This window comes from Mobula birostris, chromosome 20, assembly GCF_030028105.1.
Source record: "Mobula birostris isolate sMobBir1 chromosome 20, sMobBir1.hap1, whole genome shotgun sequence".
In the NCBI taxonomy this organism is placed as follows: Eukaryota; Metazoa; Chordata; class Chondrichthyes; order Myliobatiformes; family Myliobatidae; genus Mobula; species Mobula birostris.
In genome coordinates this window covers 93731-154678 of record NC_092389.1, presented here as the reverse complement: position 1 = coordinate 154678, position 60948 = coordinate 93731, and the positions used below count along the sequence as shown (strand labels likewise).

Below are 60948 nucleotides of genomic sequence, written 5' to 3'. Positions count from 1 at the left end.
CATGTTCTCCAAGTTTGGAATTGTAGGTCAATAAGTGATCTTAGTGCACACCCGTTAGCAATACCACTATGCACTTCCAGCTAGACAACCAATCATTAATATACCAAACACGAGAAAATCTGCAGATGCTGGAAATTCAAGCAAGACACACAAAATGCTGCTGAACGCAGCAGGCCAGGCAGCATCTATAGGAAGAGGTACAGTCGGTGTTTCAGGCTGAGACCCTTCGTCAGGACTAACTGAAAGAAGAGCTAGTAAGAGATTTGAAAGTGGGAGGGGGAGTTTCAAAATGATAGGAGAAGACCGGAGCAGGAGGGTTGAAGCTAAGAGCTGAAAAGTTGATTGGGAAAACGGATACAGAGCTGGAGAAGGGAAGAAGTGTGTGTGTGTGTGTGTGGGGGGGGAATAAATAAATAAGGGATGGGCTGAGGAGGGGTATTAGCGGAAGTTAGAGAAATCAATGTTCATGCCATCAGGTTGGAGGCTACCCAGACGGAATATAAGGTATTGTTCTTCCAACCTGAGTGTGGCTTCATCTTTACAGTAGAGATTGTCGTTTGTGATACGTAAAGACAGCATTACTGTTCTTCGTTTTTAACTGCCAACGTACTTCAACGTCCTTCCTGACAACGTTCTAATTTTTAACACAATTTTTTAACCTTTGCACCCGCCTCCGACGTCATATCAAAGGCATAAAACCATGCAAACCAATGGCTGAACAGGAAATTTTAATTTAACAACTGTAATAAAGAGAAAGTATAAACCACTTCCTGCAGCCCTTCCCTCTTTCTATCCCTCCACACTCCTGCATTTTCATCTTCCCCCACCCTCATCTGTCCACTTCCCTCCCTCCACCGCCAGCAAATGGGCACTGCCCTCGGACCCTTTCTCCGGGTTTACTGGAGCAGTCGGATCTTTTACGGAGGACACAAGACATACTTCTGCCGGTGCGCGGAGGGGTAGGGGTGGTGGGAGGAAGAAGAAGAGGAAAGCTTCTTTTGGACTGGCGGGGAGGCGGTGGGAATGAGGAGGGGTGTAGTGAGGCATTGGGGTGAGGAGTTTGAGGGAGGGAGAGAGCGAAAGGTGAGAGTTTTGTGGTATGGAATGGGAGTGGTGAGGTGTGTCAAAATGTGAAGTGACTGTGGGTTAAGGAGATGGAAAAAATTCCAAACTAAATCCAGAGGCATTTTTTAAAAAAACACATGACTTTGCAGACAACAAACAACCTGCTGGAGGAACTCAGTGGGTCGAGCAACGTCTTTGGAAGCAAAGAGATGTTTAGCGTTTCAGTCCTGATACAGAATCTTCACCTAAAACATTAACCAACACTGCCTCCATAGATGTTTCTCGACCTTCCTGAGTAACCTCAACACTTAATGTAATTGTTTTGCTCTGGATTTCAGTATCTGTAGTCTCTTTTGTCTCCATATGGTTTTGCAGATGCTGGTTTTTGGGGTTTATCTGTTTGTTACTAAAGCTGGCCAGATGTGAAAATATTGGGGAAAAGGCTTCATTTGTGTTTGCTTGTCTATAATTCCAGAACTGTGTTATTGTGTTCTCCAGACTAGTTAAATGGACAGCGAGGTGCAGCGGGATGGCAGAATTCTGGACCTGATTGATGATGCATGGCGAGAAGATAAGCTACCGTATGAAGATGTGGAGATCCCACTGGTACGTATTATATTCAGATAAACTCTTGCATTTAAAAAGCCCTTTGGTGAGTCCAACACCTGTAATTGCTACTGGACTGCACTGTACTTCTCTTCATTTTCCCACATGTATGGAAAAGGAAGACTAAGTGGAAATTACTGCCTTCTAGTTGAGAGCATAGAATAGTACAGGCCCTTCAGCCCACGATGTTGTGCTGACCCATATAAAAGTAATCCATGATCAATGTAACCTTCCTTCACAGCCCATAACCCTCAAATGGAGCAAAAAAAACCCACTATGTTGGAAGTCTGAAACTAGAAACTGCTGAAAGCCTTCAGCAAGTCAGTGCCATTTGGAGAGAAATTAAGTCAATGTTTTAGAGATCAAGGGCCCTTCAGCAAAACTGGCAAAGTGACAAAATAAGTTTGCTTTAAGTTGTTGAGGTATGGAGTTGAAGATTGTCTTTGATCGGATGCAAGCTGGTTTGATAGGGACAGCATGCTAGTGTAGCAGTTAGTGGGTTCGAATCCTACTACTGTCTGCAAGGAATTTGTACGTTCTCCCCTTGACTGTGTGGATTTCCTCTGGGTGCTCCTGTTTCCTTCCACATTCCAAAGACAACTTACTAACCATAATAATATATGGGAATGCTATGTTGGCACCACAAACATTTGCGACACTTGTGTGCTGATCCCAGTACATCCTTGGACTGTAAGATCAATCAGATCATTCCTTCCTACAAAGCCCTCCATTTTCCTTTCAACCACGTGCCTATCTAAGAGTCTCTTAAATGTCCCTAATGTATTCACCTCTACCACCACCTCTGGCACCTCGTTCCATGCACCCATCAGAATCAGGTTTAATATCAGTGGCATATGTAATGAAATTTGCTTTTTTTGCAGCAGCAGTACATTGCAATACATAGTCAGAGAAAACTATAAATTACAATAAGTATATATGAAAAAAAATACAAGTAATGGAAAAAGAGAGGGAAAAAATACCGAAGAAGTCTTCATAGGTTCATTGCCCATTCAGAAATCACCTGAACAATAGTAGTACTTATGTCAGGCTGCTGTTTATTGATTACAGGTCAGCATTCAACACGATCAGTACTAATCATCAAAATCTGGATTTCTATACCTCCCTCTGCAACTGGATCCTTCACTTCCTCACTGGGAGATCACAGTATGAGTGGATCAGAAATAACATGTCCTCCTCGCTGACAATCAACACTGGTGCACCTCAAAGTTGTGTGCTTAGCTCACTGCTCTCAGTGTTTTTTAAAGAAAAGACTACCTCTGACATCCATCCTATACTTTCCTCCAATCACCTTAACATTATTCCCTCTCAAACTAGCCGTTTCCACCCTGGGAAAATGTCGCTGGCTGAGTACTCAATTTACACTTCTTATCATAGATTCAACAGGGTGTAGGGTGTTGGGTGTGCTGGAATATTTCAGATTTGAGAGACGGGATGGGGTGTCTTTGTTTTCTTTACAGCAGACAAAACTGGAGCACCTGATTGAGATTCAGATCCAGATTTATTTATCAAGTGTACACCAAAATATATAGTGAAATTTGTTGTTGGCGTTGCCAAACAATACACCCAAGGATGTGCTGGGGGCTACACATTTCACAGCTAACAACAATGAGGTACACTGAGAGGGGCATAGATGGGATCATTGGAAACTTTTCTCCTTGGTAAAGGTGCAAGTAAACAGGGATGGGTAAGGAGGTAAGGGATTGGAGGTTTTGAGGGGAGATTTGAAGATGATTTTGTTCAGCTAGAGGCTGGTTGAAATCTGGAATATATTTCCTGAGGGGAATAGTGTAGATGAAAACCTCCACAGAAAAGGTACTGAGAGTCAGTCATAGAAAACTACAGCGCAGAAACAGGCCCTTCAGCCCTTCTAGTCTGTGCTCTTTCAATATTTTTATTAATATAAATTACATGAATACAAATACAAAATTCATAAGGATACAAATAATATGAATTACATTACATTTAAATCACAGTAATACGATCACAGTATCCCATGTTCCAAATCAATCATGTAGAAAAAAAAGATTGAATCATGAAATGAAATAAAATAATTTCATTTTATTAAAAAAAATCTACTCCCACTACCAAAATGAGCTGGTTGGTTTAAAAAAAAGAGAAGAAAAAAAACCTTACTATATAATAATAATATTATAATAATAATGGCTCAGATCCATACTTTAATAACAGTTCAAAGATAATGAAAATAACTCAGAAAGGGCCCCCATAACATTAGAACATCATGTTTAGAATCAGAAATCGAACAACGAATCTTCTGTAGATCAAGGCATAACATAACATCAGATAGCCATTGAGCATGAGTGGGCGGGGCAGCCTCCTTCCACTTGAGCAAGGTCGCCCTCCTGGCCGTAAGAGACATAGAGGCCAATACCCACAAATTAGATGGCTTCAGTTTTGTAGCACTATCCTCAACAATACCAAACATGGCAGTCAAGGGATTGGGCTTAAAAATAACATTGAAAAGTACCGAAGAAGTTTGAAATACATCTTTCCAAAATTTTTCAAGGCTCGGACATGTCCAAAACACATGAATTAGTGTAGCCACTCCATTAGTACATCTATCACAGTAAGGGGAAATATCTGCGTAGAAACTGGACAGCTCATCTTTAGACATATGAACTCTATGTACCACTTTGAATTGTAATAAGAATGATGAGCACATAATGATGAAGAATTAATCAATTTTAAAATAATCTTCCAGCTCTCTTCAGATATGAAAATCTGTAAATCCTTTTCCCAGTCTCCTTTAATTTTATCTAAAAAGGCCTTTTTCAGTCCCAACAGCAGACTGTAAATATAAGATATTGAACCATTGTCAAAGGGTTTCAGGTTAAAAATTGTATCTATTTATTCTTATCTGGACTTGTAGGAAATGTATGTAATTGAGATCTTAAAAAATCTCTAATCTGTAAGTATCGAAAAAAGTGGCTATTGGAAAGGTTAAATTTTGTTGAAAGTTGCACAAAAGAAGAGAGATTTCCCTCCATCAAACAAATCCTGAAATTGTTTAATACCTAATCTATCCCATTCTTTAAAAGATGAGTCAATTATAGATGGTTTAGACAAACAATTAGGAAAGATGGGACTCGAGAGTGAGAATCTCAATAAACCAAAATGTTTTCTAAACTGTACCCAAATCCTCAAAGTATGTTTGACCACCATGTTGTCAGTTAGTTTATTTAAAGATAAAGGAAGCGAGGATCCAAGTACAGAAATAATGGAAAATTTCATAACAAAGTTGACTTCCAAAGAGACCCATATAGGACAATTCTCATGGTTAATGTAATATATCCAGAACATAATATTTCGTATATTAACTGCCCAATAATATAACTTAAAATTGGGTAAGGCAAAGCCTCCATTCTGTTTGGTTTTTTGAAGGTGGGCTTTATTTATTCGAGGTTTTTTATTCTTCCATATATAGGAAGAAAAAATTGAATCCAAAGAGTCAAAAAAAGATTCAGGAATAAGAACAGGCACAGCTTGAAAAAGGTATATGAATTTAGGTAAGGTATTCATTTTAATAGAATTAATTCAGCCAGTCAGTGATAAAGAGAGAGGAGACCGATTAGAAAGTGTTTTTTTAACATAATTCATTAAAGTTAAAAAATTTTCCTTAAATCTTTATAGTTCTTAGTAATTGTTACTCCTAAATGCATAAATTGTTTTCTTAACATTTTAAAAGGAAGGTTAGTATCAGTTGGTATTAAATTGTTTAAAGGAAACAGTTGCACAGGAGGAATTCTGCAGATGCTGGAAATTCAAGCAACACACATCAAAGTTGCTGGTGAACGCAGCAGGCCAGGCAGCATCTCTAGGAAGAGGTACAGTCGATGTTTCAGGCCGAGACCCTTTGTCAGGACTAACTGAAGGAAGAGTTAGTAAGAGATTTGAAAGTGGGAGTGGGAGGGGGAGGGGGAGATCCAAAATGATAGGAGAAGACAGGAGGGGGAGGGATGGAGCCAAGAGCTGGACAGGTGATTGGCAAAAGGGATATGAGAGGATCATGGGACAGGAGGCCCAGGGAGAAGGAAAGGGGGGAGGGGGGAAAAAAACCCAGAGGATGGGCAAGGGGTATAGTGAGTCAGCTGGGGGGGTATACTGCGTCCAGTGCTCCCGATGTGGCCTTCTATATATTGGTGAGACCCGACGCAGACTGGGAGATTGTTTCGCTGAACACCTACGCTCTGTCCGCCAGAGAAAGCAGGATCTGCCAGTGGCCACACATTTTAATTCCAAGTCCCATTCCCGTTCTGATGTATCTATCCACGGCCTCCTCAACTGTAAAGATGAAGCCACACTCAGGTTGGAGGAACAACGCCTTATATTCTGTCTGGGTAGTCTCCAACCTGATGGCATGAACATTGACTTCTCAAACTTCCGCTAATGCCCCACCTCCCCCTCGTACCCATCCGTTATTTATTTATTTATATACACATATTCTTTCTCTCTCTCTCCTTTTTCTCCCTCTGTCCCTCTGACTATACCCCTTGCCCATACTCTAGGTTCCCCCCCCCCCACCCCTTTCCTTCTCCCTGGGCGTCCTGTCCCATGATCCTCTCATATCCCTTTTGCCTATCACCTGTCCAGCTCTTGGTTCCATCCCTCCCCCTCCTGTCTTCTCCTATCATTTTGGATCTCCCCCTCCCACTTTCAAATCTCTCGCTAGCTCTTCCTTCAGTTAGTCCTGACAAAGGGTCTCGGCCTGAAACGTCGACTGTACCTCTTCCTAGAGATGCTGTCTGGCCTGCTGCGTTCACCAGCAACTTTGATGTGTGTTGGTTGAAGGAAACATTTCACTCTTATGTAAATTTAATTTATATCCTGAGAACTGACTAAAATTAGTAAATGGAACACAAATGGTAAAGAGGTTGTAACATTAGATATAAAAAGCAATAAGTCATCAGCATAGAGCGACACTTTATGAATAGTACTGTAAACACAAAATACTCTGCAGATGCTGAGGTCAAAGCAACATTCACAACACGCTGGAGGAACTCAGCAGGTCAGCAGCATCCGTGGAAATGATCAGTCAACGTTTTGGGCTGGAACCCTTTGTCAGGACTGAAGAGGGAAGGGGCAGAGGCCCTATAAAGAGGGTGGGGGAGGGTGGGAAGGAGAAGGCTGGTAGGTTCCAGGTGAAAAACCAGTAAGGGGAAAGATAAAGGGGTGGGGGAGGGGAAGCAGGGAGGGGACAGGCAGGAAAGGTGAAGAAAGAACAGGGGAAAACACAATGGGTAGTAGAAGGAGGCAGAACCATGAGGGAGGTGTTAGGCAGCTGGGGGAGGGGGCAGAGTGACATAGGGATAGGAGAAGGGAGAGGGAGGGAATTACCGGAAGTTGGAGAATTCAATGTTCATACCAAGGGACTGGAGACTACCTAGATGGTATATGAGGTGTTGCTCCTCCAGCCTGAGCTTAGCCTCATCATGGCAGTAGAGGAGGCCATGTATGGACATATCCGAATGGGAATGGGAAGCAGAGTTGAAGTCGGTGGCAACTGGGAGATCTTGTCTGTTGTGGCGGATGGAGTGGAGGTGCTCGACAAAGCAGTCCCCCAATCTGTGTCGGGCTTCACTGATGTAGAGGAGGCCGCACCGGGAGCACCGGATGCAATAGATGACCCCAGCAGACTCACAAGTGAAGTGTTGCCTCACCTGGGAGGACTGTTTGGGGCCCTGAATAGTGGCAAGAGAGGAGCAGTAGGGACAGGTGTAGCACTTACACTTACAGGGATAAGTGCCGGATGGGAGATCCGTGGGGAAGGATGTGTGGATCAGGGAGTCGCGGAGGGACCAATCCCTGCAGAAAGCGGAGAGGGAAAGATGTGCTTAGTGGTGGGGTCCTGTTGAAGATGGTGGAAGTTGCGGAGGATAATGTGCTGGATCCGGAGGCTGGTGGGGTGGTAGGTGAGGACAAGGGGAACTCTGTCCCTGTTGTGGTGGTGGGAGGATGGGGTGAGGCCTGAAGTGCAGGAAATGGAGGAGGTGTGGGTGAGGGCATCATTGATGATGGCAGAAGGGAAACCACAATCCTTAAAGAAAGAGGACATTTGAGATGTCCTGGAACGGGAAGCCTCATCCTCGGAGCAGATGCGGCGGAGGCGGAGGAACTGGGAATAGGGAATGGCATTTTTGCATGTGGCAGGGTGGGAAGAGGTATAGTCGACACTTTATGAATAGTACCTCTCATTAAAATGCCAGTAATCCCTTTAGACTCTCGAAAAGTAATTGCTAAGGGTTCCAATATCAAATCAAAAAGCAGAGGTCTCAAAGGACAACCTTGTCTAGTCCCACGTTGGAGTTTAAAGGGTTTAGAATTCTGAAGATTAGTAAGAACCTGAGTGGAGGGAAATAAATAAAGTAATTTAATCCAATGAATAAAATTAGGTCCAAAATTAAATTTTTCTAAGGATGTAAAAAGATTATTCCATTCAACTCTGCCAAAGGCCTTCTCCGCATCCAAAGATATCACACATTCCAATACTTCCTTAGATGGAGAATGCATAACATTTAACAAATGCCGTATATTAAAATAGGAATGTCGATTTTTAATAAATCCTGTCTGATCATCCGAAACGGTAGAAGATATAATATTTTCAAGTCTGCGAGCCAACACTTTAGATAAAATTTTAAGTTCTGGTCACCGAATTATAGGAAAGATGTCAATAAAATTGAGAGAGTACAGAGGAGGTTTACTAAAATGTTGCCTGGGTTTAATCTAAGTTATAGAGAAAGGTTGAACAAGTTAGGTCTTTTTTCTTTGGAGCGTAGAAGGTTGAGGGGGGACTTGATAGAGGTGTTTAAAATTATGAAGGGGATTGATAGAGTTGGCGTGGGTAGGCTTTTTCCATTGAGAATGGGGGAGATTCAAACAAGAGGACATGAGTTGAGAGTTAAAGGGCAAAAGTTTAAGGGTAACATGAGGGGGGACTTCTTTACTCAGAGAGTGGTAGCTGTGTGGAACGAGCTTCCAGCAGAAGTGGTTGAGGCAGGTTGGATGTTGTCATTTAAAGTTAAATTGGATAGATATTGGACAGGAAAGGAATGGAAGATTATGGGCTGAGTGCGAGTTGGTGGAACTAGGTGAGAGTAAGAGTTCGGCACGGACTAGAAGGGCCGAGATGGCCTGTTTCCGTGCTGTAATTGTTATATGGTTATCAAAATTGAGTTAAGAGATAGGTCTATACGAAGCTTATTCAGTAGGATTCTTATTCTTTTTGAGAATAAGTGAAATGGAAGCTTTGTAAAAAGACTGTGGTAATCTTCCTACCTTAAAGGTATCTGTAAAGGTAGAACATAAATGTGGTATAAGCAAGGAGGAAAAAGCCTTATAAAACTCTCCAGAGAATCCATCGGGTCCTGGGGATTTCCCAGAATGCAACTCTCGAATAGCCTGAGCAATTTCCTCCTGGGAAATAGGTTGATCCAATTGCCTACGATCATCTGTCGAAAGATTAGGAATATTTAATTGATCTAAAAAATATTCATTGCAATATTGTAATTAACAGAGTCAGAACTATACAATTTGGAATAAAATTCCCTAAAAGTGTCATTAATTTCAAAGTGGTCAGTTGTCATGTCCCCATTAATTTTACGTATTTCTTTAATTTGCCACTTGGCTATAAATGGCTTCAATTGATTAGCCAGTAGCTTACCAGCATTATCTCTGTGAATATAAAATTGACTTCTATCTATTAAAAGCTGGCTTTCAATTGGATACATTAGAAGAAGATCATATTTAGTTTTGGTTTCAATATGTCTCTTATAAGTTTCAGGATTGGGTACCGAAGCATATTTATGGTCCAGTTGTTTTAACTGATTAGCTAGTTCGTTTCTCTCTTTGTTAACTTTTTTAATGATGTTTGCAGTGTAAGAAATAATTTTACCCATTAAAAGTATCTCATATAATAAGACTAGACGTCTCTTCCAATGTATTTTCTGCAACAAAAAAAAGAGTAATTTGATTCTCCATAAATTTTAAGAAGTCCTCATTGGATAACAGAGTTAAATTAAATCGCCAATATCTACTCACAGGGATAGGACCAGGAAGATTTAAAGATAGAAGTACAGGAGAGTAGTCAGAAATAGCAATCTCTTTATATTCGATCGATCGAACCAGTGGAATCATTTGACTGTCAATAAAAAAATAATCAATCCTGGTATAAGAATGATGGACATGAGAGAAAAAAGAATACTCCCTGTCCGTCGGATGAGGAAAACACCAAGCATCAACTCTACCACATTTAGTTAGAAAGGATTGGATAAACAAAGCTGATTTATTAAGTGTGGCTGGTTTGACAGACGAGTGATCTAATACTGGGATCTAACCAGCAGTTAAAATCTCCTCCCTTCACAAGAGAGTAAGTACACAAATCTGGCAAAAATGAAAATAGACGTTCAAGAAGTCCTGAATTGTCTACGTTGGGGGCATATACATTAGCAAAAATAATCAATTTACTGTCTAAACTCCCTGATACAATAACAAATTGACCATTAGGATCCGAAACAACTTTATGCTGAACAAAGGAAACTATTATCTACAAAAATCGAAACTCCAGGCGATTTTGCATTAAACGAAGAATGGAATTGCATACCCTTCCACCGAGTAAAAAAAAACGTAAGCTATCACAGCTGCTTATGTGCGTTTCTTAAGACCATAAGACAAAGGAGCAGAAGTAGGCCATTCGGCCTATTGAGTCTGCTCCGCCATTTTATCATGAGCTGATCCATTCTCCTATTTAGTCCCACTCCCCCGCCTTCTCACCATAACCTTTGATGCCCTGGCTACTCAGATACCTATCAATCTCTGCCTTAAATACACCCAATGACTTGGCCTCCACTGCCGCCCGTGGCAACAAGTTCCATAGATTCACCACCCTCTAACTAAAAAAATTTCTTCGCATTTTTGTTTTGAATGGGCGCCCTTCAATCCTTAAGTCATGCCCTCTCGTACTAGACTCCCCCATCATGGGAAACAACTTTGCCACATCCACTCTGTCCGTGCCTTTCAACATTCGAAATGTTTCTATGAGGTCTCCCCTCATTCTTCTAAACTCCAAGGAATACAGTCCAAGTGCGGACAAACGTTCCTCATATGTTAACCCTCTCATTCCCGGAATCATTCTAGTGAATCTTCCCTGTACCCTCTCCAACGTCAGCACATCCTTTCTTAAATAAGGAGACCAAAACTGCCCACAGCACTCCAAGTGAGGTCTCACCAGCGCCTTATAGAGCCTCAACATTACATCCCTGTTCCTATACTCTATTCCTCTAGAAATGAATGCCAACATTGCATTCGCCTCCTTCGCTACTGACTCAACCTGGAGGTTAACTTTAAGGGTATCCTGTACGAGGACTCCCAAGTCCCGTTGCATCTCAGAACTTTGAATTCTTTGCCTATTTAAATAATAGTCTGCCCTTTTATTTTTTCTGCCAAAGTGCATAACCATACACTTCCCAACATTGTATTTCATTTGCCACTTCTCTGCCCATTCTTCCAATCTATCCAAGTCTCTCTGCAGACTCTCCATTTCCTCAGCACTACCGGCCCCTCCACCTATCTTTGTATCGTCAGCAAACTTAGCCACAAAGCCATCTATTCCATAATCCAAATCGTTGATGTACAATGTAAAAAGACGCGGCCCCAACACTGATCCCTGTGGAACACCACTGGTAACCGGCAGCCAACCAGAATAGGATCCCTTCATTCCCACTCTCTGTTTCCTGCCAATCAGCCAACGCTCTATCCACATACGTAACTTTCCTGTAATTTCATGGGCTCTTATCTTGTTAAGTAGCCTCATGTGTGGCACCTTGTCAAAGGCCTTCTGAAAATCCAAATATACAACATCCACTGCATTTCCCTTGTCTAGCCTACTGGTAATTTCCTCAAAAAATTGTAATAGGTTTGTCAGGCAGGATCTTCCTTTAAGGAATCCATGCTGAGTTCTGCCTATCTTGTCATATGCCTCCAGGTACTCCGTAACCTTATCCTTGACAATTGACTCCAACAACTTCCCAACCACCGATGTCAAGCTAACAGGTCTATAATTTCCTTTTTGCTTCCTTGCCCCCTTCTTAAATAGTGGAGTGACATTTGCAATCTTCCAGTCTTCCGGAACCATGCCAGAATCTATCGACTTTTGAAAGATCATCACTAATGCCTCCACAATCTCCACAGCTACTTCCTTCAGAACATGCGGGTGCATTCCATCTGGTCCAGGAGATTTATCTACCTTTAGCCTATTCAGCTTCCTGAGTACTTTCTCTGTCGTAATTGTGACTGCGCACACTTCTCTTCCCTGCCACCCTTGAGTGTCCGGTATACTGCTGATGTCTTCCTCAGTGAAGACTGATACAAAATACTTGTTCAGTTGCTCTGCCATCTCCTTATCTGCCATTACAATTTCTCCAGCATCATTTTCTATCGGTCCTGTATCTACTCTCACCTGTCTTTTACTCTGTATATACTTGAAAAAGCTTTTAGTATCCTCTTTGATATTATTTGCTAGCTTCCTTTCATAGTTAATCTTTTCTCTCTTAATGACCTTGGTTTCCTTTTGTAAGGTTTTAAAAACTTCCCAATCCTCTGCCTTCCCACTAATTTTTGCTTCCTTGTATGCCCTCTCCTTTGCTTTAACTTTGGCTTTGACTTCTCTTGTCAACCACGGTTGCATCCTTTTTCCACTCGAAAATTTCTTCTTTTTTGGAATATACCTGTCTTGCACATTCCTCATTTCTCACATAAACTCCAGCCACTGCTGCTCTGCTGTCTTTCCCGCCAGTGTCCCTTTCCAGTCAACTTTGGCCAGTTCCTCTCTCATGCCACTGTAATTTCCTTTACTCCACTGAAATACCGACACATCAGATTTTGGCTTCTCTTTTTCTAATTTCACAGTGAACTCAATCATGTTATGATCACTGCCTCCTAAGGGTTCCTTCACCTCAGTCTCTCTAATCACCTACAGTTCATTACACAATACCCAATCCAGTACAGCCCATCCCCTAGTGGGCTCAACAACAAGCTGTTTTAAAAAGCCATCTCGCAGACATTCTACAAATTCTCTCTCTTGAGATCCAGTGCTGACCTGTAAGAAGTTGTAAGAAAATAATGGGTGCTTTTAATTTTTTAATATAAGCAAACACTTTGTTCCTTTTAATGGGGTGATTCAGGCCTTTCACATTCAAACTAAATAAGTTAATATTTTGAACCACTTTAAATACAAATCATCATGTAATTAAAAGATCTGGCCATAAATTATTAAAACTAGAAAGCAAACCGTAAGGTAAGGTAGTCAAACAGACAATCATATAATCAACCCAACACAGCTCCCAGAGAGAAATAGGCCCTAGCCCCACCCTCACCCAAAGCCAGAAGGCTGACCAATAGACAGTCAGTGAGCTAACAACTAAAAAGTTCCCTCCCCAAAAATTCCTGTTGACAGAAACTCCGGTCCTTCAAGGTCAATTATGTCCCTACCAAGACACAACATAAAAAGAAAAGTAGCTCAGTATTTGAAAATATAAAAGGATCAATTTAAACAAATTCAAAGAAAGCTATATCAAAATAAAACCTCATAAAGGGATATAATTAAAAAGTATCAAAAATATATGAACAGCCAAAATATAAACTTATTGAAACCTTATTTCAAATTCACATTAACAGAAGAAAAAATTGATCAAAATAAGAAATATAACAGTTTTAGACTTTAGCCTTCGCAAACTCTTTTGTGTCTTCAACCAGCTTTATTCTTTTTTGCAATCCGTTATTCAAAACAATAGTCAGATGGGCGGGAAACCGAAGGGATGGTTTAAATCCTTTATTGTAAAGTTCAGACATAACTTCTTTATATTTCATACAATCAGTCATAACTTCAGGCGAATAGACCTCCACAAATCTGACCTTGTGACCATGGAAATTGATCATTCCTTGTCGACGGGTATGGTGAATTAGAAGGTCCTTGATACGAAATTCATGAAAACTTAGAATGACCGACCTGGGTCTCACTGCCGACGACAATGGCTTCGAAGTCGGCGAGCGATATGCTTGATCGAGCTTCGGCTCAGAAATGAATAAAACAGGAAATAGCTGCTTCAGAAAGTTTGCAAAGAACTTCGTAGGGTCAGCGCCTTCAGTTGATTCTTCAAGACCCAGAACTCGCAAATTATTTCTCCTGTTTCTATTTCTAGATTGATAATCCTTTTCATCATTTTTTCATTGGATAAATATAACTCTTTGCGAGTTTAATTGTATTTTCAACACCCTCTTCAAGTGTCACCAGCTTTGCAGTATTTTCCTGAATTTTATTCTCATGCTCAGTTAAAGTTTGTTGTATTATATCCAATTTGCCATTAAGTCGTTGAAACTCCTCAGAAAATTCCGATTTTTGCCTTTTAAGGAAGTCACTGATTGAATCCAAAGTGACTGGGGATTCATCTTCTGTTTCCCTTTCTTTTGCAGAAGCTTTTGTTCTTTTCCCAGCCATAGTAGAGCAGTATTAAAGTATTATAATAAGGTTTTAAAAAAAAACTGGTAGGAGACAATAAAGTAAATAGGATAGGAGCAATCAAATGATGTTACTCCATCAGCTGCCAACAGGGCTCTGATCTAGGTTGTGCTAGACAATTAGTCTACCTAGTCCCATCGACCTTGACCATAGGCCTCCATACCCCTCCCATCCATTAACCTATTCAAACTTCTCTTAAACATTGAAATCTAAATCGTTTCCACCATTTGCACTGGCATTTGAAACAAGAGGACATTGAAGGCACAGGGTCTAGTGCTGGAAAATGAGATGAGTGATGCTTGGTACAGACACAGTGAATCGGAGGAGCTACTTCTGTGCCCATGGCTGAAAGAGGTTCTAAAAATACTCTGAATATTTAAGGAATGGATTCAAGAGCTGCAATAGTCATACATTCCTGCCTGGTGTAAAAATGCAATTGAGGGCTGAAGGTCGAGTCAGCGAGAATGGGTTAGGGACTGAAAGTTGGAGGTGTGATGTCTGCGAGTTTCGAACCAAGGGGTGGGAACCTGGAGGGGGCCTGTCCTGGAGTTGGAGACTTGTCTATGGGAGGGTGGGAAAGGGGCTTGCTTTCCTGTTTTTGTTTTGTACATTTACATAATTTGATGTACATGTGATAAATCTGAATCTGTATCTAAGGAATACAGATAGGTTAGGTTGGCAAATGGAGTATAGTGTGGGGAAAATGAGGTTATTCACTTTGGAAGGAAGAACTTTTAAAAAATTACTTAACTCGAGAGCCACAAGATGGGATAAGTCAGTGCTGCATTGAATTCCAAATCTCCGACTGCAGAATGAAAAGTCAAAACTTTCATGTTATTTTGTAGTTACCATGATGGAATACTGATGCATAAATTCAATTTCATCTTTGAAAAATCTCATTGCAGTTTGTCTCTGCAAGCTTTTAAACTGGTAGGTAATGTGTAAGTCTCTAACGGTACACATTAGAGACTTACACACGTACTCTAATTCATGGGGTTAATGTTCTTTCTGTTGTAATTCTCATTAGATAGAAGTTCATAATGAAGTCTATCTCTAGCTGGTACTGTAGTACATGGACAAGCTTAATTCCCTCTGGAGATTAAGTAAATCAAATAGCTCATTAGTATGCATCTCAGAAAAATGATGGTTTTTGTAACTCCTGCATTTGTTTTCCTTTCACAGAGTGAACTTCCAGAACCCGAGCAGGATAATGGCGGAACTACTGAATCAATCAATGAACAAGACATGAAATGGACTGACTTAGCTTTACAAAACTTGCATGAAAATACTCCATCGGCAGGAAGCTAGCTACTGGCAGCATTGGTACCAACATAGCAACAGGCTTTATTTATATATTCTTTCCAAAGAGCAGGTGTCAACATTTTCACATGCTTAAAGTCCATATCATTGAAACTAAATTGCAGACATGGCATATCGAAGCAAGAATTATACAACTACAGTAATAGTATTTATGGACAATGAAATGCTGAGCTGATAGAATAATGGAACAGTTTATAATCATTGATTTTTTTTAATTCATTAAAGAAGAAAGTTTATATTCATTATATAGAAGTACTGGTGGAGTATCTCATTTGCAAGCACTGATAGTGTGCCAGCGGAACAATTTCATCAATGGCTAATATCTGTTAATTCTGTGTGTTGTATAATTCTGGCACACAATCATTTCATGCTATGTACAACTAAACTTGTAAATGATTAATGCTCTTACTGATCTTGCAAACATTTAAGTTTTTAATAATTTCCTTTAGCCTTTTTTGGTGTCATTGCCAATTAAATGGACTCTGAAAACTTGCACTCATTCCTCAATCGCGCTTTATTTACTTGTGCACAAAGAGAACAGCATGGCCATGTTACCAAACTGTTCTAGAGTCTGATACGGAATTGACTAGCAGTTACAGATTGTATATGTTCAAATTCTTTATTTGGAACATCAGTCGCCATTCACAATGCAGGTGTTGAAAGTCAATAGAAACTATAAGCTGACAACTTATGATACTAAAGACCGTAAGATATGGGAGCAGAATTAGGCCAGCTGGCCCATTGAATCTGCTCCACCATTCAATCATCGCTGATCCCCTTTTTTAAAATCTCCTCCTCAACCCCAGTTCCTGGCCTTCTCCCCATAACGTTTGATGCCATGTCCAATCACGAACCTATCAATCTCTGTCTAAGTACACCCAACGACCTGGCCTCCACAGCTGCAAACGGCAACAAATTCACCACCCTTTGGCTAAAGAAATTTTTCTGCATCTCTGTTTTGAAAGGGCGCCCCTCTATCCTGAGGCTGTACCCTCTTGTCCCAGACTCTCACACTATGGGAAACATTCTTTCCACATCTACTCTGTCTAGGCCTTTCAACATTCGAAAGGTTTCAATGAGATACCCCCCTCATCCTTCTGAATTCCAGCGAGTGCAGACCCAGAGCCATCAAAAATCCCTAGTATGACAACCCCTTCATTCCTGGAATCATCCTTGTGAACCTCTTCTGGACCCTCTCCAATGCCAGCACATCTCTTCTAAGATGAGGGGCCCAAAACTGTTCACAATACTCAAGGTGATGTCTGAAGTCAGTAAAGTAATTTTTCCTCCATTGGTGAATGTGCCCCTTTTGTCCTTCCTTATATTCTTACAGTCATAGAAAAGTACAGCACAGAAACATGCCTTTCAGCTCATCTAGTCTGCCAAAACAGTTAAACTGCCTGCTCCCATCGATCTGCACCCAGACCATAGCCCTACCATCCATGTACCTATCTAAACTTCTCTTAAATGTTGAAATCGAGCTCCTGTGCACCACTTGTGCTGGCAGCTCGTTCCACAATCTCACGACCCTCTGAGTGAAGAAGTTTCCTCTCGTTCCCCTTTAACTAAGCAGCTGTGGAGATTGCGGAGGCATTAGCGATGATCTTTCAAAAGTCGATAGATTCTGGCATGGTTCCGGAGGACTGGAAGATTGCAAATGTCACTCTGCTATTTAAGAAGGGGGCAAGGAAGCAAAAAGGAAATTATAGACCTGTTAGCTTGACATCGGTGGTTGGGAAGTTGTTGGAGTCGATTGTCAAGGATGAGGTTACAGAGTACCAGGAGGCATATGACAAGATAGGCAGAACTCAGCATGGATTCCTTAAAGGAAAATCCTGCCTGACAAACCTATTACAATTTTTTGAGGAAATTACCAGTAGGCTAGACAAGGGAGATGCAGTGGATGTTGTATATTTGGATTTTCGGAAGGCCTTTGACAAGGTGCCACACATGAGGCTACTTAAGATAAGAGCCCATGGAATTACAGAAAAGTTACATACGTGGATAGAGCATTGGCTGATTGGCAGGAAACAGAGAGTGGGAATAAGGGGATCCTATTCTGGTTGGCTGCCGGTTACCAGTGGTGTTCCACAGGGATCAGTGTTGGGGCCGCTTCTTTTTACATTGTACATCAACGATTTGGATTATGGAATAGGTGGCTTTGTGGCCAAGTTTGCTGACGATACGAATATAGGTGGAGGGGCTGGTAGTACTGAGGAAATGGAGAGTCTGCAGAGAGACTTGGATAAATTGGAAGAGTGGGCAGAGAAGTGGCAAATGAAATACAATGTTGGAAAGTGTATGGTTATGCACTTTGGCAGAAGAAATAAATGGGCAGACTATTATTTAAATGGGGAAAGAATTCAAAGTTCTGAGATGCAACGGGACTTGGGAGCCCTCGTACAGGATACCCTTAAGGTTAACCTCCAGGTTGAGTCGGTAGTGAAGAAGGCGAATGCAATGTTGGCATTCATTTCTAGAGGAATAGAGTATAGGAGCAGGGATGTGATGTTGAGGCTCTATAAGGCGCTGGTGAGACCTCACTTGGAGTACTGTGGGCAGTTCCTTATTTAAGAAAGGATGTGCTGCCGTTGGGAGAGGGTACAGAGAAGATTCACTAAAATGATTCCGGGAATGAGAGGGTTAACATATGAGGAACGTTTGTCCGCTCTTGAACTGTATTCCTTGGAGTTTAGAAGAATGATGGGAGACCTCATAGAAACATTTCGAATGTTGAAAGGGACGGACAGAGTGGATGTGGCAAAGTTGTTTCCCATGATGGGGGAGTCTAGTACGAGGGGGCATGATTTAAGGATTGAAGGGCACCCATTCAGAACAGAAATACGAAGAAATTTTTTTAGTCAGAGGGTGGTGAATCTGTGGAATTTGTTGCCACGGGCAGCAGTGGAGGCCAAGTCATTGGGTGTATTTAAGGCAGAGATTGATAGGTATCTGAGTAGCCAGGGCATCAAAGGTTATGGTGAGAAGGCGGGGGAGTGGGACTAAATGGGAGAATGGATCAGCTCATGATAAAACGGCGGAGCAGACTCAATGGGCCGAATGGCCGACTTCTGCTCCTTTGTCTTATGGTCTTATGATCTAACTTAAACTCAGTGGTGGAGGCAGATACACTAGTGAAATTTAAGAGACTACTAGACAGGTATTTGGAGGAATTTAAGGTGGGGGGTTATATGGGAGGCAAGGTTTAAGGGTCAGCACAACATAGTGGGCCGATGGGCCTCTACTGTGCTGTACTATTCTATCTATCTATAAACTTTTCACCTGTCACACTTAACCCATAACCTCTGATTGTAGTCCCAGCCAACCTCAGTGTAAAAAGTCTGTTTTCATTTACCCTATCTATACCCCTCATAGTTTTGAATACTTTTATCAAATCTCCTCTTGATCTTCTACATTCCAAAGTATAAAGTCCTAACCTAGCCAATCTTTCCTTATAATACAATCTTCCTTGTAAATTTTCTCTGTAGTCATCAACCTTATTTACATCTTTCCTGTAGGTCGGTGACCAAACCTCACACAACATTGCAAAAAAAAAGCTCTATTTCTGTCTTTAATATCTTTATTTTTCCCTTTCAGGGTTCTTTTGAAGACCCTGACCTGGAGTTACACGCCGATTATGGTTCTTTGTGGGAATGGGACCCACTCTCGGGATTTAATAACCGGTCATTGTTGTTCGGCGCTCCAAGGGCTCAGCCTAAGAGTCCGGCTTGGATTTGGAAGCCTAGGATCTCGGGGCTCTGGAGACGGGCGGATCGAGGGTTGGTGTCATGGCAGGAGACCCTTGTGTCGTTGGGAGAGTTGGAATATCTCCGGTTATGTGCCCAGATTTTTGGGCACAGAGCTTGGAAAAAGTGACATGGCGGACTTTTAACATCGTAAACCAGCGAGTCGTTTGTTATGTCTCCCCACTCACTGGGAAAACGGAGACACCTCTTTCTCCCTTATTAGGGAGAGAGAGAACCCATGGTATGTCGAATACCGGGTGAAGCACAAAGTCTTTGGGGTAACTGCAAGTCTGTGTCTTTGTTACTTTGCTCACACTTGAGTGCTCGGTGGCGGTGGCGGTGCCGATGCTTTTTTTATGCCTGTGGGGGGGATTATTGCTTGCTGTCGCTTGCGCACAGGAGCGGGGAGCTGGAGGGGGACTTGGGGGTTCTAACATTTGACTGCCGTTCATTCTTTGGGGGCACTCCTCTGTTTTTGTGGATGTTTATGAAGAAAAAGCATTTCAGGATGTATATTGTATACATTTCTTTGACTTTAAATTGTACCTTTGAAACTAGGCATCACTAATATCTTATACAACTTCAACATAACATCCCATTTCCTGTACTCCACCTTGATTTGTGAAGGCCAATGTGCCAAAAGCTTTCTTTATGACCCTATCTACCCATGCTGCCACTCTCAATGAATTATGTACCTGTATTTCCAGATCCCTTTGTTCTACCACACTCTTCAGTGCCCTACTGATCTCTGTGCAAGATCTACCCTGGTTGGTCCTACCAAGGTGCAACACCTCACACTTGTCTGCATTAAACTCTATCTGCCATTTTTCTGGCTGGTCCAGATCCTGCTGCAACCCATGATGGTCTTCCTCGCTGTCCACTATACCCCCAATCTTTGTGTCATCTGGAAATTTGCTGATCCAGTTAACCACATTATTATCCAGATCTTTGAGCCCGCCTAAATCAATGGACCCAGCACTGGTCCCTGCAGCACTCTACTAGTCACGGGCCTCCAATCAGGGAGGCAACCATCTACGACTACTCTCTGTCTGCTTCCACAAAGCCAATGTCTAATCCAGTTTACTACCTCATCTTGAATGCCAAGAGACTGAACCTTCTTGACCAGCCTCTTATGTGGGACCTTGTCAAAGGCCTCGCTAAAGTCCATGTAGGCAACATCCACTGCCTTGCCTTCATCTACTTTCCTGGTAACATCTTTGAAAACTATGAGATTAGTTAGACACAACCTACCACGCACAAAGCTATGCTGACTATCCTTAATCAGTCCATGTATTTCCAGTCCCTCAAAATGCCTTCCAATAACTTTCCCACTACTGATATCAGGCTCACCAGCCTATCATTTCTGTTTAGAGCCTGATTTAAACAGTGGAACAACATTGGCTATCCTTCAATCTTCTGGTACATCTCATGTCAGTAAGGATGTTTTAAATATCTCTGCTAGGGCCCTGGCAGTTTCTGCACTAGCCTCCTGCAGAGTCCAACAGAACACCTTGTCAGGACATGGGGATTTATCCACCCTGATTTGCCTCAGGACAGCAATCACCTGCTCCCCGGTGATTGGTCCATGAAGTTGATGACGGACACTTTGCTTCACTTCTATAAACACTGTGTCTGTCACCTGAGTGAATACAAATGCAAAAATAAAATTAAGATCTACCCCACATGTTTTGGCTCCACACATGAATTGCCATTCTGATCTTCCAGAGGACCAATTTTGTCCGTTGCAATCCTTTTGATGCAAAGTGTTCCCCTACACAAACTTCTGTCACCTACTCTGTCTCATTCCCTAATAGCAGATCCAGTGTCGCACACTCTCTCCTCGGGACTTTTATGTACTGCTGAAGGAAACTTTCATGAACAAATTTGACAAACTCTACCCCATCTAGTCTTTTTACAGTATGGGAGTTCTAGTCAATATATGGACAGTTAAAATTACCTACTATATATACTAGAATATAAAAGCAAGGATGTAATGTTGAGACTTTATAAAGGACTGGTAAGGCCTCACTTGGAGTATTGTGAGCAGTTTTGGAAAGGATATACTGAAACTGGAGAGGGTTCAAAGCAGGTACACAAAAATGATTCCAGGGTTGAATGGCTTGTCATGTGAAGAGTGTTTGATGGCTCTGGGCCTGTATTCACTGGAACTCAGAAGAATGAGAGGTGACCTCATTGAAATCTATCGAATGGTGAAAGGCCTTGATAGAGTGGATGTAGAGAGGATGATTACTATGGTGGGAGAGTCTAAGACCAGAGGACACAGCTTCAGAATAGAGGGGCGTCCTTTTAGAACAGAGATGAGGAACTTATTTAGCCGGAGAATGGTGAATCTGTGGAATTCTTTGCCACAAACTGCTGTGGAGGCCAAGTCATTATGTACATTTAAGACCGAGGTTGATAGATTCTTGATTGGTCAGGGCATAAAGGGATGTGGGGAGAAGGCAGGAGATTGGGGCTGAGAGGAATATTGGATCAGCTATAATGAAATGGTGGAGGAGACTCAAGCCAAATGGCCTAATTTTGCTTCTATGTATTATGCTCTTATAACAACCTTATGTTTCTTGCAATCGTCTGAGACCTCTCAGCAAACTTGTTCCTCTAAATTTTGAGCTGCCAGTCCTGTCTCTCCTGCAGCCAAGTTTTACTAATGGCTATAATGTCATGATTCCAGGTGTTAATCCATGCCCTGAGCTCATCTGCTTTTCCTACGATACTTCTTAGGATGCAGCTCAGGACACTAGTCACATCATGCTCAACCTTTTAGTTTCTTATCTAATTTCCAGACCCGTGCTGTGCAAAGGGAGGCTACACTCTTCAAAAACCTTCCTTGCCTGGACTGTCTGCACCTGCCTGGACATTAATTAACTTTTGCCTTGCCACAATTTCCATATTAGCATTTCTGAATCTAGTTCCACAAAATGTACTAGAAATATATACAGTATGAAAATTAAGACTAATGTTGTGGGATTTCTGATAGATATGCTAATATTGGAAGCAGTCATGAAGCATTCTGCTATGCTAATTTCAGATGTGAGAGGGTTACCCTGTCTAGTATGGCTAAATGGTTAGACCCATGTTCTTTGGTGTTTGTCTGGGGGCGGGGGCAGTGGGAAATAGAATCTTATTGAAGCGTAACATCCCAAGGAGGCATGATAAAGTAGATGTTCACAATCACTAGTGGGAGAGTTTCAAAAGAGGGGACCTATCTCGCACACACCTACAAGATAAAGGGGTGATTATTAAAACTGTGATTACTGCATATGTGAAGTTCTGGTTGCCAAAAGTGAGCTTCTTCGCTCAGAAGGTGGTGAGAATGTGGAAGGAGCCGCCAATGGAAGTGGTAGATCTGGATTTGGTTCCAACCTTTAAGAGAAGTTTGGATATGTACGTGGATGGGAGGTGTATACAGGTGCAGGTCAATGGGACTAGGCAGAATAATGGTTTGGTATGGACTAGGTGGGTCAAAGGGCTCGTTTCCTGTGCTGTAGTGTACACTCTGAACCAGACAGTGAAGCATAATTGGAGGATACACAAATGTACAGCATAGACTGCAATAAGCTGCACAGGACTGGAAAAAGCTACAGAGGGCTGTAAACTCAGCCAGCTCCATCACGGGCATTAACCTCCCCAGCATCAAGGACATCTTCAAAAGGTGATGTCTCAAAAAGGTGATATCCACTATTAAGGACCCCCATCACCCAGGACATGCCCTCTTTTCATTGCTACCATCAAGGAGATGGGACAGGAGCCTGAAGACACACACTCAATGGTTTCAGAGCAGCTTCTCCTCCTCTGCTATCAGATTTCTAAAGAGACAAAGAACTAACCCATGAATATTGCCTCAGTATTTTTGCTCTTTTTGCACTACTTATTGTAATTTATAATATATTTTATGTATTGCACTGTACTTCTGCCACAGAACAACAAATTTCACAACACGTCAGTGATATTAAATTTGATTCTGGAAATGGCAATCTTGCCACCAACACCAAGATGCTGAAGTATGAATAAATTACAAAGGCAACAAGACACAAGTTTCAATAATAGGCTCATCTCCTACTCCTAAACCTTCTCTACCGCCTGCCGGGTAGAAGTAGCTAGTGTGATGGAGTACTCCCCACTTGCCAGGAAATATACAGGTCCAACACCTGGCACCATCCAGGATGAAGTAACTCATTTGATTGACATGACATTCAGCACCCTACTTCCTGCAGCACACTGACAACTCAGCTCAGTTTCTTCAATATAATCTTGATCACTAGCCCATGTTATCTATTATGTAGAAGGACTAGAATCAAAACAAGGATGTAATGCTAAGGCTTTATAAGGCATCTGTCAGGCTGCACTTGGAGTATCGTGAGCAGTTTTGGGCCACTTGTCTAAGAAAAGATGTGCTGGCATTGGCAAGGGTCCAGAGGAAGTTCATGAGAATGATTCTGGGAACAAAAGGGTTAACATATGGGAAGCATTTGAAGGCTCTAGGCCTGTACTCACTGGAGTTTAGAAGAATGGGGGTGGGGGGGGGGTGAAGATCTCATCAAATATTGAATTCATTGCCACAGGTGGCTGTGGAAGCCAAGTCATTGGATATGTTTGAAGCAGAGGATGATAGGTTCTTGGTTAGTCAGGGCATCAAAGGTTACGAGGAAAAGGCAGGAGAATGGAGTTGACAGGGATAGCAAATCGGCCATGATGGAGCAGACTAGATAGACTGAATGGCCTAATTCTCCTAAACATTATGGTCTTATGGACAAAGATAAAAGTATGGGGCAGCGTGGTATCATAGCAGTTAACATATTGCTTTACTGCACCTGCTGTAAGGTCAATTCTTGCCAGTTTATTAGAAGTTTCCTCCAGGTGCTCCGGTTTCCTCCCACATTCCCAAGGTGTACTGTCAGGATTAGTGTGTTGTGGGCATGCTCTTTTGGCGTTGGAAGCATGGTGATACTTGTGGGCTGCCTCCAGCACAATTCTCACTGATTTGATTTGGTGTAAGTCAACACATTTCACTATGTTTTGATGTACATGTGACAAATAAAACTAATTTTTCTTTCTTGATGTCCACTAGCTCAACTACCGGTCCGAGTCGTACAACGTCCTGACTTGGATATATATCACCATCCTTTCACTGTCCTATAATTCCTCCCTCACATAGTTTAATACCTTTGCTAAAAAAGACTAGTTTGTCAAGAAGGTAGCTCACTACGATCTTCTCAAGAGCAATTTGGGTACATCAAATAAACACTTGCCTTTCCAAAAATGCCCACATTAATGAATAAAAACATAGTTTTGACATCCTGAAGGTAATTTCTGTGCTTGTTGGTGACGGTTAAAAGGTATTTGGGGATGTACATTAAATGTCACCCATGCCACCAATACCTGAGGTATGAATAAAAATAACTCTGGGTGCAGGAGGAAGTCAGAGGTTTGCATCAGCTTTGACTGTCATGCATAGTCATAGAACACTCGTCTATGCTGAAGCATTAATCTGCCTAGTACCATCGACCTGCACCGGGACCACAGCCCTCCAGACCTCTCTCATCCATGTACTTATCCAAACAAATGTTGAAATTGAGCCTGCATCCACCACTTCTGCTGGCAGCTTGTTCCACTCTCATCGCCCTCTGAGTGTAGAAATTCCAAGAAGTTATCAGATGCAAGTAATTAATATGACAAGATACCGCTCACTTTTCTGGAAATGTGCATCTCCAACAACCCATCAATGGATAGACATAAAAGAATGTGACATCATAAAACTTCCTAGTCTAAACTAATCATAATTGCAATGCCGTGCAATATTATTACGGCATTTAATTTTAAACTGATAACTGACATGCTTATGTCATACATGTATCCATGGTAGCAGTAATGTTCTAAGTTCTACTATTCTGAATTGTAAATTATGAAGAGATACTAAAATTGCTGAAGACACACAATTTCTCTCAAAACGTTTATATCACTGACAATTCCAGATACAACGAAGCAGCTCTTGTTGCAAGGTAGGCAGGAATAGGAGGGGTAAGCGGAAGGAAAAGTATGTTTCTTACTTGAAAGGCAAATTTTGAAAACTCAGCAGAAATTGTATTTTTTAAAAAACATACCAAATGAGGAAGCAAGTCAAAACTATCACTCATTTAACTTTAGTAGTGTGATCACTCGAGTTGAGTGTGCTGTTCTCCTCAGGGGTTGTCTACTGGTGGGTCCTCAGGTGGCTCTGGAGGCCGATCCAGGATCCACATATTCTGGTGCCATGTGGGCAAGAGTAAGTGGTGGTTGTGGTCTTTTGGTTTTTCAATCTCTCCTTTCACAGCTGCTGCTTGCTCTCTGCTGCACAGCAGAGGTTGTATGTGATACATAATATATGAGAAGCAAAAAAAAGCTGAATTAGAGATTATTTGAATCTTTATTCTGCTTCTAATGAGGTAACTTTTTTAAAACATAAATAGAAAAATACAACATAGGACAGGCCTTATGTTGTGCCAATTTATACTAAAAGTCCTGTGTATCATCCATATCTGTCCATTCCCTTCATATTCCTGTGTCTATCTTAAAAACTCAAACTCTATCAAACTGCCTGATACCACTACTATCCCTTCTAACCCATTCCAGGCACTTCTGTGTGGGGAAAAAAACTGGCCCTCACGTTGCTTTTAAGCTTCCACCCCCAACCCTAGCATGTTATCTGGTGCTTGATACTTCTACCCTGGGGAGAAAGAATTATAACTGTCTATCCTTTCTCAGCTTCTCATAATTTTAAAACCTCTATCAAGTATTCTCTCATCCTCCAGTAAGGGAAATGAACCGTGTTTTGTCCAACCTTTCATTTTAAGATTCAAGATTGTTTATTGTCATTCATCAGTATTCAAGTGTAAAGGAGAAAAAAAGTAATTATTACTCCAGATCCAATGCAGCATTAAAAAACACAATAAGCATACAGAACACAAAAAAAACACAATAAGTATAAATACGTACATAAAATTAGCTTACTTACATAGACTGATTATATTGAATTAACTTTATTTCTTACATTCTTCACATACAAGAGTAAAAATCTTTACGTTATGTCTCCATCTAAATGTGCAATGTGCAATCATAGTAATTTATAGTCATTTATAATAAATAGAACAGGCAGTGTAATATAGAGTACACTCAAATCAGCGTGAGTTCATCAGTCTGATGGCTTGGTGGAAGAAGCTGTCCTGGAGCCTGTTGGTCCTGGCTTTTATGCTGTGGTACTGCTTCCCAGATGGTAGCAGCTGGAATAGTTTGTGGTTGGGGTGACTTGGGTCCCCAATGATCCTACGGGCCCTTTTTACACACCTGTCCTTGTAAACGTCCTGAATCATGGGAAGTTCACAACTACAGATGTACTAGGCTGTCTGCACCACTCTCTACAGAGTCCTGCGATTAAAGGAGGTACAGTTCCCATACCAGGCAGTGTGCAGCCAGTCAGGATGCTCTCAATTGTGACCCTGTCGAAAGTTTTTAAGGATTTGGGGGCCCATACCAAACTTCCTCAACTGTCTGAGGTGAAAGAGGTGCTGTTGTGTCTTTTTCACCACACTGCTGGTGTGCACAGACCACATGAGATCCTCAGTGATGTGGATGGCGAGGAACTTGAAGCTGTTCACCCACTCAACCCCAGATCCATTGATGTCAATAGAGGTTAGACTGTCTCCATTCCTCCTGTAATCCACAACCAGCTTCTTTGTTTTTGTGACACTGAGGGAGAGGCTTTTTTTTTTGACACCACTGTGTCAGAGAGATGACTTCTTCCCTGTAGGCCACCTTGTAATTGTTTGAGATAAGGCATACAGTGACACAAGGTACAGCAGTATCTGTACATAAGATGATTTTGACAGGAAATGTCATACCTGATAGTTTATACCCTCTAATCCAGATTATGATCTGGATCCAAGGCCTAATCTAATTGCTAAACTATTTAATTTTAAAGCATTTTGTTGGATGTGATGCTACATGTCTGGTGTGTGATCATGAAGAGTTTTAGAGGAAGATTCTAGCCAATACTGAGCTCAACCATTAGATAGTTTGCTGCAGCAGTTACTAAATTCACATACTGGAGGCATTTCATACGAAAATTGCTTGAAAGTGAGACTGTGCATCTTTGTCTTTTGTCATTTGTCACGTTTCTCAGGCCTCAGAACATGACAAGACCAGGAGGAACAAAACAACAGGAATTCTGCAGATGCTGGAAATTCAAGCAACACACATCAAGGTTGCTGGTGAACGCAGCAGGCCAGGCAGCATCTCTAGGAAGAGGTACAGTCGACGTTTCAGGCTGAGACCCTTTGTCAGGACGTTAGTCCGAAACGTCGACTATACCTCTTCCTAGAGATGCTGCCTGGCCTGCTGCGTTCACCAGCAACTTTGATGTGTGTTGCCAGGAGGAACAAAATGGGTTCCAGATGCATTTACAGTGCCAGCAAATGGGATTCGGTTACTGCTATTGTCTATAAGGAGTTTCCACTTTCTTCTGATTACTATGCGCATTTCCTCTGGATGCTTCAATTTCCTCTCTCATTCTAAAGATTACGGGTTAAGGTTACTGAGTAGTGAGCACGCTATGTTAGTGGCAGAACTGCGGCCAGACTTGTGCTGCCCTCACTGCATCCTTGGCCTGTGCTGGTTGTTGACAGGAACAATGCGTTTCACTGCATGTTTCGATGTACATGTGACAAATAAAGTGAATCTTTATAAATCTTTATAACACCCTGTTTAAAAAAATAAAAACCAGTATCACACTGCCAAAAGTCTGTTAAACTGTATAGAATCCTTCCTGATGATCATATTCAACTCCTGTTGAAACCTCGGCACAACTTCAGTGCAAATCCCTCCATGGTCTCTATCTACAAAACCAACGGTCAGAGCTGTGAATAATTAAATCCTAGTTCCTAAAGGACTCTATTCTGGGTCCATAAGTTATTAAATCTATGGGTCCTAATACACTCTACTACAGGTTCTTTAAATTATTAAATCCCTGGGTCCTAATCGACTCCTGGGTTCTAAAATTATTAATCCCTAGGTCCTAATGGAATATAGTCCAGATTCTGAAATTATTAAATCCCTGGGTCTTAATGGACTCTATTCCAGGTTCTTAAATTATTAAATCTCTGGGTCCTGATGGACACTATTTCAGGTTATTAAATTATTAAATCCCTATGTCCTAATGGACTCTATTCCAGGTTCTTAAATTATTAATCCATGGGTGTGAATGAACTCTCTTCCAGGTTCTTAAATTATTAAATCCCTGGGTCCTAATAGACTTTATTCCAGGTTCTTTAATTATTAATCCCTGATTCTTAATGGACCCTATTCAAAGTTCTTAAATTATTAATCCCTGGGACCAAATGGACTGTATTCCAGGTTCCTAAATTATTAAATCCCTGGGTCCTAATGGACACTATTCTAAGTTCTTAAATTATTAACCCCTGGGTCCTAATGGGATCTATGCCAGGATCTTAAAATAATCAGTCCCGGGATCCTAATGGACTTCATTCCAGATTTGTAAATTATTAAATCAAAGGGTCCAAATGGAACTTATTCCAATTTTTTTTATTATTAAATCCCTGAGTCCTAATGGACTCTGTCCCATGTTCTTAAATTACTAATCCATCGGTCCTAATGGACTCTTATAGTTTCTTAAAAAAATGAATACCTGGCTCCTAATTGACTCCACTCCAGGTTTTTAAATGATTAAATCCCTGGTCTTAATGGACTCAATTCCAGTTCTTACTTTACAAAATATCAGGGTCCTATTGGAGTACAGCCCAGGTTCTTAAATTATTAAATCCCTGTGTTCTAATGGAGTATTCTCCAGGTTTTTAAATTATTAATTCCCTGAATCTGAATAGTCTCTATTCCAGGTTCTTAAATTATTCAATCCCTGGGTCCAAATGGACTATTCCAGATTCTTAAATTATCAATTCCCTGGGTGCCATCAGATTCTATTCGAGCTCTTTAAATTATTAAATACATGGGTCATAATGGACAATATTCCATAGGGTAAAGGACTCTATACCATGTTCTTAAATTATTAATTCCCTCAGGCCTACTGGACAATATTCCAGGTTCTTAAATTATTAATCCCTGGGTCCTAATGGACTCTATTCCAGTTTCTTAAACTATTAAATCCCTGGGTCCAACTGCACTTCATTCCAGGTGCCTAAAATATTCATCCCTGCTTCCTAATGGGTTCTATTTGAGGTTCTTAAATCACTAAATCCCTGGGTTCTAATGGACTCCATAGAACATAGAATACAGTACAGGCCCTTTGGCCCACAATGTTGTGCCGACCCTCAAACCCTGCCTCCCATATAAACCCTCACCTTAAATTCCTCCATATACCTGTCTAGTAGTCTCTTAAACTTCACTAGTGTATCTGCCTTCACCACTGACTCAGGCAGTGCATTTTACGCACCAACCACTCTCTGAGTAAAAAAACTTCCTCTAATATCCCCCTTGAACTTCCCACCCCTTACCTTAAAGCCATGTCCTCTTGTATTTAGCAGTGGTGCCCTGGGGAAGAGGCGCTGGCTATCCACTCTATCTATTCCTCATATTATCTTGTATACCTCTATCATGTCTCCTCTCATCCTCCTTCTCTCCAAAGAGTAAAGCCCTAGCTCCCTTAATCTCTGATCATAATGCATACTCTCTAAACCAGGCAGCATCCTGGTAAATCTCCTCTGTACCCTTTCCAATGCTTCCACATCCTTCCTATAGTGAGGTGACCAGAACTGGACACATGGCAGGCTGTTAATTTATTAAATTCCTGGGTAACGGATTCTATACCAGGTTCTTAAATTATTAATTCCCTCAGGCCTACTGAGCAATATTCCAGGTTCTTTAATTATTAAATCCCTGGGTCCAACTGGACTGCATTCCAGGCTCCTAAAATACTAATTCCTGTGTCCCAATGGACTCTATTCCAGTTACTTAAATCATTAAATCCCTGGGTCCTAATGGACTCTATTGTAGATTGTTAACTTATTAAATGGAAAGCGGCCAGTGAAGGAGTGGAGCTTTGAGGCTTTGACTCGAGAGGCTTCGACGAGAAGAGGCGGAGGACAGACTTGCTCGCAGTTAGTCTTTACAATGAGATGGTGACGTGCCTCTCATGTGAGATGTGGCAGTCTTGGGGAACGCCCCTCTCCCGCAGAGTCACATCTGCCAGACGTGCATACGGCTGGGCGATCTGGAAGACCGTGTAAGGAATCTGGAGCAGCAGCTGGATGACCTTCGACTCATAAGGGAGAATGAGGCAGTCATAGATGAGAGCTACAGGGAGGTAGTCACACCTGGGCTGTCGGAAGCAGGTTGTTGGGTGACAGTCAGAGCGGGGAAGCGAAGGTGACCAGACAGGTAGTGCAGAGCACCCCTGTAGCCAATCCCCTGAATAATAAGTTTACAGTCCTGGATACTGTCGGCGGGGACGACCAACCAGGTGTGAGCCACGGTGGCAGGGCCTCCGGCTCCGAGTCTGACCCTGTGGTGCAGAAGGGTGGGACGGAGAAGAGGAGAACTGTCGTCATTGGAGACTCTATAGTCAGGGGGGCAGACAGGAGATTTTGTGGACATGAGAAGGACACCCTAGCTCCCTTAATCTCTGATCATAATGCATACTCTCTAAACCAGGCAGCATCCTGGTAAATCTCCTCTGTACCCTTTCCAATGCTTCCACATCCTTCCTATAGTGAGGCGCCTCCCAGGCGCCAGGGTCCGGGATGTCTCTGACCGGGTGCACGACATCCTGGTACGAGAGGAAAAGCAGCCAGAAGTCGTGATACATATTGGTACCAACGACATAGGCAGGAACAGGGATGAGGTCCTGAAGTGTGAGTTTCGGGAACTAGGCAGGAGGTTGACGAACAGGACCTCAAGGGTGGCGTTCTCAGGATTGCTGCCAGTGCTATGTGACAGTGATGGTAAGAATTGGAGGAGATGGCAGTTGAATGCGTGGCTGAGGAGTTGGTGCAGGGAGCAGGGTTTTAGATTTTTAGATCATTGGGATCTCTTCTGGGGAAGGTGGGACCTGTACAGATTGGATGGGTTGCACCTGAACTCGAGTGGGAGCAATATCCTTGCAGGTAGGTTTGCTAGCATGATTCGGGAGGGTTTAAACTAATTTGCAAGGGGGATGGGACCCGGAGCGATAGAGCAGTGAAAGAAGTGCATGGAGTAAAGCCAGATCTAACATACAGAGAGGCTTTGAGGAAAGAGAAGCAGAATAAACGGTGTAAAGACAGTACGGTAGAAGGGCTGAAATGTGTGTACCTCAATGCAAGAAGCATCAGGAACAAAGGTGATGAACTGAGAGCTTGGTTACATACATGGAATTATGTTGTAGTGGCCATTACAGAGACTTGGCTGACATCAGGGCAGGAGTGGATTCTCAATATTCCTGGATTTCAGTGCTTTAAGAGGGATAGAGAAGGGGTGGAAAGGGAGGAGGGGTGGCATTACTGGTCAGGGATACTATTACAGCTACAGAAAGGGTGGGTAATGTAGCAGGATCCTCTTTTGAGTCAATATGGGTGGAAGTCAGGAACAGGAAGGGAGCAGTTACTCTATTGGGGGTATTCTACAGGCCCCCTGGTAGCAGCAGAGATACAGAGGAGCAGATTGGGAGGCAGATTTTGGAAGGTGCAAAAATAACAGGGTTGTTATCATGGGTGACTTTAACTTCCCTAATATTGATTGGCACCTGATTAGTTCCAAGGGTTTAGATGGGGCAGAGTTTGTTAAGTGTGTCCAGGATGGATTCCTGTCACAGTATGTGGACAGGCCGACTAGGGGGAATGCCATACTGGATCTAGTACTAGGCAATGAACCGGGTCAGGTCACAGATCTCTCAGTGGGTGAGCATCTGGGGGACAGTGACCACTGCTCCCTGGCCTTTAGCATTATCATGGAAAAGGATAGAATCAGAGAGGACAGGAAAATTTTTAACTGGGGAAAGGCAAATTATGAGGCTATAAATCTAGAACTTGCGGGTGTGAATTGGGATGATGTTTTTGCAGGGAAATGTACTATGGACATGTGGTCGATGTTTAGAGATCTCTTGCAGGATGTTAGGGATAAATTTGTCCTGGTGAGGAAGATAAAGAATGGTAGGATGAAGGAACCATGGGTGACAAGTGAGGTGGAAAATCTAGTCAGGTGGAAGAAGGCAACATACATGAGGTTTGGGAAGCAAGGATCAGATGGGTCTATTGAGGAATATAGGGAAGCAAGAAAGGAGCTTAAGAAGGGGCTGAGAAGAGCAAGAAGGGGGCATGAGAAGGCCTTGGCGAGTAGGGTAAAGGAAATCCCCAAGGCATTCTTCAATTATGTGAAGAACAAAAGGATGACAGGAGTGAAGTAAGACCGATTAGAGATAAAGGTGGGAAGATGTGCCTGGAGGCTGTGGAAGTGAGCGAGGTCCTCAATGAATACTCTTCGGTATTCACCAATGAGAGAGAACTTGATGATGGTGAGGACAATATGAGTGAGGTTGATGTTCTGGAGCATGTTGATATTAAGGGAGAGGAGGTGTTGGAGTTGTTAAAATACATTAGGACGGATAAGTCCCTGGGGCCTGACAGGATATTCCCCAGGCTGCTCCATGAGGTGAGGGAAGAGATTGCTGAGCCTCTGGCTAGGATCTTTATGTCCTTGTTATCCACGGGAATGGTACCGGAGGATTGGAGGGAGGCGAACGTTGTCCCCTTGTTCAAAAAAGGTAGTAGGGATAGTCCGGGTAATTATAGACCAGTGAGCCTTACGTCTGTGGTGGGAAAGCTGTTGGAAAAGATTCTTAGAGATAGGATCTCTGGGCATTTTGAAGAATCATGGTCTGATAATGAACAGTTAGCATGGCTTTGTGAAGGGCAGATCGTGTCTAACAGTTGTGGTGGAGGGAGTACATTCAGATTGGAGGATTGTGACTTGTGATGTCCCACAAGGATCTGTTCTGGGACCTCTACTTTTCGTGATTTTTATTAATGACCTGGATGTGGGGGTAGAGGGGTGGGTTGGCAAGTTTGCAGACGACACAAAGGTTGGTGGTGTTGTAGATAGTGTAGAGGATTGTTGAAGATTGCAGAGAGACATTGATAGGATGCAGAAGTGGGCTGAGAAGTGGCAGACGGAGTTCAACCCGGAGAAGTGTGAGGTGGTACACTTTGGAAGGACAAACTCCAAGGCAGAGTACAAAGTAAATGGCAGGATACTTGGTAGTGTGGAGGAGCAGAGGGATCTCGGGGTACATGTCCACAGATCCCTGAAAGTTGCCTCACAGGTGGATAGGGTAGTTAAGAAAGCTTATGGGGTGTTAGCTTTCATAAGTCGAGGGACAGAGTTTAAGAGTCGCGATGTAAAACTCTATAAAACTCTGGTTAGGCCACATTTGGAGTACTGTGTCCAGTTCTGGTCACCTCACTATAGGAAGGATGTGGAAGCATTGGAAAGGGTACAGAGAAGATTTACCAGGATGCTGCCTGGTTTAGAGAGTATGCATTATGATCAGAGATTAAGGGAGCTAGGGCTTTACTCTTTGGAGAGAAGGAGGATGAGAGGAGACATGATAGAGGTGTACAAGATAATAAGAGGAATAGATAGAGTGGATAGCCAGTGCCTCTTCCCCAGGGCACCACTGCTCAATACAAGGGGACATGGCTTTAAGGTAAGGGGTGGGAAGTTCAAGGGGGATATTAGAGGAAGGTTTTTTACTCAGGGAGTGGTTGGTGCGTGGAATGCACTGCCTGAGTCAGTGGTGGAGGCAGATACACTAGTGAAGTTTAAGAGACTACTAGACAGGTATATGGAGGAATCTAAGGTGGGGGTTATATGGGAGGCAGGGTTTGAGAGTCAGCACAACATTGTGGGCCGAAGGGCCTGTAATGTGCTGTACTATTCCATGTTTTATGTTCTATGTTCTTAAATCACTGGGTCTTAGTAGAATCTATTCCAGGTTCTTTAAAATTATTCATTCCCTAGCTTGATTCTAGGTTCCTGAATTATTAAATCCCTCAGTCCTAATGGAGCTAATCCAGGCTCTTACATTATTAAGTCTCTAGGTCCTAATGGTCTCTGCTCCATGTTTTTAATTTCTTAATCCCTGGGTCTTAATGGACTCTATCCAGGTTCTCAATCTATTAAATGCCTAGGTATGACTGGACTGCATTTCAGGCTCCTAAAATACTAATTCCTGCATCCCAATGGCCTCTATTCTGGGTACTTAAATCATTAAATCCCTGGGTCCTAATGGACTGTATTCCAGGTTCCTAAATTGTTAAATCCCTGGGTCCCATTCGATTCTATTCCAGTTGTTAAATTATTAAATACCTGGGTCCAAATGGGCTCTACTCTCGGTTCCAAAATTATGAATCCCAGGGTCCAAATGCACTCTCTTCCAAGCTCATAAATTGCTGAATCCCTGTGTCCTAAGGGACTCTCTTCTTGGTTTTTAAATCATTATTTCCCTGTGCCCTAATATACTCTGTTCCAGGCACTTAATTTATGAATTCCTGGATCCTAATGGTCTCTGTTCCAGGTTCTTAAAATATTAATCCATGGGTCCTAATGGACTCTATTCCAGGTTGTGAAATTATTAAATATCTGAGTCCCAATACATGCTATTCAGATTCTTTAAATTATTGAATCCCTTGGTCCCAATGCGCTCTATTTCAGGTTCTTAAATTATTAAATCCCTGGGTCCTAATAAGCTCTACTCCAGGTTATTAATTTATTAAATCACTGTGTCCTAATAGAACTCTATTCCAGGTTCTTAAATTAATTATTCCATGAGCCACATTGGACTCTGTTGCAAGTTCTTAAATTATTATATACTTGGGTCCGAATGGACTCTATTCCGACTTCGTAAATTATTAAATCTCTGGGTTTTAATGGCGTCTACTCCAGGTTTTTAAAATTTTAAATCCCTGGGTCCTCTTAGACTCCTTTCCAGGATCTTAAATTATTAAATCCCTGGGTCATACTGGACTGTATTCCAGGTTCTGAAAATATTAATCCCTGCGTCCTAATGGACTCTTTTCCAGGTTCTTAAATTGTTAAATCCCTGGGTCCCAATGGATGCTATTCTGTGTTATAAAATTATGAAATCACTTGGTTTGAATGGATACAATTCCAGGTTCTTAAATGATTAAATTCTTGGGATTTAAAGGAGCTAATCCAGGTTCTTAATTTATTAAATCCCTGGGTCCTAATGAACTCTACTCCAGTTTTGTTACATTAATAAATCACTGTGTAAAATGGTCTCTATTCCAGGTTCTTAAATTATTAATTCCCTGGTTCCTAGAAGGACGAGAAGGTTGCAAAGCACCTAGACTGAACACTCTGTGTTGTTCTCGGGCTTCACAGGGCACTGGAAGAAGCTGCAGATAGATGATCAGAAAAGGAGTGGGATTGCATTTAAATTGAAATCTCAGGAAAACCCTACAGACTCAGGACAATCAATTCGAAGAGAGCGAGAGCTTCGCACAGGTTGTGGAGAAGAGTTTTAAAATGGAGCGTTTCGTGGGGTTTGGTGCATTAGTGCAGACCAATCTATTTGCAGAGAGGGTCGGCTTTGCATGGGTCGGGGAGAAAAGTTTAAAAAAGGAGCGGACCAGTTGATTTGTGATTTATTAGCAGGAGCAAGTAGAAGTAAAACAGGGTCAAAGCAGAGCGGCCATTGTGTGAGTAGACCAGTGTAGGAGTGAGAACTTGAGGCTTCAGTGGGGAGGCACAGGTAAAGCTTTTGTAGTGGTTGAATAAAAAGTCGCTAAATTACAGCTAATTAAATAAAGTAGGGATGGTGTAGGATCAGGTGATGTGCTGTAGCTGAATGATATGGGAGCTGATGGACCCCATTGTGGTTCCTGGTGACCACATCTGCAGCCAGTGTTGGCTGCTCGAGGAGCTCCGGCTCAGAGTTGATGACCTGGAATTTGAGCTTCAAACTCTGCGGCACATCAGGGAGGGGGAGAGTTACCTGGATTCTGTTTCAGGAGGTAGTCACACCCATTAGATTAGCTGCCTCAAATTCGGTCTGTGATCAGGGACAAGAGAGTGTGACGGGGTGGGTAGTGGGATCCAAGAGACAGTGCTGGAGGAGCCTCAGCCCTTGAGCTTGTCCAGCAGGTCTGAGATTTTTGTTTCCTGTGTAGATGAGAGCGGGGGCAGTAGGAAGGATGAGCAACCTAACTGTGACACCGTAGTTCAGGGAGCCATTCAAGAGGGGGAGAGAAGAGAAATGTAGTGGTAATTGGGGATAGTATAGTCAGGGGAATAGACAGAGTTCCCTGTCGGGAGGATAGAGTGTCCTGAAGGCTCTGTTGCCTGCCTGGTGCCTGGGTTCGGGACATCTTATCTGACCTGCAGAGGAATTTGCAGTGGGAGGGGAAAGATCCAGCTGTCATGTCCATGTGGGTACCAATGACATAGGTAGAACGAGGAAAGAGGTTCTGCTGAGGGAATTTGAGCAGCTAGGGACTAAATTAGAAAGCAGAACCAAAAAGGTAGTAATCTCTGGATTACTACCTGAGCCACGTGCAAATTGGCGTAGGGTCAAGAAGAATAGAGAGTTAAATGCGTGGCTCAAGGATTGGTGTGGGAGAAGTGGGTTTGAATTCATGAGAAACTGGCCCCAGTGTTGGGGAAGGAGGGAGCTGTACCAATGGGACGGGCTCCACCTGAACCGTGATGGGACCTGGATTGTGCCTAGTGAATCGCATAACTAGGGCTGTGGATAGGGCTTTAAACTAAATAGTAGGGGGGGTGGGTTCAACAGATTGGAGAAGTATGGATAAAGTAAAAAGGAAAACTGCAGGTAAAGATAAAGAAAAAGCAAAAGATAAAAAAGAGACAAGTAAGAGTGGAGTAAAGAAAAGTCAAGTGCAAAAGAGTAAAAGATTACAAGACTTTAAAAGCACTGTGAGTGTTTGGGCACTTTATCTGAATGCCCGTAGTATTCGAAACAAGGGCAGTGATGTGTGGCACAAGTCAGTCCAAAGGGGTATGATTTAGTGGCCATTACAGAGACGTGGTTGCAGGGTGGAGAGGATTGAGAATTAAATATCCAAGGATATCAGGTAATACAGAAGGATAGGCAGGAATGTAAGGGAGGTGGGGTATCGCTCTTAATTAAAGATGAGATCAGGGCGAAAGTGAGAGATGATATAAGATCTAAGGAGCAGAATGTTGAATCCATCTGGGTAGAGACTAGGAATAGTAAAGGGGAAAAAATACTTTTGTGAGTTGCCTATTGGCCACTGAATAATAACATTACAGTGGCACAGGCAATAAACTGAGAAATATCTGAGGCATGTAAGAATGGAACAGCAGTTATCATGGGGGACTTTAACTTGCACATAGATTGGGTGAATCAAGTTGGTTGAAGCCGTCTTGAGGAGAACTTCATAGAATGTATCCGTGATGGCTTTCTTGAACAGCATGTTACTGAACCTACAAGGGAACATGCTGTCTTAGATCTAGTCTTGTGCACTTAGACAGGTAAAATGAATGATCTTGTGGTTAGGGATCCTCTTGGAAAGAGTGATCACAGTATGATCGAATTTCTCATACAAATGGAGGGTGAAATAGTTCAATCTAAAACCAGTGTATTATGCCTAAACAATGGAGACTACAATGGGATGAGGGAGGATTTGGCTGGTGTAGATTGGGAACACAGGCTATATGGTGGGACAGTTGAGGACTGTGGAAGACTTTCAAAGAGATTTTTCACAGTGCTCAACAAAAGTATATTCCAGTTAAAAGCAAGGACAGTAAGGGCAGAGCCAGCCTTGGATAACGAAGGAAATAAAAGAAGGCATCAAGCTAAAAGCTCGTGTATACAAAGTCACCAAGAGTAGTGGGAAACTGGAAGATTGGGAAAACTTTAAAAAGCAACAAAGGATCACTTAGTGAGCAATAAAGATGGGGAAGCTAGATTATGAAAATAAACTAGCACAAAATATAAAAATGGATAGTAAAAATTTTATAATTATACAAAGCAGAAAAGGGTGGCTAAAGTGAATGTAGTAGGTCCCTTGGAGGACGAGAAGAGGGAATTGATGTTGGGTAATGAGGAAATGGCCAAGGCTTTGAAGGACTATATTGTGTCAGTCTTCACGGTGGAAAACATGTCTAATATGCCAAAGAGAGATATTATGGATGTGATGGGAGGCGAGGACCTCGATACAATAGCTATCACTAAAGAGGTAGTGCTGAGTAAACTTGTGGACCTGAAGATAGATAAGTCCCCTGATCCTGATGGAATGCATCCCAGGCTACTGAAAGAAATGGCAGAAGTTATAGTAGAGGTTTTGGTGATAATTTACCAAAATTCTCAGGACTCTGGGCAGGTCCTGGCAGATTGGAAGATGGCGAATGTCACACCACTGTTCAAAAAAGGATTGGGCAAAAGGCAGGTAACTATAGGCCAGTTAGTTTAACGTCTGTAGTTGGGAAAATGCTTGAAGCTGTCATTAAAGAACAAATCGTGGGGCATCTGGAAAGAAATGGATCCATCAGGCAGACGCAGCATTGATTCAGCAAAGGCAGGTCCTGTTTGACAAACTTACTAGAGTTCTTTGAGGATATAACAAGTGCAGTGGATAGAGGGGAAAAGTACTAACTTGGATTTCCAGAATGTGTTCAATATGGTGCCGAATAAAAGACTTATCCACAATGTAAGGCTGCATAGAGTTGGGGTGATGTATTAGCATGGAGAGAGGATTGGTTAACCAATAGAAAGCAGAGAGTTGGGATACATGGGTGTTTCTCTGGTTGGCAATCAGTGGCGATCGGTGTGCCGCAGGGGTTGGGGTTGGGCCTGCAACTGTTCACGATGTACATTAACAATCTGGAAGAGGGGGCCGAGTGTAGTGTATCTAAGTTTGCTGATGACACTAAATTGAGCGGAGAAACAAATTGTGCAGAAGATGCAAAGAGTCTGCAGAGAGATTTAGATAGGTAAGTCAGTTGGCAAGGCTTTATCAGATGGAGTACAATGTTGGTAAATACAAGGTCATCCACTTTGGAAGAAAAAATGAAAGAGCAGATTATTATTTAAATAGTAAAAAATTGCAGCATGCTGTTGTGCAGAGGGACTTGGGAGTGCTTGTTCATGAATCACAAAAGGTTGGTTTGCAGGTGCAGCAGGTTATTAAGAAGGCAAATGGAATGTTGGTCTTCATTGCTGGAGGGATTGAATTCAAGAGCAGGGAGGTCATGCTGCAACTGTACAGGGTACTGGTGAGGCCTCACCTGGAGTACTGTGTGCAGTTCTGGTCTCCTTACTTGAGGAAGGATATACTGGCTTTGGAGGCAGTGCAGAGGAGGTTCACTAGGTTGATTCCAGAGATGAGGGGGTTAGACTATGAGGAGAGATTGAGTTGCCTGGGGCTGTACTCGCTGGTGTTCAGAAGAAAGAGAGATCTTGTAGAAACATATAAAATTATGAAAGGGATAGATAAGACAGACGCAGGAAAGTTGTTTCCATTGGTAGGTGAGACCAGAACTAGGGGACATTGCCTCAAGATTCAGGGGAGTAGATTTAGGATGAAGATGAGGAGGAACTGCTTTTCCCAGAGGGTGGTGAATCTGTGGAATTCCCTGCCCAATGAAACAGTGGAGGCTACCTCAGTACTTAAGAAAAGGTTGGATAGATTTTTGCATAGTGGGGGAATTAAGGGTTATAGGGAAAAGGAGATGAGTCCATGGCCAGATCAGCCATGATCTTATTGAATGGCAGGGCAGGCTCAATGGTCCAGATGGCCTATTCCTGCTCCTATTTCTTATGTTCTTGTGTTGTCAGTCCTGCAACTAAGTCTCACTAATGGCTACAATATCATAATTCCAGGTGCTGATCCATTCACTGAGCTCATCTGCCTTTCCTACGATACTTCTTACATTGAATTATATGTATCTCAGAACACTAGTCGTACCATGCTCAATCTTTGATTCCTGACTTTGTCTGAGGTCTTACAACAGCTGCCTCCACAACCTCTCCACTAACTGTTCTGGTGCTCTGGTTCCCATCCCCCTGCAAATCTAGTTTAAACCACACCATGCAGCACTAGCAAACCTTCCCACTAGGATATTAGACCCCTCCAGTTTAGGGGCAAACCATCCCTCTGTACAGGTCCCACCTTCCCTGGAAGAGAGCCCAATGATCTAAAAGTCTTATGCCCTCTTCCTACATCAACTCCTTAGCCACATGTTAAATTAATGTATAATTAATGGACTGTACTTATAAGAATAAACAGTCCATGTTTTGGGCCAAGACCTTTCATCAGGACTGGAAGGGCCTTGACCCCAAATGTTGATTGTTTACTCTTTTCCACAGATGCTCCCTGACCTACTGAGTTCATCTGGCATTTTGTGCGTGTTGCTTTGGATGTCCAGCATCTGCAGATTTTATTGTGTTTAAGTTTCAAAGATATATTGATAAGTAAATGGGCAGAGATCAGGCAAGAGGTTAGAATGCAGGTACAACAAATGATTTAGACAAGTTAGTAGAATATTGTTGTTTATTTCTATGGACTTAAATAATGAAGTTCAAAATTTAGGGAGATTATGCTTCAGTTATATAGGGCACTGGCACTATAGGGTCTTAGCATTTCACACCTGGGTTACGGGGAATAAGATTTCAATTCAATACAGTTGTTATGGGATGTTCATTGGTATTAAATTTAAGTAGTGCTATTTGTTTATCACCAGGAAACACACAGATTGCAAGGAATTTTTTCATTCAGCAGCTGAAGATAAGGTCAAAATGAAGTTTATTACTGGAGCCTTCATTGCTTTACTCAGCTCCCTGAATGGTAAGAATCCAACAGCATGCCTGATACCCTTAATCATCTTCATTTTGACTACTTGCTGCAAATGGAAGTTACACTTAATCAATTCTGTCTAATCCGCACCTCCTCGATGCCCTTTTATCAAATCCATAAACACAAGAGAAAATCTGCAGATGCTGAAAATCCAGAGCAACACACTTAAATTGCTGGAGGAACTCAACAGGTCAGGCAGTGTCTATGGCCATGAATAAACAGTCAACGTTTCAGGCCGAGACCCTTCATCAGGACTGGAAAGGAAGGGGACAGAAGTCAGAATAAGGTGGTGGGGGAGGGGAAGGAGTACAAGATGGCAGGTGATGGGCACGACCAGGTGAGAGGGGAAGGTGGGTGGATGGAGAGGACGGAAGACATACGAAGCTGGGAGGGGATAGGTAGAAGAGGTAAAGGGCTGAAGAAGAAGGAACCCCTCACCTGATTTCACCTACCACCTTCTAGTTTGTACTTCTTTCCTTCCCCCCACCTTATTTTGGCTTTTCCCCCTTCTTTTCCAGTCCAGATGAAGGATCTCCGCCCAAAATGTTGATTATTTGTTCCTCTCCATGGATGATGTCCTTATCTAATCCAGCCTTCCTATCTATCTATGGCCATAAGTTTGTGGGTATTCTCCAAGGTAACCCATTTTGGTGTCATCAGCAGGAACACAGTGCTTCCTCTCACAGAGGAGTAAGTGTTTCAAGGAGAGGGACCTACAATTTCCTTGCAAGGCTTATTGAACAGCATCCCTGTTAATATTTCACATCAGAACCCTTTGTCAGAAGGACATGAAAGCGCCATCAGTCCGAGAGTTTCTGCATTTCTTGAATACTGGTTAGTGTAACACTTTTGCAACCCGGGTTCAAACCCCATCATCGTCTGTGAGGAGTTTGTACGTTCTCCCATAACTGCATGGGTTTCCTCTGGACACTCCAGTTTCTTCCCACATTCCAAAGACGTACCGGCTGGTAGGTTAGTTGGTCACATGGGTGTAATTGGGTGGTGCAGGTTCATTTGGCCAGAAGGACCTATTACTGTACTTTGTCTCTAAATAAAATAAAAAGTAAAATTTCAGATTTTCATCATCCACAATTTAAAAAAAAATTTCCATTGGAATATTGGTCCAAATGAAAATTACCAGGAATTTCCCATTGTAACATAGTCATGGTGCAGGGAAACAGGTCCTTCACCCCAACTCGTCCACGCTGACTCCAGTGCCCATCTAAGCTAGTTCCTTTTACCTACATTTATCTCTCATCACTCTAAACCTTTCCTATCATATCCTTATCCAAATGTCTTTTCAATGTTGCTGGACTCTTGACCTCACAAACTACCTGACTCAACTACCTTATCATGTTTAGGTTCAGATTCTGATTTGCTTATCACATGTATACACAGTGAAATGTGCCGTTTGTGCTAACAACCAACACAACCTAGGGATGTGCTGGGGGAAGCTCTCAAATGTCACCACATATTCTGGTGACAAAAATATATATACATCAGCTAAAGTATACTGCTGTTAACCATGAAACTGAGAAATCTCCTGTAACAAACACAAAATACTGGAGGAACTCAGTAGGTCAAGCAGCAACTGTGAAAATGAATAAATAATGGACATTTTGGGCCACGGCCCTTCATTAGGACTGGAAGGTAAAACTGGAAGACCCTTCATCAAGACTGAGGAGAAAAGAAGGGATGAAAGGCATGGGCAGAGTGGGGAAATGAAGGAGGAGGAAGAAAATTATTGGTAGTTAGAGAAATCGATATTCATACCGTCAGGTTGGAGGCTACCCAGACGGAATATGCGGTGTTGCTCCTCCAACCTGAGTGTGGCTTGATCGTGGCAGTAGAACAGATCATGGATTACGTGTTGGAATGGGAATTGGGATTGGAATTAAATTGGTTGACCACCTGGAAATCCTGCTTTCTGCTGATGGAGCAAAGGTGCTTGACAAAGCAGTCCCCCAATCTACATCAGGTCTCATTAATGTAGAGGAGGCCACATTGGGAGCACCAGTTACAGTAGACGGATTTGCGGGTGAAGTTTGCCTTACCCGGAAGGACTGTTTGGGGCCCTGAAAGGAGGTAAGGGGGGAGGTGAATGAGCAGGTGTAGCACTTTTGTTGCAGGGTAACGTGCCAGGAGGGAGATCAGTGGGTAGGGACAAATGTACAAGGGAATCACAGAAGAAGCGATCCCTGTGGAAAGCAGAGAGTGGGGGGGGGGGGTAAGGGAGAGAGGTAAAGATATGTTTGGTGGTAGGATCCCTGTGGAGATGGCGAAAGTGGTGCAGAATGACATGCTGGATGCGGAGGCTCATGGGGTGGTAGGAAAGGACAAGAAGAACTCTATCCTTGTTAAGGCGGTGGGAAGATGGGGTGAGGGCAGATGTCCTGGAAATGGAGAAGATGCGAGTGAGGGCAGTATCAATGGTGGATGAAGGGAACCCCTGTTCTTTGAAGAAGGAGGAGATCTCTGATATTCTGGAAAGGAAAGCCTCATCCTGTGAACAGATGTGGTAGAGACGAAGGAAATGAGAAATGGGAATATAAAGCATTTTTGCAGGAGATAGGGTGGGAAGAGGTATAATCAAAATAACCATAAGAATCGGCAGGTTTATAAAAGATGCTGGTCGACAATTTGTCTCTAGAGATGGAGACAGAGAGAGATTGAGAAAGGAAAGAGAGGTGTCAGAGATGGACCAGGTGAATTTAAGGACACGGTGATGTTAGAGGCAAAGCTGATGAAGTTGATGAGCTCAGCATGGGTGCATGAAGCAGCACCAATTCAGTTGTCAATGTAGTGGAGGAAAAGTCAGGGAATATTACCAGGGAAGACTTGGAACATGGACTGTTCTATGTAGCCAACAAAAAGGCAGGTATAGCTGCAGCCCATGCAAGTGCCCATGGCTGCACCTCGAGTCTGGAGAAAGTGGAGAAACCAAAAGAGAAATTGTTGAGTGTGAGGACCAGTTCTGCCAGACAGAGGAGAGTGGTGGTGGAGGGGAACTGATTGGTTCTGTAGTTGAGAGAAAAGTGGAGGATTTTAATGCCATCTTGATGGGGAATAGAAGTGCATAGGGGCCTGCCCTTGGATCCCCTCCTCCTTCCCTTTCTCCCATGACTCATTCTCCTCTCCTATCAGATTCCTTCTTCTCCAGATTTTACCTTTTCCACCTATCACCTGCTCTCACCCACCTGGCTTCACCTATCACCTTCTAGCTTGTCCTCCTTCCCCTCCCCCCACCTTTTTATTCCGGCATCTTCTCCCTTCCATTCCAGTCTTGTTGAAAGGTTTCGGCCCGAAATATCAGCTGTACTTTTTTCATGGATGCAGCCTGGCCTACTGAGTTCCTCCAGCATTTTGAGTGTTGTACAGTCTTTGCCTGATGTGCTGTCTGAATATAGTAAAAACCACTGAGGTGGTCACCCGGGTCTCCCTCCCCCCATTTGTGACATTTACTGTGAGCACTGTATACAAAAGGCCCGAAGCATTGTTAAGGATGCCTACCACCCATCCCACAATCTCATTGACCCACTACCGGTGGGTACAGGAGCATCAGGACTACGTCTGCCAGACTGGGTAACAGCTTCTCTCAAACTGTGAGACTAATGAATATCTTGCCACCATCAAGGTCTTGTCACTAGGACATCGAACTGTTTACTGTTTACTGTACTGTTTTGTCACACTGCATCTTTGGACCCAAGCTTAGGATCACACAGAGACTCGGAAGGGCTAAACAGAGCTAGGAATTTTATTAACAGAAGAGACAAAGCTAAACAGCAGAACTTACGAGGTCTGAAATAACTATGACAGAACTTCACAAGGCAAAGATCAGGAGGACTGAGCCAACGAGGTATTAGCACTGTCCTTTAATATACACTCCAGGGCATGAAAGAATTTGTGCCCAGCTAATAAAACCCCAGACTAATAGCAAGCTTACAAGTAACTATTCTAATGATACAAAAGTCTAAGGATACCTGCAAAGTCTTGGAGAATTAATTGGAAGTAATCAAGGACAATTGCAACTTCAATGTAAACAAGAGAAGGCCGAACAATAACACATAAACACCTCAAGCACAACAGTTAATTATAATTTACAAAAAAACCAGCAAAAAACTCAGAGCCCTCAGAATACTCTACCGACGACCTGAGGAAGTGACATGTTTACTTTTTACCTGTGCTGCGCACTATATACATTTTCATTTTTATTTATTATCTTATTTATGGTAATATTTTGTTTAATGCACCGTGTGTGATCTATGTATTGTGGGTGCACTGTGGTCTAGAGGAACATTGTTTCATTTGGTTGTATACATGTACAGTCAGAGGACAATAAACTGGAACTTGACTTGAATGTTTTATTAATGCTAATTGTCCTTCATTCTCACTGCAGCTGAAGCACTGAGATGTTACCACTGCTCTAATGCAAGAGTGATGATGGATTGCAATAGCAGCCCGCAGCAATGCCCTGTGAATAAAACAATGTGCCTCACCTCTGTGAAAACAATAGGGTTTAGCCAGCGTAAGTTCTTTCACTTTTGATAGCATAAACCACTTGATAAAATATAGTGCAATTCACTTGTTTGCACATGATGGCAAGAAACTGCAGAATTGTGGAGACATCATGGAAACTAGCCTCCCTCGCATGGCCTCTGTCTATACCTCTCACTGCCTGAGTAAAGCAGTCAGTATGATCATAAACCACACCCCCCTGCACATTCTCTCTTTTCCCCTCTTCCATTGGGCAGATATAAAAGACTGACAGTACATACTACCGGGCTCAAAAACAGCTTCTATCCCACTGTTATCAGACTATTAAATGTTTCGCTAGTAAGTTAAGATGGCCTCTTGACCTCTTAAACTGCAGCGTTGTGATGTTGGAACTTATTGATTACCTGCACTGCACTTTCTCTGTAGCTGTTACACTTTATTCTGCAGTTTTATTGATTTACCTTGTTCTGCTTGAAATGCACTGCATAAAACATAGGGGTAGAATTAGGCCATTCCATCATAGCTGATTTATTATCCCTTTCAACCCTATTCTTCTGCCTTCTCATTGTAACCTTTGACACCCTTACTAATCAAGAACCTACTGTATCAAACTCCACTTTAATTGTACCCAATGTCTTCAGCCATCTGTAGCAATGAATTCTACAGATTCACCACCCTGTGGCTAAAGAAATTCCTCCACATCTCTGTTCTAAATGGACACTCCTCTATTCTGAGGCTGTGCCCTCTGGTCCGAGATTCTCCCACTATAGAAACCATCCTATCCATATCCACTCTGTCTAGGCCTTTCGATATTTGATAGATTTCAATGGGATCCCTCCTCATTCTTCTAAACTCCAGTGAGTACAGACCCAGGGACATCAAACGCCCCTTGATCTGATTTGATCTGTATGAACAGCATGCAAGACAAGTTGTTCACTGTATTTCAGCACATGTGACAACAGTAAACCAATTCTCCAATTTTCCATTTGCTGCTTTAGATATCATTTCAGGTGTATTTTGTTCACTCCCGAAGAGTATGACGATGTATCAATAATTAATTTTTGTGTAGAAGTCCCAAAAATTTGTTAAACTGTTGCAATTTATCTCTCACTGTTCAGAGTATTGAATGCATATTGTGACCTCTTCATTAAGCAAGATTTTGCAGTGGCCAACCATTTTAATTCCAATCCCATTTCCCATTCCCACATGGCAGCCCATGGCTTCCACTTCTGCCACAATGAGGCCACCCTCAGGATGGAGGAATAACACCGCATACTGTTTGGATAGTCTCCAACTTGATGGCATGAGCATCAATTTCTTCAACTTCTGGTAATTTTTCCTCCCACGCTTCTCTCCTCTCCTCTCCTTCAATTACCCATTCGAGCCTCTTACCTCTTCTCACCTGCCAATCACCTGCCTCTGGAGCCCCTCCTCTTTCCCTTTCTTCCATGCTCCACTCTCCTAGCCTATCAAATTCCTTCTCCACCTATCACCTCCCAGCTTCTTATTTCATCCCCTCTCCCACCCACTTGGCTTCACCTCTCACCTTCTAGCTTGTACTCCTTCCCCTTCTTATTCTGGCACCTTCCCCTGTCCTTTCCAGTCCTGATGAAGGGTCTCAGCCTGAAATGTCAACCCCTTTCATGGATGCTGTCTGACCTGTTGAGTTCCTCCAGCATTTTTCACATGTTCCTCTGGATTTCCAGCATCTGCAGAATTTCTTTTGTTTACTCTTCTTCTGACATACCAAAGCAATCAGCAAGGCAGGAATGCTATGGAAAATGCTGGAGGAACTCAGCAGGTCAGACAGCATCTATGAAGAGGAATAAACAGTTGACATTTCTGGCCAAGGTTCTCCATCAGGACTTACTGAAAATATGTTTGATCTTTGCATTATTTTTAATTTTTTGATTGAAGCGAGACCATTTATTAAAAAGTTGAATGCAAAGGGACATCATTGAAATACATTTCATAGTTATGGTCATAAATATTGGAATAAAAAATGATCAGAATTGCATCTTAAAATTATGTTTTACAAGTAAGAGAGAAAAAGCTAAAACAGAAAGAGGCTGAGAGGCAAAAACTGAGAGTGTAAACTTCAGCCCATTTAGAATTCCAGGAGACTGTTCTGCTTTAGAATGATCCCAAGGATGATAGAGTTAATACAAGAGGAGTGTTTGATAGCTCTGGGTCTCTATATTCACTGGAGTTTAGAAGATTGCAGGGGGATCTCATTGAAGCCTATTGAATGTTGAAAGACCTATATAGAGTGGATGTGGAGAGGATGTTTCCTATAGTGGGCAAGTCTAGGACCAGAGGACACAACCTCAGAATATGAAGACGTCACCTTAGAACAGAGATGAGGAGGAATTACTTCAGGCAGAAGGTGGTGAATCTGTGTGAATTTATTGCCATGGATAGTTGTGGACGCCAATTCATTGGGTATACTTAAAGTGGAGGTTGATAGGTTCTTGATTAGTAAGGGTGTCAAAGTTTACAGGGAAAGGGCAGGAGAATGGGGTTGAGGAGGATATTAAATCAGTTATGATGGATTGACAGAGCAGACTTGATGGGCTGAATGGCCTAATTCTGTTCCTATGTTTTATGGTCTTAAGATCAATTATAGTTTCATTTCTATCGGTTGAGCAAGAACAATAATGGATCTGGGTCAAAAAAAAAATCTACCTGGAAATTATCCTGAACTTGTGTCCAGGATCAATTTTTTCCATTTTCCCTTGAGGTTGCAAAAGGAAGCTATTGTACAGGGTGACAGAGTCCATAGAGTGGAGGCTGGTTCTGTGATGTGTTGAGTTGTGTTCCCGACTCTCTGCAGTTAATAAAATTATGAGTGGCAGAGAGGGCCAGAATCATTTTTTTTCCATGTCAAGGAAATCCACAATTAGAGGACACAGGTTTAAGCTGGGAGGGGAGGTTGGATTCCATGCAGTGCTGAGCTGTGTCCACAATTCTTGTAGTTTATTGTGGTCGCGGGCAGAGCAGTAACCATACCAAGCCAAGATGCATTCAAACAGGATACCTTCTATGGTGCATCTATAAAAATTGGTTAGGCTCAAAGTGAGCATGCTAAATTCCTTCAGCATCCTGTGGAAGTAAAGACGCTGGTGACCTCTCTTGGCCATGATGTCGATGTGGTTTGACCTGGACAGATTATTTCATGATGTTCACCCTAGGAACCTGAAGCTCTCAGATCTCTTGACCACAGCACTGTTGATGTAGATAGGAGCAAGAGCATTGTGCCTCCCTCCTCCATGCCCTTTCTGATGTCAATACCTATCCATCTCTTTTAGCAGGGCTCTAGTCATAGAATTATAGAGTCATAGAAAAGTACAACACAGAAACAGACTATTGTCCCACCTAGTCCTTGCTGAACCATTTAAACTGCCACTCACATTGACACGCACTGGGACCATAGTCCTCCATACACCTACCATCCATATACCTATCCAAACTTCTCTTAAATGTTGTAATTGAGCTTGCATGCACCATGTACTGGTGGCTCATTCCACACTTGCACAACCCTCTGAGTGAAGAAGTTTCCCCTTATGTCCCCCTTAAACTTTTCACCTTTCAGCCATAACCGCTGGTTGTAGTCCCACCTAACCTCAGTGAGAAAAGCCTGCTTGTATTTACCATATCTATACCCCTCATAATTTTGTACACCTCTATCAAATCTCTCCTCAGTCTTCTACATTCCAAGGAATAAAGTCCTAACCTATTCAATCTTTCCTTATAACTCAGGTCCTCCAGACCTGGCAAAATCCTTGTAAATTTTCTCTGTACTCTTTCAACCTTATTTACATCTTTCCTGTAGGTAGGTGACCAAAACTGCACACAATACTCCAAATTAGCCCTCACCATTATCTTATACAACTTCAACATAACACCATGACTCCAGTACTCAACATAATGATTTATGAAGGCCAATGTGCCAAAAGCTTTCTTTACCACCCTATCTACCTGAATCAATGAATCATGGACCTGTATTCCCAGACCCTTTTGTTCTACCACACTCCTCAGTTCCCTACCGTTCACTGTGTATCACCTACCCTGGTTGGTCCTACCAAAGTGCAAATCTCGCACTTGTCTGCATTAAATTCCATAACGGACCCTGCAGTACTCCACTAGTCACAAGTCTCTAGTCAGGGAGGCAACCATCTACTACCACTCTCTGGCTTCTCCCACTAAGTCAATGTCCAATCCAATTTACTACCTCATCTTGAATACTGAGCAACTGAAGCTTCTTGACTAAACTGCCATGCAGGACCTTATCAAATGCCTTACAAAAGTCCATGTAGACAAAATCCACTGCCTTGTCTACATCAACTTTCCTGGTAACTTCCTTGAAAAACTCTATAAGATTGGTAAGACATGACCTACCAGGCACGAAGCCATGCTGACTATCCTTAATCAGTCCATGTTTATCCAAATACTTATGTATCTGGTCCCTTAGAATACAGTCAATAACTTTCCCTCTACTGATGTCAGGCTCACGAGTCTATAGTTTCCTAGTTTATTTTCAGAGCCTCTTTTAAACAGCAGAACAACATTGGCTATTTTCCAATTCTTTGGTACCTCACTTGTCCCTAAGGGTGATTTAAGTATCTCTGCTCGGGCCCTGGCAATTCCTGCACTCGCCTACTGCAGGGTCCAAGGGAAAACCTTGTCAGGCCCTGGGGAATTATCTACCCTGATTTACCTCAAGACAGAAAACACCTCCTCCTCTGTAATCAGTATAGAGTCTATGAAGTTTATACTGCTTTGCCTCACTTCTACAGATACTGTATCAGTCTCCTGAGTAAATGCAGATGCAAAAAAAAAAATGCGTTTAAGATCTCCCCCATCTCTTTTACCTCCACACATGGATTACCATTCTGATCTACCAATGGACCAATTTTGTCCCTTGCAATCCTTTTGCTTTTAACATATCTGTAGAATCCCTTAGGATTCTCCTTCTCCTTGTCTGCTAAGACAACTTCATGCCTTCTTTTAGCCCTCCTGAATTCTTTCTTAAGTCTTCTCTTGCATCTCTTACACTCCATAAGCACCTCATTTCTTCCTACCTGCCTATACCTGCAATGCATCTCCTTTTTCTCCTTAACCTTAAAAAATGAGAGTGGGTGATCTCAGTGGGAAGATGATACTGTAGTGATAATCAGGAGGTTTCTTTACCTACTGATTGAGTTCCACAAGTCTTCTAGACGCTAGAATTACTACTGAGATTACTGGTGTTCCGCAGAGGTTGGTGTTGGGTCCACTTCTTTTTATGCTGTATATAAATGACTTAGAAGATGGAATAGATAGCTTTGTTGTCAAGTTTGCAGATGATATGAAGATTGGTGGAGGGGCAGATAGTGTTGAGGAAACAGGTAGGATGCAGAAGGACTTAGACAGATTAGGAGGATGGGCAAGAGAGTGGCAAATGAAATACAATGTTGGAAAATGCATGGTCATGCACTTTGGTAGTAGAAATAAATGTGTGGACTATTTTCTAAACGGGGAGAAAATCCAAAAATCTGAGATGCAAAGGGACTTGGGAGTCCTTGTGAAGAACACCCTGAAGGTTAACTTGCAGGTTGAGTCGGTGGTGAGGAAGGCAAACCCCATGTTAGCATTCATTTCAAGAGGTCTAGAATACAAGAGCAGGGATGTGATGCTGAGTCTTTATAAGGCACTGGTGAGGCCTCACCTTGAGTATTCTGAACAGTTTTGGGCCCCTCATCTTAGAAAAGATGTGCTGGCTTTGGAGAGGGCCCAGAGGAGGTTCACAAGGATGATTCCAGGAATGAAAGGGTTATCATATGAGGAACGTTTGATGGCTCTGGGTCTGTACTCGCTGGAATTCAGAAGGATGAGGGGGTATCTCATTGAAACCTTTCATATGTTGAAAGGCTTAGACAGATTGGATGTAGAAAAGATATTTCCCATGGTGGGAGAGTCTAGGACAAGAGAGCACATCCTCAGGATAGAGGGGCACCCTTTCAAAACAGAGATGCGGAGAAATTTCTTTAGCCAAAGGATGGTGAATTTGTGGAATTTGTTGCCACCTGCAGCTGTGGAGGCCAGGTCGTTGGCAGAGATTGATAGGTTCTTGATTGGACATGGCATCAAAAGTTACGGGGAGAAGGCCAGGAACTGGGGTTGAAGAGGAGCGGAAAAAAAGGACCAGCCATGATTGAATGGCAGAGCAGACTCAATGGGCCAGATGGCCTAATTCTGCTCCTATGTCTTATGGTCTTATGGAGATGTCTGTTGGTACTCCCACCCATCCCACACACCTGTGCCCGTATACCACTGTATCCCCACCTACTCTCTCTAAACACAAAGAGAACATAGGGTCAGGGCTGAACTCTACTTGTGCCACCCAAATGTGAGAGGATCCCATTAAACTTACAATATTCTGATGGGACTGGACAGTCTGGAAGTGAGAGGATGTTTCCCTTGGATCCAGACTTGGAATCATGGTCTCTGGATAAAGGGCAGGAGAGCTGGGACAGAAGTAAAGTGAAACTTCTTTATTGAGAGTGTAGCTGAGCTGTGAAATTGGTGCTGAGACAAGTCACTGAATAGTTTTAAGAAGGAGATAGATATAGGACTATGGATCAACTTTATTTGGCATATACATTTCCATATATTAGGAATTTGCTGTGGTGTGTTGGTCAGGGTGTAACATGCAACAAAAACAACAACATTGAACAAGTATAAGAATAAAAAAATATATTAAAAATAAAGTTAGAGGTTAAAGTACAGAAATGGAATAAAATGTGCATAAGTACACAAATATCATAATATGTTGACAATATAAACAGCATTAAAAAAAGTGGTTTAAAGTGTTCACAGTGCAGTGATGGGGGTAATGGATAGAGGGGGTGGGGAGGTTAAGTAGAGTGGTGGATCAGATTAACTGCCTTGGGGGAGAAACTTTTAAGATGGCATGAACTATTTGTTTCAATAGCCCTATAGCACTTTCCAAATGGGAGGTTCTGAAAAACGCAGTTTATAGGGTGGGTAGTGTCTGTAATGATTTTTCTTATCCACTTCTTTGTCCTAAACACAGACAAGTCCTGCAATAATGGTAGACTGCAGCCAATGTCCTTTTCTGGTGACCTGACATTTATTAATAAATACAAAAGGGATATGGAGCAATATTTAACCAGCATTGTTGCACTGGCTGACAGAACAGGCTCAATACACCATAATCAGCATGGTTTCCTCAAGGGAAAATCTTGTCTGGCCAATCTGTTGGAATCCTTTGAGGAAAGAACAAGCAGGATAGACAAAGGAGAATTGGTGGATGTTATTTAGTTGGATTTTCAGAAGGCCTTTGACAAGGTGCCACACATGAGGCTGCTTCACAAGCTACTAGCCCATAGTATTACAGGGAAGATTCTAGCATGGATAAAGCAGTGGTTGATTGGGAAGAGGCAAAGAGTGGGAATAAAGGGAGCCTTTCCTGAGTGGCTGCCGGTGACTAGTGGTGTTCTACTGGGGTCTGTGTTGGGACCGATTCTTTTCATGTTGTATGTCAATGATTTGGGTGATGGAATTTATGGCTTTGTGGCCAAGTTTGCAGACGATATGAAGATAGGTGGAGGGGCAGGAAGTTTTGAGGAAGCAGAGAGGCTACAGAAGGACTTAGACAGATTAGGAGAATGGCAAAGAAGTGGCAGGTGGAATACAGTGTTGTGAAGTGTATGGTCATGCTCTTTGGTAGAAGAAATGAAAAGGAGAGAAAATTAAAAAATCTGAAGTGCAAAGGGATTTGGGAGTCCTTGTGCAGGTTGAGTCAGTGGTGAGGAAGGCAAGTATGACGTTAAGATCAATTTAGAACATAGAACATAGAACAGAGAATAGTACAGCACAGTACAGGCCCTTTGGCCCACAATGTTGTGCCGACCCTCAAACCCTGCCTCCCATATAACCCCCCACCTTAAGTTCCTCCATATACCTGTCTAGTAATCTCTTAAACTTCACGAGTGTATCTGCCTCCACCACTGACTCAGGCAGTGCATTCCACGCACCAACCACTCTCTGAGTAAAAAACCTTCCTCTAATATCCCCCTTGAACTTCCCACCCCTTACCTTAAAGCCATGTCCTCTTGTATTGAGCAGTGGTGCCCTGGGGAAGAGGCGCTGGCTGTCCACTCTATCTATTCCTCTTATTATCTTTTACACCTCTATCATGTCTCCTCTCATCCTCCTTCTCTCCAAAGAGTAAAGCCCTAGCTCCCTTAATCTCTGATCATAATACATACTTTCTAAACCAGGCAGCATCCTGGTAAATCTCCTCTGTACCCTTTCCAATGCTTCCACATCCTTCCTATAGTGAGGTGACCAGAACTGGACACAGTACTCCAAGTGTGGCCTATAGAGCTGCATCATTACATCGCGACTCTTAAACTCTATCCCTTGACTTATGAAAGTTAACACCCCATAAGCTTTCTTAACTACCCTATCCACCTGTGAGGCAACTTTCAGGGATCTGTGGACATGTACCCCAAGATCCCTCTGCTCCTCCACACTACCAAGTATCCTGCCATTTACTTTGTACTCTGCCTTGGAGTTTGTCCTTCCCAAGTGTACCACCTCACACTTCTCTGGGTTGAACTCCATCTGTCACTTCTCAGCCCACTTCTGAATCCTATCAATGTCTCTCTGCAATCTTTGACAATCCTCTACACTATCTACAACACCACCAACCTTTGTGTCATCTGCAAACTTGCCAACCCACCCTTCTACCCCCACATCCAGGTCGTTAATAAAAATCATGAAAAGTAGAGGTCCCAGAACAGATCCTTGTGGGACACCACTAGTCACAACCTCCAATCTGAATGTACTCCCTCCACCACCACCCTCTGCCTTCTGCAGGCAAGCCAATTCTGAATCTACCTGGCCAAACTTCCCTGGATCCCATGTCTTCTAACTTTCTGAATAAGCCTACCGTGTGGAACCTTGTTGAATGCCTTACTAAAATCCATATAGATTACATCCACTGCACTACCCTCATCTATATGCCTGTCACCTCCTCAAAGACCTCTATCAGGCTTGTTTACACGATCTGCCCTTCACAAAGCCATGCTGACTGTCCCTGATCAGACCATGATTCTCTAAATGCCTATAGATCCTATCTCTAAGAATCTTTTCCAACAGCTTTCCCACCACAGACGTAAGGCTCACTGGTCTATAATTACCAGGACTATCCCTACTACCTTTTTTGAACAAGGGGACAACATTCGCCTCCCTCCAATCCTCTGGTACCATTCCCGTGGACAACGAGGACAATTTCAAGAGGACTAGAATATAAAAGTAAGGATGTATTGTTTAGGCTTTATAAAGCACTGGTGAGGCCTCACTTGGAGTATTGTGAGCTGTTTTGGGCACTTATCTAAGAAAGGAAGTGTTGACATTCGAGGTGGTTCAAAAGAGGTCTACAAAAATGATTCCAGGATTGAAAGGCTTATCATGAGGAGTGCTTGATAGCTCTGGGCCTGTACTTGCTCAAATTTAGAAGAATGAGGGGTGACCTCATTGAAACCTAACGAATGGTGAAAGGCTTCGATAGATTGGATGTGGAGAGGATGTTTCCTGAGGTGTCTAAGACTCAGAATGGAGGTGTGTCCTTTTAAAATGGGGATGAAAAGGAATTTCTTTATCCAGAGAGTGGAACTGGTAATTGGTTTATTACTGTCACATATAGTGAGATACAGTGAAAAGCTTTTGTGTTTATGCCACCCAGATAGATCACCCCATACATAAATACATCAAGGTAGTACAAAATTAAAAAAAAATAACCGAATGCAAAATATAATGTTGCAGACAATGTGCAGGGCAGGTTGACAAATTAAGCACAAAGGTCACTACAAGGTAGATTGGGAGATCAGGACTTCTTTACTGGACAAGGTTCATTCAAGAGTCTGATAAAATTGAGGATAGAAGCTGTCCCTGAGCTTGTTGGTGCCTGTTCCCAAGCTTTTTCTGTCCAATAGAAGGAGGGAGAAAAAGAATGACCAGGGTGGGTGGGGATCTTTGATTATGCTGACTGCTTGCCTGAAGCAGTGGGAAGTGTAGACAAAGTCCATAGAGGGGAGGCCAGTTTACATGATGGACTGGGCTGGGCCCACAACTTACTACAATTTCTTGTTGTCTTGGGTAGAACGGTTACCATAGTTTATCATGATATGGCGCCACAAATTAACTACAGCATCATGGAATGGTAAAAGCAGATTTGAAGGATTAAATGCTGTAATCCTGTTCCTAAATGAGATGAACATTAATGATTAAAGATGTAAATAAGGGTGCAAAAGTACAGAGGAAATATACAAGGATATGAGGACTTGAGCTATAAGGAAAGATTGAATAGATAAGGACTTTATTCCTTGGGATGTAGGAGACTGAGGGGAGATTTGATAGAGGTATACAAAATTACGAGGGGTATGGATAGGGTCAATGCAAGTAGGCTTTTTCCACTAAGGTTCGGTGGGACTACAACTAGAGGCCAAAGGTTAAAGGTGAAGGGTGAGAAGTTTAAGGAGAACATGAGACGAAACTTCTTCACTCAGAGGGTCATGAAAGTGTGGAACGTGCTACCAGTACAAGTGGTGCATATGAGCTCAATTTCAACATTTAATAAAAGTTTGAATAGGTACATTGATAGTAGGGATATGGAGGCCTATGGTCCCATGCAGGTCTATGGAAGTAGACAGTTTAGATAGCTTAGCATGGACTAATGGGTCGAAAGGCCTGTTTATGTACTGTACTTTTCTATGACTCTATAATTACTGAGTATTATTTAGTAATTCTATGCTCTATCAATGGAAAAATTGATGGTTATGCAGGAAGGAAGGGTTAGATTGATCTTAGAATAGGTTAAAAGATCAACACAACATTGTGGGCTGAAGGGTCTGTACTGTCCTGTAGTGTTCTATATTCTATTACTATTAGTAAGTTAATTGAAGAACTCTATAAATATTACAAGTGCCATTGTATTATCATATTTTTATGCTTTTACAGAAGGACTTGGTTACGTCACAGTAAGCAAGAAATGTTCCTTTCGAATCGAGTGTAACGCGGATGCAAGCAGTTTAGTTATTGGAGGTATAAAAGTGATCTGCTGTTCCACAGACCTGTGTAACACCAGTGGTATTGCCTTCATTTCTAGTCATTACTGGCAGTTGCTGGGAAGCGCTGCTGCTCTCACCTGGACTCTTCTGGGATGGAGTACCCAAACTTAACTCATCGGGTGTGACATCTATGCAGATGTAGAGCTCATTGATTTCTCAAGAGAAACTTTTAAGGGAAAATGAGGTAATTCCTTCTCCACAGAATGAAGTGTTTACTTAAAATGTTGTAGTTATTTTCTGGTGTTGTTTAAGTTGAAGATTTTGTCATTACTTATATGGAGGAACGCACACAAAATGCTGAAGGAACTCAGCAGATCAGGTAGCTGGAGAGGAATAGAGAATTGACATTTCGAGCTAAGACCTTTCATCAGGCCGACATCTTGGCTCAAAATGCTGACTGGTTATTTCTCTGCCTGACCTGCTGAGTTCCTCCAGTATTTAGTGTGTGTTCCTCAAGATTCCCAGCATCTGCAGAATCTCTTATGTTCATCATTTACATGTCAGACATTTTGAGATTGCCATCTATCAGAGTAATACAACAACTTCATCAGAGCACATAAACCCCTGGCAAATTAGAATTCGGATTGTAAATTTGCACATCCAATCAAATACACAGATTGAAAATTCAAATAATTTGATTGGTTATTATAAACATTAAGGGAAACCTTGTGGTTATCAGGGTGCAGGTGATAGGAAATATCTCCTGAGTCAGTATATAGGAAAACATCAGTTGAGTTTCTTTTATCTAGCCGAAGAAGCACAGAAATACAGTACTGTCAGACAAAAAAAATAAATCGTGAGTGAAAAATTGTGTAACATTTCAGTGAATGAAAAATTAAACATTAATTGGTGGAACTGTATGAGTTAACCTTGTTTTGTTTTCTGTGAGAGTTGAGATCACTCAGTAAAATTCAAGGTACATCCTTGATATGTCATGTTTTGTTTACTCTGTTATAGGCATGAGAAAGAATTCTGCATCTATGTGCCCCACATTTATCTAAGATGAAGCAATGAAGTGAACGAAATATGAAACAAGAATAGTTTTGATAAAATACTTGACATGAAGAATTTCAATTTGCCAATACCACCTCACACGTTTTTCACAAAATTATGTTAAAATGTTGTCTTTTTTAATGATGAAAGCAAATACTCACTGTCAGAGTTCTTTTGGTATTTGCAATGTTTGGTGTGTACAGAGCAGCAGTGTCTCAGAAACGATCTGATTCACATTCTCTTATTTATCACACATACATTGCAACTCAGAAAAATGCATCGTTTGTGTTAACAACCAAAACAATCAAGGAAATGCTGGGGGCAGCTGCAAGTGTCACCACAGATTCCAGCCCAATCATATATAAATAAATGATCAAACAACAACAGTGGACTTGGACTAGCAGATACTAGGGCTTCATTTATCCCATTGGACTCCCTGAGATTCGCAGACCCTGGGCTGTTATATACAGAGCTTATTTAGAAATACGGCATGGTCACTGGTCTTTCCACCCATTGACCAATTAAATAACTGACCCGTGCATCTTTGCAATGTAGGATTAAACCGGAGCACCCAGTGGAAACCCACGCAGTCAGAGACAGAGGCAGTCATTGAACCCGGGTTGCTGGTGCTGTAATAGTGTTACATTAATCGCTACACTACCATGCCACCCTGAAAACTTGTAGTTTAACAACCATTTACTTCCGTTGAGAGAGTCAAGAAGACCTGACTTGGATCTTCAAAGGCAGCGGTTATTGACCTTCTGCACTTGCCCTTGAACTGGTGGCATTTTAGAGTTATCTCTCTTTCTCTGGGTCTGGACTCATAATTCATAGATCAGACCCTGTCTGAAGAACAATGAAGTCCTGACTGCAATCCAATGGTTTCATGGTTATTATTACTTGAACCAACTTTATAATTCAGATTTATTTTGTTAATTAACTTTAAGAACCCAATCTATAGTGGTGTGATTTGAACCAGTTCATTAGCCCAGTAGCACAGTCATTGTGCAAACTTGACCAAAACTGCACTGCAAAATTACCAACCATTTTAATGATGAAATTACAATGAAATATAAGATTTTTCTTTCAAAGTTCCAAGTAAATTTATTGTGAAAGTCACCACAGACATCACTTCCTCTTGCCAGAATATGTTGATCCCATATGGGCTTTTCAACCACCTGAGGGCCCTCCAATAGAAGAACATCTTACTCAATTTGAGTGATTGTGCTATTAGTACTGTTATCAAAGTACATCTATGAGACCATATACTACCCTGAGATTCTGAACCAGGGGTTTAAGGGGAAACTGATGGGGGACTTCTTCACTCCTGATGAGGGAGGTGCAAGCGTGGAACAAGCTACCAGAGCAAGTGGTGGATGTAAGTTCAATTGCAACATTTAAGAGAAGTTTAGATAGGGAGGATTATGGAGACCAACTTTATGCAGCATTTCTCAATATTAAAGGTGCCGCAGTAAAGCTCCAATGATCTGCTATCAGAAATCCTGAAGGTTTAGTGTCAGCCTCACTGGGGTCCTGTTTTCTGCACTCCCTTAAGCATGCTGGATTCAGTGGAAAATTTTATTACCCTATTGAGTAATATGTCAAATATCAAAAGTACACTGGAGCATTAATAGAAATAACTAATAGACCAGAACATCTTCCTGTTCAGTACAACCAAAATTTCAAAGGGGCCAGGTTAGTGGAATTTTACTGTTTGTGAAATGATAGTTGTTAATGAAAAACAATCTATTCAGGAGAGTTGAAAAATTATAAATGCTGTTTTCTAAAACTCTGACAGATATGATGAGTGAACTCAGAGGTTTATAAATGTGTGAGGGTCATCGGTAAGATAGGCTTTCTTCCCAAGGAAGGGGAGTTTAGAACTAGAGGGCACAAGATTAAGATGAGAGGGGAGAAATTTGGCACATTGGCCTTCATAATTCAGAGTACTGAGTACAGGAATTGAGATGTTACGTTGAAGTTGTATAAGATGATAGTAAAATCTAATTTGAAGTATTGTGTGCAGTTCTGGTCAGCTACCTGCAGGAAAGATATCAATAAGATTGAAAGAGTACAGAGAAAATTTACAAAGATGTTGCTGGGAGTTGAGGACCTGAGTTATAGGGAGAGGTTGAATAGGTTAGGACTTCATTCCTTGGAATGTAGGAGAATGAGGGGAGATGCGATAGAGGTATACAAAATTAGGAGAGTTATAGACAGGGTAAATACAAGCAGGCTTGGATGAGGTTGGATGAAACTGGACCAGAACTTTACCACATTGGGGTGTGATATGGCTTTCAACCAGCAAGTGGCGCCAACACACTGTGATGTGATGATCAGAATCAGAATCAGAATCAGGTTTATTATCGCCGGCATGTGTCGTGAAATTTGATATTGAACCATTCCCAGCTGAGATCACAATGAACACCAGCAGTGTCAGACATTTTGTACAAACAGTATGAATGACTCCAGTTAATGATTGGAAAAAGAAGATAAACAAGTTTCAAGGTTAGCACAAAGGCAGGTAATTAGGGAGGGGTGGAAAGGACTAGGAAGGTCCTGCTGAAGGGTCTTGGCCCGAAACGTTGACTGTACTCTTTTCCATTGATGCTTGCCTGCAGGATTCCTCCAGAATTTGGGTGTGTTGCTTGGATTTCCAGCATTGCAGATTTTCTCTTGTTTGTGATGGCAAGGTCTTTGATAGGTGGGAGAGATGCAATAGAGACACAAGAGATTCTGCAGGTGGTGGAAATCTTGAGCAACACACACACACAAAATGCTAGAGGAACTTGGCAGATCAGAAGGTAACAGTTGATGTTTCAGGCTGAGACCATTCTTCAGGACTGTGAGATGAACAGTCAAAATTTCTGGTGGAGACTGGAATCCTAATGAAAGGTCTCGGCCCAAAGCATCAACTGTTCATTTCCCTCTCTTTTCCATAGATGGTGCCTGACCTGCTGAGTTCCTCCAACATTTTGTAATAATTTTGCAGGGTAGAAGAATGTAGTGATGAGGCAAAGAAACAAAGGAGGATCTGGAGGTGGTAAGATAGAATCACTACCAGCAGAGGAGAGAAACAGAAACCTGACATGAATCCCTATGCAAGAAAGCATATCAGTTGTGCAGTAATGAGAAATTCCAGAGAAAAACAACCCAACTTCCTACACTAGTCTCCTCATGCC

General features: G+C 42.2%; 1 protein-coding gene across 3 annotated transcripts; it reads left to right on the top strand.

Moving 5' to 3' along the window:
* The first annotated feature begins 780 nt into the window (after positions 1–780).
* anapc13 (anaphase promoting complex subunit 13) lies at positions 781–16033 on the top strand. 3 transcript variants are annotated; one of them, XM_072238765.1, is made up of 3 exons: positions 781–947; positions 1564–1671; positions 15401–16033. In XM_072238765.1, the coding sequence occupies exons 2-3, from the start codon at positions 1573–1575 to the stop codon at positions 15524–15526; spliced, it is 225 nt and encodes a 74-aa protein (XP_072094866.1). In that variant the 5' UTR covers positions 781–947; positions 1564–1572; the 3' UTR covers positions 15527–16033. The 3 variants fall into 3 exon arrangements, with proteins under 3 accessions (XP_072094866.1, XP_072094869.1, XP_072094870.1); XM_072238768.1 differs by lacking the exon at positions 781–947 and adding an exon at positions 985–1083; XM_072238769.1 differs by lacking the exon at positions 781–947 and adding an exon at positions 1098–1378.
* The last annotated feature ends 44915 nt before the right edge of the window (positions 16034–60948 follow it).

What these genes read in the sequence shown, in the direction of transcription:
- anapc13 (XM_072238765.1), top strand. Translation starts at nt 1,573, where the DNA reads ATGGACAGCGAGGTGCAGCGGGATGGCAGAATTCTGGACCTGATTGAT. An exon ending in AAGATGTGGAGATCCCACTG is followed by an intron (nt 1,672 to 15,400) that starts GTACGTATTATA and finishes TTCCTTTCACAG; the next exon opens with AGTGAACTTCCAGAACCCGA.